Here is a 72,089-nt window from a genome sequence, read left to right as displayed (position 1 = left end):
CACTGGGGATCAAGATGGGACGATATGGCTGGTGGGATTGGTGTCCTACTCCCTCACCTTGACCTCTCCTGGGCTTAGCCTGACTCCCAGGTGCCAGTGTGTGCATCTGCTTGCCTGCATGCCAGGGGATTAATGCAAGCCTCCAGGAAAGGCCCTTAATGAGTACCTGTTGGTGATCTATATGACTTCTTTGGGGAAATGGTTAAAGTTATTTGTCTATTTGAAATTGGATATTTTATTTATTTTTTTGTTATTGGTTCTACGAGTTCCTGGTGTATTTAAGATATTAATTCTGTGTCAGTTTGTGGGTTGGTAGTATTTTTTTCTTTGTTCTATAGTTGCCTTTTCATTTTATTGGTAGTTTCCTTCTCTATACAGAAGCTGTTGGTTTTGATTGCATGTCACTTGTCTATTTTTGCTATTATTGCCTTTGCTTTTGGTGTAAAATCCAAAAAATTATTGCCAAGACCAATGTCAGGAAATGTAACCCCATTATTTCTTCTAGGAGTTTTACACAGGTCTCTTGCAAATGTCTAGATGTCCTGTCCAGTGCTTCAGGGTCTAGGGCAATGTCAGACAAATCACAGGCACTTGATGATGCTTCTTGCATAAATGTTGAATGAGAGCATCAGGGGAATGAAGAATAAAAAACAGTTATGAATGACGTTAATGGCTGAGTGGCAACTGGAGGGAGGATGGGTATTATTGACTTATCCAATTGTAAGCCAAAAATAGATTCTATAATCTAGATTTATGTCTATATCTTTGTCTACATCTATATCTTTATACATCTTTATACATCTATATCTTTGTCTACATCTATATCCAAGTGTCAGAGGTTTTCCTGTTATTTTCATAAAACAGACTGTTGAATTTGACATGATTTTCCCATGGTGAATCATTTTTCACTATTTCGTTAAAGATCAATGGTTGTGTTGAAGCTTAGCCTATACCCCAGCATACAGGTTTGCTACCAAGATTTGTACCATCAAACACAGGTACAGGAAACATGTAGAAACAGCTAGTGAGTGATGCTATTAAGGAAATAAATTGCTTTCCTTTGAGTTGGGTAGAGGAGAAGAGAGAAGAGAAGAGAAACAACTGCTGGGGAGTATGTGGAGACAAACGAACCCTTTCTTGTTGATAGAAATGGAGACTGGTTCAGCTTCTATGGAGAGCTGTGTGGAGTTCCTTAAAACACTAAAAATGGATTTTCTATATGACTCAGCAATTCCATCCTAGGTATATACCCAAATACCACATAAACACAAATTCAAAAAGAAATCTGGGGCCTTTCCTGGTGGCGCAGGTGGTTGAACTCTGTGCTGTGAAGCTGTCCGCAGCCTCTGCAATGCGGGTTTGATCCCAGCCAGCAGGCGAGGGTTCCACATGGTGCAGCAGACCTCTCCTGTTTCTCCTGCTGTTCCCCTCTCTGTCTCTGGTGAATTCTCTCACCCTCCCACACATCTGGCATGTACCCCGGTTCTTGTATAAATAAATAAGTAAATCCTAAAAAAAAAAAAGAAATCTGTACTCCTATATTTATTGCAGCACATTTACAATAGCTAAAATATGATACAATTTATTAAAGAACTATTACATTCTTTACAGCAAAATAGGAACCTCGAAAGGTGCTGAGGGAGGAATCTGAAAGCATCTTAAAGTCTTCTTTATTGTCTGGATGTACAAGTGTCAGACTCAAGGAGACAGTTATCTGTGCATAGCAATAAAGTACATTAGGAATGAATAAACTAGTCTAGACATTATTACATATGTGTCAACAAATTTGCAGCTTTTAAAAGGTCAGTGTCAAATGAAGTGACCAAACTACACTAAATGTTGGCCACACACTTGCTTCCTTCCTAAGCCCTGGAGAAGTGTAAAGATGCAGGTTTAACCAAGTCTATCGGGGTTTCCAATTTCAATCACAAACAGCTGGAGATGATCCTGAACAAGCCAGGGCTCAAGTACAAGCCAGTGTGCAACCAGGTGAGCGTGCGGGCCTCCAGGGGCTCCTTGATCTTCCACCTTCTCCTTGAAAACATCCCCCAAATTTCTGGCTTTGACTGCAACAGGAAATGCCAAAGAAAAAACAGGGTGAGTGCAGTGGGGGGAGTACTATCTGGATTCTTCAGCAGGAGCTTCGAGTTTCCTCTGAGACTTTTCAGTGGAGATGTGACTTGGCCAATGAGAGTGTTGGTCAGGAGCTCAAGGAGGGTCAGGGCCAGAGGTACAGGTTGTGGGGTCACTGCTTATGGGTGGCAATTGAGCCCACAGCAGTGGATCAGCTCTCCTGGGAAAACTCAGCAGGATGGGAAGAGGGAGGAGAGTCAGCTTGTGAGGATCAGGGGAAAAGGCACTGGCAAGGAGATGGAATAGGAGCTGCTAGACCAGTAGAGGGAACATGAGGAGAGCGTGGTGTCAGGAAGCCAAAAAAGGTTGAAAGTGTGAGTGAATTGTAGGCTGGATCCTGCTGAGAGCAGCAATGCAAACAGGGACCAGAGAAGTTGCTGGATTCCACCAGGAGGAGCTCACTGGAGATCTAAGAGGACTTGTTATGGTGGTGAGAGAAAAAGATTGAGGGTAAAGGCATATAAAATGAGGAAATGATAATATGATTAAAAGAAATATTTTTAAAAATGCTGCTGAAATTTTCAGACACTATGCCTTGTGAAGTTGTGCAGTCCATTCACAAAATAGCTTAAAATTTATGCAGGAAGCCTTTTAAATATTTATTCTTTTCATCTTACTTTTTTCTAGGATCTAATTTATAGAAAATAACTCAAAATATAAAAACCACATAAATATATGAACATTATAATCCAGTTTTTTAGTTTATGTGTCTATGAAATTAGAGGTTTGAATATCCCATAATAGATTTTTTATATCCACAATTTAATATGGTGGAGATCTATATTGGGATATTATGAAGAATAATAGTAAAAAAGGAAAGGCTATAGCTACATTACTTTAAAAAGCATATCATTAAATTATATTGTACTGTTTCCATTGGATGTTTTCAGCCATGACAAACTCAGAACTAAATTCAAACTGGATGAAAATGAAAGGAAGCTGATTCACTTATGGACGGTGTGGGTTTTGTTGGTGTAGAAACTGAAAGATTAGATTTTGGATCCAATATATTTTGTCATTGCTCTGCCTGTTCGCAAGAATGCTTTCACACTGGCAATTGGGCTAAGTCTCCTTCTTTGAGAGAGAGAGAGAGAAAGAAACAGAGAGACACAAAGACAGAGTGACAGAGAGAAAGAGAGAAGATTGATACCTGGGTCTATTTCTAGAGATGGAGGAAGATATTTCCCACAAGCCTGTAGCCAATTTTCTCATGTGTTATTGAGTAGAACAACATACCCTTTCCTGAATTAATCAGTGAGCAAACTGCAATCAAAAGAAATTTAATCTAAAGAGGGGGGTCAACTTCTGGGTAACAGAAATTTTGAAAAAGTGAGAAATAATTGAAAAAAGGAATAAAGGAAGACTGTGAGTCAATAATATTCACCATTTATGTAAACAATACTCATTTGTTTAAAGTTATAAAATAACTTGAAAAAATAACTAAAATTAGGCATAGGAAAATGAAAGTAGATGGTTGTAGGGGCAGGAATGGCCACTGAGCAAGTTTTCTAGGATCCAGCAGACCGGGTAAAGGAGGAGTCAGAGTCCTCAGTGGTTTTGCAGGTTTTTATTTGGGATTACCAGGTACACTGCAGGCATGGGCGCTGGGGGGCTGGGAGGCCTGCCAGCCTACCACTCTGGGCTCTCCGGCCTTCTCTCTGCTTCTCTGCTCTTGCTTCTCTCTCGGCTTCTCTTTCGGCTTCTTCTGGTGTCCCCGTGATGCTGCCCTTAAAAGCCCAGTCTCAGCCCAGGTGAATCCCATCTACCTATGCCCACACCCTACTGGTGTCCCCGTGATGCCGCCCTTAAAAGCCCAGTCTCAGCCCAGGTGAATCCCATCTACCTATGCCCACACCCTACTCCAGGTGCCCGCCATCAGGCGTGCACTCAGGACTGCAGGGTTCCATCATCTATCCTGATGCCGGGAGGGCAGAAAAGCCTGACATTTTTCCTTACCCTACAATTGTATATTGTTTACTGTTATTCTGGATGGATGGGTACTTTTCCTATAAATACCATAAAAATATTTCTTATATAACTTTTAGAAATCTTTTTGCTTGGTAAAATCTCAAACTAAAAATGTACAGCAAAACTTATAATGACCTCTTCCCTTTTACCAAACATAAGCAGCAATTATCTTATATCCAAGACAATTAGTACTCCCATCCCTGGATTATTTGGAGGCAGAATTAAGTGTCAATACTTAACATATGTCCTAAAAATCTATGGATTCAAAAACTAAAAGTAACCAGAGTACCATTGTGCCACCGAAATTCTATCAATAATTCCCTAATATCAATAATATAAAGAGTGCTGAAGTTTGATTGTATCATTTATAATTGATTTATTCCAACTGGGATTGAAATATTGCAATTAGTTGATATGGCTCTTCAACCTCTTTTAATCAAACAATATTCTTTTCCTTTCTCTCTCTTCATCCCTTCCTCTTTCCTTTCCTACTCTTTGTTCGACTCTTTCAGTTACTTCTCTTTTCTCCTCTCTCTCACTCACTCATTTGTGAAAGAAGTTTATGTTTTCTCCTTAAATTTTCTGCACAACGTTTATTTTACTGATTGATCCCAGTGATACAGCAGGACAATTATGTGGTCATTTATACTTCCTGTAAATTGGAGTTTGGATCTAAAGATGGATGTGATCACATATATTCAATTGGGTCGTTGTGAATTCATGAATTTGAACACCTATGAAGTTGTCCCGTCCACTGTAGGTACTATCCTATGATCAAATTGTTATAGTTTGGTCCTCAGGAGAGTCTTCCAGTGAGTTCCAAACATTTGACTTGACTCATCATCTTCCCTGTCTTCGTTGTTTTGTAGAATATAAGATGATGTAGATTTTGTGCCCAGTACTGGAATCAAACATTTCTCTAAGTAATCTTGGTTTCTTTCCATAGGAAGTGGTTGTTAGAGATCACAACCTAGGCATAACATTCTTAATCATTTTACAAAAACAAGAAGAAAACTGTCTCATCAATCTGAAAACTGATGGCATTTAAAGGTAGTGTAGAAGGCTCATGGGGGAAATTGCCAATCAGAAAAATATCATACATATATCAATGTCGTATTAGCTATTTATTTGATGTATTTTCAGTTCTACCTGTTGCTGAAGTTCACATCACTTTGAGTTCACTGCTTTTATGCCCCTAACACCTGTCTTAAGGTCTTCACTCAATTGAGACGCGACCATTACACAGAGAGGTCCGTCCCCTGCCCACTGCACTTCCACGGACTATGTAAATGTTCTTTTAAGGATATTTACATGTAAATTCTTTTAAGTTTGGGAGAAATGATTACATTAACAATGACCATGTGATGATGAAGGGGGCCTGGACTACATTCATTTTACATGTCATAGTTGTAAGATGCCATGAGGACACCCGAAGTCAGGTGTGCAGGAACCGTGAACATCATAGGTGGCCCCGCTCTCATAGCCCCTCCTCAGGGGCCAGTGGCATTTCTCCTGAACAGACCCTCCTTTTCCAAGACACCATCAATTCCTTCTAATTGATTTCTTCAAGTAACCTCACCCAAATGGTTTATAATTAGATCATGAAGTTAATCATTCCTGGCTTGTTTGTGATGCATCCCCAGGGGCACATACCCAGGTAAGATCCTCTGGATTCTCTGCCTCTGTGAGTTAAGACTCCGGTGCTGCCTCTGTCCATCTGGAGACTGTCCTCTGGGGAACCTGACCTCCTCTGTCTCTGACCACTCTCTAAGCCTGCCATGTCTCCACTGCTGTGGAAGGGCTTAGGATTGAACAGAAAGAAAATTATTGCAACTGAGGGAAGTTTGGGAGGGAGTCCTGAGATAAGGGGAATAAACATTTAGAGATCGAATGAAGGCTGGTTCCAAAAAAATCTCATAATCTCCTGTTTGTTTCTAATAATGCTGTGTCATGACTCTGGAGAAAAGACAAAAGTGAAAACTAGGTGGGAATTGACTGCTCAGTGTAAGCATCTGATCTCCTTCCACCCTTCCATGCCTGGTTTACTCACCTCTGTGGACCTGTGTCAATAGCATAGTTCCTGGCACATGGGATCACTCAGATGCTCTCTTTAGCCAATTTGGATTTAAAAGGACCAATCTAGAAAGGAAAACAAGAGCATGGATTGCGAAGGAAAACAGTGATGATTCTAACTATCAAGTAACAAGGATTCTCATAAGTTATACGTTAAGGAAACTGTCCTCACATTGTAGATGTGCCTATTCAGGTGCACAGATTATCTCCTCCATGGAGGGCAAGCCCCTTCCAGAGGAACCCTGTGTTGTGGGGGACACTCAGTACATGGTCCTTGCGTGAATGCATGGAAAAGAGGAGCGAAATCCTTGCTGTGCTCATCCTCATTACCTAGGGCAAAAGCTGCCCCTGAGGCTGAAATGACCACACAGTTTTAGCCAAGGTTCTTACACCCTCCTGTAAACTGACATCTAAATCCAACAATGGATCACTTTGGCATTTAAGTCGCATGAAAGGTGGGATGTGGGGAGGGGGGTGCATTTGGTCAGGAGCCCACATGGTAGTTGAGAGATGTGGTTGTGAATTCAGCTTCCAGGCCTTCCTGGCTCCCTCTTCGGAGAAGCTGCGTCTTTAATAGTGTGAAGACAAAGTCAACCCATTAATACCCTTCTTTTTCTTCCAGTGCTGTCAATCACCCCTATTACCCATTTTCGGAAGAATACTGAGCATAAGTTGGCACCATGAATTCTACCAGAATTTCTTGCTTCCAGGGCTGTGGAAAGGTCTTCTGTACTTGGGGGAGAGGGGTGGGGTGAATGAAACCAGTGCTTGTAGTATCAGGCTGCTGGCCTTTTTTGTCTTCTCTTTATGAAATAATAAAGACTTTAAAATAAGGATTTTTTTGGTCTGATTATTAAAATAATACACATTAAGAAAATTTGGAAAATGTATGGGAAATGAAGAGAAATAACCTGTAATTAGCCCAGGTATGTTAAAATTCTTAGTTTTTAGTGCATTTGCCTTCATAGTTTTTCTATATAAATGAGTGTTTATGTAAGAAAATGGAATAATCTTCAATATATATTTTGCCATCTTTATTTTTACCAAACCTAATTATTTTTCTAAGCTACCAAATAATATTTAAAGATCCAATATAATATTTGCTTGTTTTTGAAGCAGTGCGTCTTACTGATTTGTTGAATTTTTACATCATCTGCCTATATTCATTTTGATTAGTTCTTGCATATTTTGCCATTCATTGATTTATTCATTCAGCAATACTTTAATGAACATCTTTTGTCTGCCAGACATTGTTTTATCAATAAAGGAGGCAATAATGAAATTAAAATAAGTATTGTCTTGAGTTTATGATCTAGTGGAGAAGAAGTAAAAAGGGGTAAATTCCTGTTGGGATCTAAATTAATTCTGCAGGGTCTCACATTCCCATCCACCTGTTAAATCGAGCCACTTTAATCTGCAGTCCACATTATTCTATGAAGAGCTTTGTTCAGTGAACAGCCATTGATTATAGGGATAGTGTCTCATTCCATAGAAACAGGAGTGATTTTACTGCCTGGTAATATAAAGAAAATATCTCCCTCCAGAGAAAAGGGCAGGCATATGTAATGCCTGATATAATTGATCTGAGTTTCCTAACTTCTGTACTTTACTCCTGTAACTCAACCCACTACCTATTCAGGTATCATGTAGGTTCTTTGACTTGATCTTGTAGAAATGGGGATTAAAGATGAGAATTGGGTAGAGTGGAATGTATAAAAGTTTTCACAGATTTTACACATGAATGAAATGTAGGTAGTACACATGAATCTAGACTTTGGAACCCTACACCTGGGGCAGTCACCTAGAAAGGCAGGAGCAAGCAGCAACCATGACTCTGCCCCAGATCATGAGCTTACCAAGGGAGATGATGGTGTCTCAGACATCGCCAATGCTGTCCTTCCATTCCCTGAGACCACCAAGGAGTTCCTACTGAGACTGCCACCACGCACCTCCAAGCCTGGAGCCTGTGACACAGCTGACTTCCTGGATGGTTCTCTGGCCCTGCTCATTGCAGAGCACTTGCACCACTGAGTCTCACTCCTCATGACTGTGACTTCAACATAACTTCTGTCCACCGTCTTTTGTAAACACAAAGTGATAAATGTAAACTTTAAGAACAGGGAACACCTGTTCACCGCCAAGTTTTCACACTTCAAGAAGGGTTAGTCTTTGCCATGAGGAGCATCAGAGATGATCTTTTTTCCTTTACTAATATTTAAAACTGCACTTGACTGTTTCTGCTTGGATTATGAGAAATCATTTGGTCTATGACTTTAACTGTGGTAGAGGACAGAAGTTAAAAATCAAAAGTCCAATGGCAATAAACACATATTTGTTCTGCAAGTGTTGCAATGCAAAAATCAACAGGCAGATTAGCAGGTAAAAATCTTTCCATTGCCTACTGGGCAACGTCTCTGTTTTTACTTGTGCCTTTTCATTAATGTTCATGCTTGGAGATGTCTTAGTATCCACTTAGAGGTAAGCACCAAAATCTTGGAAAATAATTTTCTGATGTAAGGGTTTTTCCCTGTCCCAATACTGAACCATTCTCAGTTACTCAGCTCTAAATTACAATACACACTTGTTGGCCTTTTAAGTGATTCAATTGAGTGTTTTATCATTTGCTGTATCTGTAATTTGATATTAATATCTGGATTTGTTTTATATATATAAAGAAAAATTATAATATAGAATTTTAAAATAAACACATAAATGATCAGATTCATGAAATTTTTTGGGGGGGGGCTGGGTCCTTCTATGCCTTCTCTTTTCTACTCTTTTCTTGCAACTCTCACAATAATACATATTAACATTTTAATATCCATTTTCCATGTTTTCTCTATGCTCATTTAATACATAAATGTTTATACAAGTATAAACACACAACGTGTGGAAAGTATTTGTTATGGTTTAACAGAACTGAATCCTAATATACACTTTTATTTAGCAAATGGAAATTCCTCCAAGAGCACAGTTTAGCAAACAGGACGTGGAGTGAACGCAATGTAGTTTTTCACAGATTTTTCCATGGCTGAGTGTTCACAGGGGTCCTGGTGTGGCACGTAATATGCTTATATAAAATACTCTTATACTCGTGCTTTTACTTCCATGGGATCAGGATTAGTGAGTTAAAGGATATATTACAATTTACATTCTATAGTTGTGAGATTGCTTTTCAAATTCAATTTTGCATAAATAGTTGCAGTGTATGAGATTATTTTTCACCCTTCTCACAACAGAGAAGGTGAGTTATTTAATTATTCCCAACCAGGTGACTACAAAATGATATCTCCTCATTAGTTTAATTTGCCTTTCCCTAACTACTAGTCAATCTGAACAACTTTTATTATGCTTGTGTTACCAAGCAATGGACTCTCTTCCTAAAGTGCATAGAGGCCAATATACCATGACAGCAACTTTTGAAGAAAGCCTTATTGCAAGTCAACTGGCAAGGTTACAGGAGATAAACTCAAATTTGCCTGTCTAGTTAAGAAAGGGTATGAGGGCCTCCCTGGGGCACAAGAGGTTAAGACACAGCACTATGAAGCAATCTGCAGCCATTGCAGCACAAGTTTGATCCCCAGCCAGGGAGCTAATCACATGGTGCAGCAGAACTCTCCTGTCTCACCAGCTGCTCCCCTCAGCAGTATATTTCAGTCAATCTGCCTGTTCTGCTCTCCACTCTCTCTCTGGTGAATCCTCTCACCCCCACCCCCACCCCACCTCTGGCCTGTACCCAGTTCTTGTATGCATAAAATAAATGAATCTTAAAAAAAAAAAAATGGTTTTACATAGGTTTTTGGGGCTCAGGGTTGAGAGAAAAGGAATTAAATTTTGTTGGTTAAGGAAGGGACTAAGGGCAAAGAAATATACACTTGGCTGAAGTTCACAGGCGAGTAAGAGAGCAGTTCATACATGAAGGATGAAGAGGCTGCTCTTCAGATACCTGGAGCTCTGAATTTCTACTGGTGGGCTCCTCACCTCTGAGCATCCTCCTCTTCTGCATCTGCAGTCTCTTGGCTCCAGCCAGTCTTGCAGCTCAGTTCAAGGTTAGTCCCTTCTGTTTGCTGGGGCTGCATCTGCAAAATAAACTGTGTCTGTGACTACAAACTTCAAAAAGAAAATTAGATAAATTGTTTCTTCTCTTGTGCTATAGCATTTGAGAGCAATTTAACCATTTTGCCTCACACTGTGGTGACCTGGATCATTCTTCCAGGTGGTGTCTCTTCATGACCTTTGTGAAATTTTAATAGATTATCTGTCTTTATCTTGTCAAATTTTTTTAAAGATTTATTTATTTATTTATACAAGCACTGGGTATAGTCAGAAGCACGGGAGGGTGAGAGAATTCACCAGAGCCAGAGCAGGGAACAGAACATGCAGACCGATGAAATACACTGCTGAGGGGAGCAGTGGGCGGCAGGAGAGGTCTGTCGCGCCATGTGGGACCCTCGCTGGTGGCCGGGGAACGAACCAGCCCTGCAGAGGCTGCAGGCAGCCTTGCAGCCCAGCGCTCAACCACTGCGCCACCAGGGGAGGCCCTTTTTCTTGTCAATTTTTAAGGATTCTCTTAGGTTATAAATATTAGCTCCCTTTCATATGCTTTAAAAATTTACCATTTGTCTATTAAGTCAGCAGTAAATTTTGCAGTGCAAAAGTTTTAATTTTTTACAGTCAATTTTATGTGTATTTCTTCTTTTATAATAAAGCATTTGATTTTCTGACATATTTAATAAGACTTTTCTCTTATACAAATTGTTCTTTGGAGTTTCTTGTACTTTTCTCCTCCATATTCACACTTCATACTGTATGTATTTTGAATTTATTTATATATAGCATAAGGTGGGAAATTCAATCCTATTTTCTTTGAAGTGGGCAGGCATTGTTCTAGCATAATGTAGTATTAAATAATTCATGATTTTCCTCTGAATTATACTACTACTCTTTGAATCATATCTTAAATGCTCACAATTGGGAATTTATAAATTAAATATATTTAAATATGTTTAAATAAATATATTTTAAATCTATAAATAAGATTGAATTCTGCATTTTCTAATCTGTTCGACTGTTATTTCTTGTGTAACCTTATACCAATACAATTGCTTAGATACTAGCTTTGTGAAAAGTTATGAGGACCAATAAAGAAATCTCTATCGCTAATTTTTCTTCCATCAATTTTATCACACACATTAATTTTTCTATATACAGTTGAAAAAATTTGTGTCTAATCAAAACAAAACTGTAACAATTTGAACTAGAGTTCCTTGGATATAGACATTATTTTTGAGAACTTGAAATTTAATGAACTGTTTTCATTCAAAACATTTGCTTGTATTTTCACTTTATTATTTTATGCCTTCCCCAATATTTTTATAGAATTTTTTTCTCTCTTGAAACCCTATCATTCTTGTTAAATTTATCCCTGTATATTTTGAACTTATCATTAGAAAGTAATATTTTATCTATTTCCATTTTGCAGTACTTTAGCATATATTTTGTCTACAGTAAGTCCTCACTTAACATAATTGATATGTTCTGAGAAACTGTCTTTATGTAATGAAATGTAAGGATAAACCAATTTTACCATAGGCTAGTTAATACAAACAACAGTTAAGTTCCTGTAATATGTTTCTGGTCATATAAACATCATCAAATATTTAAATATATGAAATAATAATTAGTATTCATCATTCCTTTCTAACCCAGTTATATCCATTCATGGTTAAAGGGGTCCTGAGCCTTTCCAGGCAGACCAGGGTCAAGGTGAGACCCAAGCCTACATTGAATGCCATTCAATTTCAGAGTCCAAGTCTCTCTCTTTCTCTCTCTCCCTCTTTCTCCTTCTTCTTTCCCTTCCTCCAACTGGCACAATTGGGACAAGCCAATGAACCTCATATGCCCATCTTTGGAGTGTGAAAGGAAATCAGAATACTGGACATAACCCAAGCAGACATGGGGAGAATATGTAAAGTCCACATGCAGTGCCCCCAGCTGGGAATCAATCATTTTTTTCCCATCAATGTTATAATGAAAGGACATTGAATGGAACTATGTTATTTGAGGACTCTCTGTTTTTGTTTCCTATGCAATCAATGACAAGAAGTGCTAGTATACTCTCGTAATTATTTTTACTAGAATATCTTGTGTTTTCTTTTTTATTTAAATATTTTATTTTATATAATTCTTACATTTTTTTCGTCTTTGCACAATGTATGCATTTTCATTTTGGTTATATTCCCCCATACAATTGCACACACCCCTTTTTTTAAATTTAAATTTTATTTTTATATTCCCCATACAATTACAACCCCCTTATTTTGACCCTAATCCCTCCTTTCCCTGCCCCCCCCACCCCCCATAGTGTGTCTCTGGTTCATAGTTGTTTGTTGATTTTGATATTTTCTTTCTGATAGTTATTCTTTTTCCTGGTCCCTTATTTAAGTTTTCTAGATTCCTGCTATGAGTGAGACCATCTGGTATTTTTCTTTTTCTTTCTGGCTTATTTCGCTGAGCATGATCCCTCCCAGCTCCATCCATGTTGCTGCAAATTGCATGTGTTTATCTTTTTTGAATGCTGAGTAATATTCCATGGTGTATATGTACCACATCTTCTTGATCCAGTCATCTATTTTGGGCATTTGGGTTGTTTCCATAGCTTAGCTATTGTAAATAGTGCTGCTACAAACATAGGCGTGCAGGTGCCCTTTGGAATTACTGTTTCTGTGTCCTTTGGGTAAATACCTAGGAGTAGAATTGCTGGATCATATGGAAGCTCTATGTTTAGTAGGTCCAGAAATCTCCACACAGCTCTCCATAGTGGTTGGACCAGTTTGCACTCCCACCAGCAGTGCAGGAGAGTTCCTTTTTCTCCACAACCTCACCAACATTTGTTGTTGCTAGTTTTTTTAATATGTGCCATTCTCACTGGTGTAAGATGGTATCTCATGGTAGTCTTGACTTGCATTTCCCTGATTACAAGTGATGTTGAACATTTTTTCATATGCCTGTTGGCCATTTGCATTTCTTCTTCAGAGAAGTTTCTTTTTAGCTCTTCTGCCCAATTTTTGAATGGATTATTTTCTTTGTTTTTGTTGAGTTTCATCAGCTCTTTGTAGATTTTTGTCATCAGTCCTTTATCATTAGTGTTGTGTGCAAAAATGTTCTCCCAGTCAGTGGGGTTTCTCTGAATATCTTGTGTTTTCAAGTTGTGTCAACATACTCTGTTTCACCAGCTCTTTTGTTATTGTATTTGCATCCTCCAAGACAGTTTGACTATAGTTGGCTTGAATGTGTGTATATTCTTATAGTTTAACATCCTTTTAATATCAGATCTTAAGTTTAATCATCAAAATATTTGGCATTTTGCAATATTAAATCACTGTTGTTTTTGGTAAATTGACTTTATATCTATAAAATATGTATTATTTAATTTATATATATTTCTAGCTCTATTGATATAAAACATGTAAGTTTAAGGTGATCTGACACATCACGATATTGCAAAATGATTGCCTACCATAACGTTAGTTAACACATCCATTACCTCACATAGTGTTCTGCTTGCTTGTTCGTTTTTAGTGAGAGCTTTTAAGATCTACTCTCTTACCAACCTTCAAGTATACAATACAATAATCTTAACTATTGTTCACCATGCTGCACATATGATCTCCAGAACTTATTCATCTTATAACTAAAAATTTATAAACTTGACCTCCTTCATCCATTCTACCCCACATATATCCAGCCCTGGTAACCACTAATGCATTCTTGGTTCCTATGAGTTGGTAATTATTTTATCCTGTATTATATAAGAAATTTTATATTATATTAAAAATTAAGGGCCTCCCTGGTGGCACAGGCGGTTGAGTGCAGCGCTGTGAGGCTATCCGCAGACTCTGCAGCGCGAGTTTGGTCCAGGCCGGCAGGAGAGAATCCCACATGGCACAGGAGACCTTTCCTGTCTCACCCGCTGCTCCCCTCAGCAGTGCATTTTGGTTGGTCTGCCTGTTCTTCTCCCCGCTCTGTCTCTGGTGAGTCCTCTCACCCTTCCACACATCTGGCCTGTACCACACTTCTTGTATACATGAATAAATAAATCTTTATAAAAAAATTAAAACTGAGAAAATTTAAAATATTTGTGTATTTATATATCATTTAATTTAGAAATAATTAACCCATTACATATTAGTATGAATAAGACCTTTTATAAAACATTATAATATTTGCCAAAACAAAAATCAGGAAGAAGAGTGATATTGTCTGATATATTTTTGAAAATTGATGATGTAGCTTTAATATAGACAGTCAGAATATCAAATCTTTTGCATTCAATCTAGTGCAATAGCCCACACCTTGTAAATATCTGGAAAACTCCACTGCATACATGTAAGAGAACAAGAATGAAAAAGGAAAATAGTGTCTTAGTATAATGAAAGTTATCTTTTTCTTATGCCCCAAAAAGGAACTTCAGGGACTACTTTGAATCCCTTGACCACACTTTGAGAATTACTGCTTTAAAATCTAGATGAAATCAGCTAGCTATAGTCCTTGACCACTTAGTAGTCTGCCACTAACATTTGAAATTAGATGTGTGACAAGAATATAAATAGTACAAGAAAAGAAATATGATAAGGAAAGGCAACCATACCTGATTTAAACTGTCTTGAGGAAAAGAAAGTACTCACTAGAGCCTCCCTGGTGGCGCAAGGGATTAAGCACTGCACTATGAAGCAATCCACTGCCTCTGAAGCACGAGTTCAATCCCCAGCCGGCCAGGGAGAAAGCCACATAGCAAGGCAGACCTCTCCTTTCTCGCCCGCTGCTCACCTCAGTAGTGTATTTCAGTCAGCCTGCCTGTTCTGTTCCCCACTCTGTCTCTGGTGGATCCTCTCACCTCCCACACCTCTGGTCTGTACCCCAGCTCTTATATGCATAAATAAATAAATCTTAAAAAAAAAAAAGAAAGTACGCACTAATGGCAAGAGTAAGTAAGAGCTCTTGAGGAAAGCCTGCTTTGTCCTAGTGTGTGACTTAGACTGAACCAGTTACCCTGTCATAATGTGTTGCTTTAAGGATTTGGATTAAGAATATGAGTGTACACTACAAGCATTGTAATCTCAAATCTTGTATACATATGAAGAAACGAATTGCAAAAGTACCAAGGAATACTCTCCTAGCTTTCTTTAAAACTCTGACCCTTGAATGAGTTGTTCCATTGGAAAAGTATAATTTGATAATTAGTTTATTTGGGGTCAGAGCACCTTTGGGCTCTGCCCAGTGTCTCAAAGAGCTGACAACAGCCTTTTGGTATTGCTGAGTCAGTTGCTGTTTGGTCCACCATCCAGCCCAGTATTCTGATGGCTGCTGTGGGCTGCTCCACTGTCTTCTCATCTTCCACGGGCAGCCTTTGGGAATTCTGGACACTGGAGACGCTCTCTGGGGTAAGACAACCAGCAACTTGTGGCCTTAGAAACCCTTTCCTTTCCCCCAATCTCCTGCTTTTTAAATAAACAAGTGATTATCTTTTTAAACAATTCTCACCCTCCTCCCCTTAATCAACTTTATAACCTAGCTGAGAGATATGATAAAGATTTAAGGCATTAGAATCACTTTCTAATACTGTCCCATGGTTCTGGTAGCCTTTACTGATGCTGTATTTTATTCACAGATGATGTTTTTTACAGAATCTTTCTGATATTCACAGGTCAGAAACCTGTGACCTGTGGATTTGGATTAACCTAAAGCCTTTAGGTTCACATATTTGTAATAATATGTCTTTCCATTCCTTTTCTAACGTTGCAGTCTTAGGAAGATTATGGAGTGGGTGGCTAGAGGCTGCAAACATGATCATGCTCAGTGAAATAAGCCAAAAAGAAAAAGAAAAATACCGGATGGTCTCACTCATAGCAGGAATCTAGAAAACTTAAATAAGGGACCAGGAAAATGAATATAAGAAAGTGAAAATCAAAATCAACAAAAAACTATGAACCAGAGACACTTTTTGGGGGGTGGGGGGCGGGAAGGGAAGGATTGGGGTCAGAATGGGGCTTTTGCAATTGTAAGGGTGAATATAAAAATAAAATTTATTATTTTAAAAAAAAATAATAATAAAACTTTTGAGAGAAGACAGTGCACTAGGAAGACTATCATGATTATTATTAATTAGATAATTTCCAAAGTCTGGAGTGCCTTTTGAAGATAACAGCCCCTGAACTCAAACCAATCAAAATCAAATATATCAAAGAAAAACTCCTTTGAAGGGGTGAATTACTTAAACCAAGTGGCCTTTTTGATAATCTTATGTAGCTGAGTTCCAACTGTTCCAGAAGTGTTAATCCAGGTGAAGCAAGTGGTATCGAGCATAGCATAATACTTCCTGTTCCACTAACAGATGCTCAAGGACTACTCTATTATCAAAAGCAACTATGCTTAGAAAATATAAGGAATTTTTTTTTTTTGAGCAGCTATTACACTAGCAGCAAGTTCTGCAATATTTTCGAGTTAAAAAGTGACAGAAATAGGGCCTCTCGGGTGGTGCAGGGAGTTGTGACGCAGCCTATTGGGCTGTCCGCAGCCTCTGCAGCATGGGTTTGATCCCCAGCAAGCCAGGGAGCAGCCCACATGGCGCAGCAGACCTCTCCTGACTCTCCCACTGCTCCCCTCAGTAGTGTATTTCTGTTGATCTGCCTGTTCTGTTCCCCACTCTGTCTCTGGTGAGTCCTCTCACCCTCTGCACTTCTGGCCTGTACCCCAGTTCTTGTATGCATAAATAAATAAATCTTTTTAAAAAGTGACAGAAATAGGGGACAGTAAAATTTAAAGGTTGGTAGGCTACAGAGGAGGCTTTATTCTGGCTACCCTTGCCTTGTGTCCCTTTCTTTGAATAGAACATAGATACAAGGTTTCAGTTTTGTAGTTGTTAAGAACAGACAGAGAAATGAACCCCAAGGGTTAGGAAGTCTTGAGACAATAGAGAGAAACTGTGTGTTTCAGAGAAATTGAGGCATTGTAAATCTGCAATGGGCAGACTGCAAGATCACCAGTATAGTGGCAAATCCAATAGTCTGAGTGTTACCCACTTTGGCAGTGGGCAGGGAGATACAGATGATGGTGTTATCTTTTCATGTCAATGCCAGAATAAAAGAAAGAAAAAAGAATAAAGAGGGTTTCATGTTTAGTTGGTTTTCAGTGGATGTCAACTACTTCTCCCCTTATTAATTTGATTTGGAGGTGTCTAGCTTTCCATAGAATCAGTTAGCAAGTGGAAACTTTTTTAACTGTGAGAAGTTGTACCCAAGGTTTGAGTTTCTGAATTTTGGCTTTTGTCTGGTTAGTGAGGCAGGCCTGGTATTATCTCTTTCAAGGAGATTCAAGTCTCACCGTTCTCAGTGATTCCAATTCAGAAGGGTGGAAAAAAACTGGAAAACTAGTTTGGAAGATAACCAGGCTTGAGAAATTTATGGAATTAAAGTTCCAATCCAATTTATAACTATATAACAGAATCTCAGAGATAATCACCAAGAGTAGAATGTAATATCTAGAAAGACAAAAACATAATTTTTCTATTCATAGTCACTCCGTTTTTATCAATGATAATCACAGTAAAACTATTGATAACTTGCTGTATAAAATTTGCATAAGTAAAACCATTTTACTGTCAGAATCCAAAAGCATCAGAGTTAAACAATAACATCAGTACTTGGTAAAAATACTTAAAAATGGCCATAGTTAAAGATCTGACCAGCCTTCCTAATTCATTAAGATCATAGGTCACTGTGAGGCAATATCCAGTTATCTATTTAACTAAAGTGAAAATTACAGGCTTCCAGGCAAATACAGAAAGTTGTAAAAATTTTACCTTTTTAAATAGAAAAGACAGTTTTTCTAAGTAATCAGAGAAACTAATGAGAACATAATGGAACATAAGAAAATATTTTGATATTTTTTCCCCTTAAGTTACTTGTGACTTATAGCAATTTGGTGTTTATATTACCTCCAGATGTCATTTAGGAAGATGACTTAAAAGACAAGCGAAAACCTCTTAAAAGCAGACCAAAAGTCCAGGACTTTGTTGACAATTTCTAAGACAATATCTTCAAAAGATTAAAATTAAGGTGCAATTTTATATAAGTACACTATTGATACTAAAGTTTATTTTAAAAACACTTGACACAAATTTACTTATTCTTATTGAATCTGATCTCACACAAAATTCCAAAGATTTCTTTTCCACAGACCTTTTATAAGTTTCTTTTTTTTTTTAACAGGTTTTTAATTAAGTTTTCTTCCTCATTCTGAGTCAACCAGCTTTGCAGTAGGACAAATCTTTCATGCAACAAAATACACTTCAATACTTCCTGCTGTTGCTGAGACCTGAAACTATTAAGGGGAAAAAAAAAAAACATTTGGCCCATTCTAAAAAGGATCTGGCCACCCCACACATAAAGGCAAAGAAATTATTCTAGTGTGCTCAAAGATCTTTAATTGATCGAGGTTCAAATGGGAGGAGAGAGAGAGAAATAGAGAGAGAGAGAGAGGGAGAGGGAGAGAGGGAGGACAGACTCCCAGTCAAACTCTGCAATCGTCATGCACTAGTGGGCAAAAGACCAGCAAAATGAGCTGAACCCAGAGCTGAACTCAGAGAATGAGTTTAATGTACCTCCTGTCAGGGAAAAACAAGCAATAAGTTGGGAAGAACTCAAAAGACTGGGAGAGAAGAGAACCGGAATTCACAATGTACCATCCAAACTGGATAATCCACACAAGGTTAAGATGATGGCTGCCATTATCCTGCCCACCTGCCAAAGCAATAAAGCAACTAAGATTGGGCCTCCCCGGTGGAGTAGCGGTTGAGCGCTGGGTTGCGAAGCTGCCCGCATCCTCTACAGCACCGGTTCGATCCCCGGCTGCTCCCCGGCCACTGGAGGAGGGTCCCACATGGCGCGCAGACCTCTCCTGCCGCCCGCTGCTCCCCTCAGCAGTGTACTTCGGTCCTTCTGCCTGCTCTGCTCCCTGCTCTGGCTCTGGTGAATTCTCTCACCCTCCCGCGCTTCTGACTGTACCCAGTGCTTGTATAAATAAATAAATAAATAAATCTTTAAAAAAAAAAAAGGCAACTAAGGTTAAGGACTACCCACATGTTTCCCCTTCCTCTCTGTTACCACTACCCCCCCCACACACACACACACTATCTACATGTATCTACCCCATTCGTTCCCCCTTCTCATTCTGGAAGTCTGATTCATGGCATTCTGAGAATTGTAGTCCAAGTTGTTTGAGATATTGGCAGTGTGGAAATAGGGGTGGGAAAGATGGTGCCTATTCCTACAACCATTGCAACACTCCTCCCCCTTTCATAGTGACACGTTCTGTAACAATATCTACTCTTACTAAAGACATACTTTCTACTTTCCTGTATACAAAAATGCTTCCCTTTATTATTCCTAGTAGTTTAAATTGTATATGTTAATTGGGATTCATAACCTTAAAACTTTAATTTCTAGTGAAAACTAAGAAGTAAACAATTGTGGACTCTCTCTTATGCTAGCGTTATGTGGATTGGCAGACTTATAAATACATTTTGTAATTTCTAGAGGCATATTTTTCCTAATAGTAAATTTTCCAATGATGCAGTAAATATGTTTGCTAGTAAACTCGAGTATCTTTAGTTTTTTCCATAGCAAGTCAAAAGTAGGTAAATATATATTCAGTAACTGTTTCACTGGGAGGGAGAGGGAGAGGGATCAGAGGGAGGGAGGGAGGAGCACAGGGGACTGAGGTGATGGTGCAGGGGTGACTTGGTGGAGGAAACTCTATGGGGACTACACCTGAGGGGGTGGGGGGAAGCAAATATTGTTTAAAAATGAACAATGATGTAAAAAATCTATAAATAAAAATAAATAAATAAAAATAATAAAAAAAAACCTTTAAGGTTTTAAGTACAAAAAAGATTTTATTTTTAAATACACAAACTATAAACACCATTGTTAGAAAATCTGCTTATAAACTTTTCTGTTCCTACATCTATTTTATTTATATTTTCTTAACAATTATGTTTAGATTACCCATAAAAACTTCCCTGGACACTAGACAAAGTCAGCTATTAGCTCAACCTATTTTTCTAGCTGACAAATCTTGTAAGAGATAACATGACCTTATTTGACTAGTAAACCCAAGTAGAATTTAAAAAAAAAGTATTGCATGTAATGCTAGTAACTTTAAATCATGTCTATTTTAATTAAACAGACAAACTTAAATTAGTTTTTTTTTAAAGATTTATTTATTTATTTATAAAAGCACTGGGTATGGTCAGAAGCGCAGGAGGGTGAGAGAATTCACCAGAGCCAGAGTGGGGAACAGAACAGGCAGACCGACGAAGTACACTGCTGAGGGGAGCAGAGGACCCGACAGGAGAGGTCTGCGCGCCGTGTGAGACCCTCGCCCGGTGGCCGGGGATTGAACCGGCGCTGCAGAGGCTGCGGGAAGCCTTGCAACCCAGTACTCAACCACTGCACCACCGGGGAGACCCCAAATTAGTCTATCTGGATTTTCAATTATCCTCTTTTTTTTTTTTTTTTTTTTTTTGTGGGACCCTGGCTGGCGGCGGGGGAATGAACCGGCGCTGCAGATGCTGCGGGCAGCCTTGCAGCCCAGCGCTCAATCGCTGCGCCACCAGAGGAGGCCCTTAAATTAGTTTTTATTTGCTAAAGATTTATCACAGATGCAGTTTGCTACAAAAGCATTCAGGGGGCTTTCTATATATTGGAGGGTTTTAAGAATTCTTAATTCATATTAACTTTTTAATTTTAAGTCAATTAAGTGGAATTCCTCACAAACTAGTTTTGGCAATGCTAGCCACAAGTAGAAAATTGTCATGTATCTGTAAGATACACACATACAGATATAGGCATAAACATACATAGAGAACTTATGACTTTTGCTTTAAAGTGTAGCCATCAGATGGGCATGATAATATAAAATTTATAACTTATAAAATAAGTTGTAAGTTTTTTAATTTATAAGTTTATTTGATAAGTTATAACTTATAAAATAACTTTAAATAAATTAAGTTTACCTGTTCAGATGCTAAAACTTTTTATCAATATTTGTGGGGAAGATTCTTAAGACTTTGTGCTTGTCCTTGACAAACAATCTTTTGGAGTTGTAAGTTAGATTTTGGGCAAGAGAGATTCTATAGTCATCTGTAATTTTAAAAAGCTTCTTCTGCATTTTTCCCTTCTGCTAAGGATATCTGAAGCTTGCACTTACATTTACAGGGAAACATATACAGTTCCTCTATGCAAAAATAAATAAAATCTTAAAGCAAAGAAAGAAAAAGGAATTAATGGCATCCAAATCAGAAAGGAAAAAGTGCAATTATTTCTGCAGATGCTATGATCTTGTGTATAGGAAACCCTAGACTCAACAACAACAAAAAAACAGAAACAATTCTACTATTTTCTTCTTTCTGCAGATTTCTTTTGGTAAAGAAGAAAACCAGTGCTAATTTAGAAAGAGTGAAGAGATGAATCAAATGAGAATTTTTTCTGTAAAACTGAATGATGGACACCTCATGCCTACATTGGGGTTTGGCACCTCTGCACCTAATAAGGTAATCACGTGGGTTGGCGATGGAGGAAGAGCAAACAGGGCTCCAGATCAGAACCATCACTGTAGGAATTTGAGGAATTCAGATTGACCTCAATTTTCTCTTTTGTAAGATGCTTCTCTCCATTTTAGGTTACTTTATTATTAAATCAATGCATTTCAAATTTTTTTTATATATATATTTTAAAGATTTTATTTATTTATTTATACAAGTACTGGGTATAGTCAGAAGTGCGGGAGGGTGAGAGAATTCACCAGAGCCAGAGCCGGGAACAGAACAGGCAGACTGACGAAGCACACTGCTGAGGGGAGCAGCTGGCGTGGCAGGAGAGGTCTGGGCTCTATGTGGGACCCTCGCCAGCCGCCCGGGATGAAACCGGTGCTGCAGAAGCTGCGGGCAACTTCGCAGCCCAGGGCTCAACCGCTGCGCCACCAGGGAGGCCCACATTTCAAATTTTAATGGCTATAAAAACACCTGATGATCCTCCTAAAAATGCTGATGTGGGAGCGCCAACTACAAAGGCTCTGATAGATTAGATCAGGAATAGGGTTCAAAAGTCCACATTTCTAACAAGTTAGTAAATGATTCTGTTGCTGCTTGTCCAAGAATCACTTCTGGAATGACACTATGTGAAGGAAATGAAGGTGTGTGTCACCTTTCATTAATTCAGGGGTGGGTAAGTCAGTTTCTGTTATTCTCACCTGCTGTCCAGTTGCCGCTTTTCCACAGTATGTTTGAATAAATGAAACCTAGTAGTCACCGTTAACATGTCAGAGACTTTACAGCAAGCTTGCTTGTGATAAAGTTTCCTTGTAATTTCTAATACCCAAGTTCTCCCTGTCCACCATTAAACAAAGACTATCCAGAGAAATCTCTGTGGCAAGAGGACCCAGAGAAAGAATCAAGATTGATACTGAAGACAGTTTCTGTGTTCTGGGTGGACACAGTTTTTTACAGATCAAGTTGCACTGATTGGGCCAGGGGAAAGCCAAGTGACAACTTGGATATCCTTTCTCTGTTTGGAAGACTTAGTTCCATGTGGGCTTCTGGATCAAACACTGCAAACTTACAAGAGCACATCTTAAATGGTTCTTGGAAGAAGTTTATAATGGTTAAAGAAAGTTTTAGGATTGATTCTCCTGCATAATTGCTACCTGGTATATAATGTTGAGGACTGCATTTCAATGACTGAGTGAGGTAGTGAGGAGTAGCAGAGAGAAAAAAAATCTGGACAACTTCAGGAGTCTATTCTGGTGGACCAGTGGAACAGTAAGCAGCTGAGAAAAATTAAATTGTGAAGGAGAAAGTGTCACCTGAGCACCTACATAGAACCAAAAAATGAATCATGAGGTATTTTTGAGTGAAAAGAACTTATTTTCTTTTACATTTTTGTTCTTCCTCAGATGTTTAAAATGCCTCTCTAGGTTAAATGTCTCTCCAGGTTACACAGGTAAATTACTAATTTGTTCTATCTAACATTATGTTTTCATTGTATTGATGGATAATTTCGGAATGTGTAAATAATACATTATGTAAATATATACATTGTGTAAATATATAGATGGTGTAAATCCAGACACAGAGCTCACACCAGTGATATGCTGGGGCCAGTAAATGAATAGACTGTGAGCAGCTTTTCTGGTAGCTTGAAATTAGCCCTGGTGGGAATATTTACACCAAAGAAATTGGCAAATACAACAAATCAGGGCTTCTTTTCTTCAGAGAGTCAGTTATAAAAAATTTTCCAGGGGCCATAAGTCAACATAGCTTTGTGATCTCCAGGTCTTATCCTTCAGAAAAACAATAGGTTCTGATGAGTAGCTCTGCTTATGGGACTGGTTATCTATTTCTGAATTAAGTAGGTCTTCATCTTTTCATGCTCTTGTAGGTTTCTAAGAGTCTGGCAGAGGAGGCCATCAAGATGGCAATTGATATCGGCTATCGCCATATTGACTCAGCTCATCTGTACATGAATGAAGAAGAGGTTGGGAGGGCCATCCAAAAGAAGATTGAGAGTGGTACTGTGAAGAGAGAGGACATATTCTGCACCTCAAAGGTGGCGTGTATAGTGGCATATGTATCTATGAGAAACCCAGTCTGAGCTGAAGAGTTTCTTGTCAAATTCTCTTCTTACCAATTTTCATTCAGTTTCAGATGGTGCACTATGGGAAGATGAGATAGGAAAATGCTGGCTAGAAATATGGTTCTGTAATCAGATTTCCTATACTTATATCCAGGTTCTGCCATTTGCAAAATGTGTATGATCTTGGGCAGACTACTTAAACTTGGTCCCTTAGTTTTCCAAACTGAAGATCTCATGGAATAAAATGAAGATCTCATGGAATTTTTATGATTATTACATGTGTAGTTTTTATGAAAGGATTTAATGTATTTTATTTTATTTTATTTTTTTTTTTAATAGAGGCATGTTTTATTTATTTATTTATTCATTTGTTTGTTTTTGTTTATACATGCACTGGGTACAGTCAGAAGCGCGGGAGGGTGAGAGAATTCACCAGAGCCAGAGCGGGGAGCAGAGCAGGCAGAAGGACTGAAGTACACTGCTGAGGGGAGCAGCGGGCGGCAGGAGAGGTCTGCGCGCCATGTGGGACCCTCCTCCGGTGGCTGGGGAGCAGCCGGGGATCGAACCGGCGCTGCAGAGGCTGCTGGCAGCTTCGCAACCCAGCGCTCAACCGCTGTGCCACCGGGGAGGCCCGATTTAATGTATTTTAAATGCCATGAAAATCTAGCTGGTATTATTATCATATTTTATTTTATTTTATTTTTTAAGATTTATTTATTTATTTATACAAGCACTGGGTACAGTCAGAAGCGCGGGAGGGTGAGAGGATTCACCAGAGCCAGAGCGGGGAGCAGAACAGGCAGACTGACAAAATACACTGCTGAGGGGAGCAGCAGGCATGGCAGGAGAGGTCTGCATGACATGTGGGTCCCTTGCCGGTGGCCGGGGATGGAATCAGCACAGCAGAGGCTGAGGGCAGCTTCGCAGCCCAGCACTCAACTGCTGCGCCACCTGGGGAGGCCCTATTATCATATTTTATAAACTCTCAGGCATGGTTTGCGATTTCCTATAATGCAAAGTGACTTAATATTTCCTTTTCATCATTTTGTACTACGGTAACGTTGTTTACAACACTGTATATGTTTAGGTTCACAGAATTTCAGATGTATGTTACCACATCATATCCACCACCAAAACACTAATAGTTCCCCCCCCATAGTCCATTGAGCCCCCTCCCCACTTTAATAAAGTAACTTCATATTTCTTAGTTATAGTATGAAGAAATGCAATATAATCAGAAAGTGTAGGTTTTGGAAGTTGTGATAAAATTTTAGTACTTTAAATTTTTTTTATATTTGACTCTGAACTTTCTTTTTATTTTAAAGATTTATTTATTTTTGCATACAAGAACTGGGGTACAGGCCAGAAGTGTGGAGGGTGAGAGAATTCACCAGAAACAGAGTGGGGAACAGAACAGGCAGAATGACTGAAATACACTGCTGAGGGAAGCAGCAGGTGAGTCAGGAGAAGTCGGCTGCGCCATGTTTGTGACTCCCTAGCTGCGGATCTCACTAGTGCTGCAGAGGCTGCAGATAGCTTCATGGTTGAATCTTCACCCCTTGTGCCACCAGGGAGGCCCCTGAAATTTCTTAACTAAAACAGTTTTTTAATATATGTGAACATTGGTCTTCATATCTTAATCTATTACATGGTGTATTTCCTATGAAATGGAAAAAAATAATACTATGAAATTGATGAGGATGAAAGTAATCTTAATAAAAGTACTTATGTACGGGCCTCCCCTGGTGGCGCAGACATTGAGTGCAGCGCTGTGAAGCTGTCCTCAGCCTCTGCAGCACCAGTTCGATTCCGGCTGGCCGGCGAGGGTCCCACATGGCTCAGCAGACCTCTCCTGTCTCACTCGCTGCTCCGCTCAGCAGTGTGTTTCAGTCAGTCTGCCTGTTCTGTTCCCCGCTCTGTCTCTGGTGAATCCTCTCACCCTCCCTCAAGTCTGGCCTGTACCCAGGTTCTTGTATTTATAAATAAATAAATAAAGCTTTTTTTTATAAAAAGTACTTAGGTACATTTTTATATCAAGAACTACTTTCTCTTAATATTCTCCATGCAAACTGACACTTTTCTGACACAAAGAAAACACATATTTTAAGTCAGAATGGAATAGGAACCCAAGAGGATTTCTTCCATTTTGTTCATTGAACTATCTACTGCTAGAAGAAGAAATTAAATTTGAGGTGAGGTAACCCAAGAAGAGAGAGTGGAGGTCCACGAAGTGACTACCATGCAAGCTGGTCTATCAGTGGATATTTCCTCCTTCTAGCCCCGTTTGTGTCTTCATATGACATGTAGATGGTGGTATAGTGATAGCACCAGCTAGCATCAGCCTTCTCGCTCTCATTTATTAATCTCCTTTTTTGCAATATCCTTTGTCTCACCTTTAGTGATTCTGATTAATTTTCTTTATATTATTACTTCTTAAAATGATGTAACAAAAGTATCCCCTATAAATTCCCAATGGGCCTTACTTTCTTTGGTCCTAACTATTTAATACAGTTAAGACAGAATTTCCTGAATCACAATCCCATGAGATGCTTGTTTAAAAATACAATTTCCCAGCCAGCCTACCTCAAACTGTAATTTATCTGTTTAAGGTAGAGTCCAGAAAAGTTTTTTGCACAAACAAATCTAATAATTATTTTACAGCCTAAAGTTGAGAACCTTGCATAGGACCACAGTTTCATTTTCTACATAATTGTCTTAATTCAGCCTGAAAGTAAGCTATGATGATTACGAGCTTCAGGGGTGGCTTGTCACTTCCCATAACTATAAGTGGGTTTTTGGTTGTTCTTTGTTATTTTATTATTTGCTCCTAAAGATTCTTTTTTTTTTTTAAAAGATCTATTTATTTATGCATACAAGAGGTGGGGTATAGGCCAGAGGTATGGGAGTGAGAGGCTTCACCAGAGTCAGAGTGGGGAACAGAACAGGCAGATCTACTGAAATACACTGCTGAGGGGAACAGCGGGCGAGTCAGGAGAGGTCTGCTGTGCCATGTGGGTAGCTCCCTGGCCTGTGGGGATTAAACTCGGGCTGCAGAGGCTGCCGATTGCTTCATAATGCTATGCTTAACCACTTGCACCACCAGTGAGGCCCTGTTCCTAAAGATTCTTAAAGATATAACCCCACACTACTCTTCCTACCACTCTAGCTGTGGAGTACATATCTACGTCCAGAATTGGTGCAAACTGGCCTGGAAATGACACTGAAGAAACTTCAGCTGAATTATGTGGATCTTTATCTTATTCATTTCCCGGGAGGTCTGAAGGTTAGCAAACATTTTACTTTGGTTATCGACATAAAAATAAACAGCTGAGTACAAGAGAGGCTAGTTTGTAAAAATGAAAAGAAACAAATACAATATTTTAAGATTTCCCCTTTTTGGCTTTAACAGTTTCCATCTCAGTTCACTATTCCATGCCCACAGTGACAAGGATTCAGATTTCAAAGTCACTGCCTCTGTCTTGTGGGCATATTCCTTTTATTTTCAAGAGTCTCAACCCCATGCCTACTGGTGTCTGGGGAATATCCTGATGTGGAGACCAGTTGAGGCACCAGAAATGCAAAGAGGATAAACCTCAGCAAGCGGGATTAACTTGCAAGGGTGGGCAAACTCATCCCACAATATTCCATGGCTCCCCGCCCCCCCCAGGCCCCCTGCAGGCTCCCTCTAGTATTGGGTCCTGAGTGTCTCAAGTTAGTCTTGACACAAACACTTTTATTAAAAATATAGCAGTTAAAAGCATTTCTGAAAGTGTTCTTCCTCAACATACCTCCTTTCCTTTTAGCCTAACCTTACAATTCCTTTCAAGAATAAGGATGGATTGTTCCATTAGCCTCAAGGGCCACACCACAGGCTACAAACAGCTGGACTGAAATCATATGTAGTTTTATACACACTCCCCTTTTTTTCCTGTGTCTCAGCCTGGGAAGGAGCTTATGCCAATGGACACACAAGGGAATGTTATTTTTGATAGAGTGGATATCTGTGCCACATGGGAGGTGAGTACAACTTCAAAGGCACCATGGCTCTGTAACTTGCGGGGAGGGGATGGGTAAGTATTCAGGATCTAGTTCAATTCTTCCCCTGGGTAGACTTGTGCAAGAGCCTGAATGTCCTTTTGCCTTGGTTTTTACATTTCATTCTTTTTATTGTTCAATAAATATTTACTGAGTGCCTCTGATGCACTCAGTAGTCTCTACCTATCAGGGAACAAAACCAAGGACTCTAACCCCAATGAGTGGTAGGTGCTGTGAAGGGGATAGGTGGTATGGGAACAGAAGACTGAGTAGGGGAACTGATAATGCCACGGTGTGTATGGGGTGCCAATAGGCAATTAAAAGCAAAGTGGGTAGGGTAGACCTTTTTGAGAGGATAGGAGATGAAGAAATTGATTATGTGGCTATCTGAAGGAAGAGTGATACAGGAAGAAAATAGATCAAGTCAAAATTTTTAAGGTGGGAGAGAATTGACAATGTTCAAGAAACAGCAAGGGGGTATGTATGACTGAAACAGAGGGAGTTTGTTGGACACTGATAGGAAATGAGTTTAAAGAGAAAACAAGCTGCGACTATCTGGCAGAAGGATATGGCCACCTTCCTGTTCCCCAGGCTGCACCTGGCTCTATTTTTTTTTTAAAGATTTATTTTTTATTTATGCATACAAGAACTGGGGTGCAGGCCAGAGGTGTAGGGAGTGAGAAGATTCACCAGAAACAGAGTGGGGAGCAGAACAGGCAGACTGACTGAAATATACTGCTGCGGGGAGAGCGGGTGAGACAGGAGAGGTCTGCTGTGCCATGTGGGTAGCTCCCTGGCTGGGGATGGAACTCATGCTGCAGAGGTTGTGGATAGCTTCACAGTGCGGTGTTTAACCCCTTGCTCCACCAGGGAGGCCCCGGGCTCTATTTTTAAGTACATTTGGTTGTAGTGGTGATAGTTCTGCCATTGCTTAGCCAAATTTCCCCAGATATTTGGCTAAAGATCATGCGGACTCCTTTATTTTTGTAGCCACTTGCATTCTTTCCTTACTCTATCATCTTACCATTTTTTCCTATTGTTTTTCATTCTCCTCCATCCCAGTGAGTTCCTGTCTTATCTATTGATATCTGTACCATTTGAGGTTTTCTTTCTCCTGCCCTATTTCATATTTTCTCCTATCCCCAGGCCCACCCTCCTTGTGGCGCCATTGTTACACTTCTCCTCACCACCGCTTCCTCCCCAGATCTTGGAAAAGTGTAAGGACGCAGGACTGGTCAAGTCTATTGGTGTGTCTAACTTTAACCGCAGGCAGATAGAGAAGATCCTGAACAAACCAGGACTCAAGTACAAACCTGTCTGCAACCAGGTAAGCCCCACTAACCCCCTTCTGAATTTCTTTTTCCTTCTCCCCTTTAATTTACTCCTTCCTTGTTTCAACAAGCTCACTGAAAGTGTTCTTTTCTTATATATTTTCTATATATTTGCACCTTTGGATATCAACTTCTTCAAGAGGACAGAATGCATTTTAAGTTGTTGGAGATGATTCTCAAGGCCAAAAAAGAAAAGATCAGTGGTTACCATGGGAGGAGAATGAAGAATGAATATATAAAGTACAAGGGATTTTTTTTAGAGCATTGAAACTATTCTGTATGGTGTAGTAATGGATACCTGTCAATACACATTTGTCAAAACCCATAGAATATATAATAGTGAACCCTATAGTAATGTACCAATATTGGTTCATCAATTGTAACAAATACGTCATATTCATATAGGATGTAAATAATAGGGGAGACTGGAGTTGGGGAGTGAGGGAGAGAGTCTGCAGGAACTATGTGGTTTCTGCTTGCTTTTCTTCTGTAATCCTGAAACTGTTCTGCAAAAATAAATTTGATTAATTTATCTTTAAGTACAATCGCTTCTAATGCCCAGATGGCCTAGGCTGAGAGGGCCTCTAGATCACCAAGGCTATAGCAGTGGTCTTATTTCCCATATCATCCAGACAGGAGAGCAGAAAAGAAGTAGTTAAAATTCACTGCAAAGGTTCTAGACTTCTTATTCTTCAGGTTCATAGAAAAACTAGAAAGTAAGATTATAGCGCCACATACTACCTTCTTTAGCACAGATACCTCTCATGAGTTATGTGTGAATATCACAACACAAATAAATGTTCCTGACTAATAACAATTAGCAATTTATTTCCACCTGATGATAAAGGGATGGAAGCATTTCCAAGTCTCTTGCACATAGGACAAGACTGAGGCTCAGGGGTGGGTATAGGCACAGTGGATTACAGCAGGCTCTGTTTTTGGGAGAGCTTAAGGGTCAAGCAAAGGCATACAATGTGGTAGGTAAAAAGAAAGCATTCTAGTTTCTGGAACCAAAGAATGGTCTAATGAAAAAGTTCCTGAAATTTCAAGGACAACTTATTAATTTCTAAACATAAAGTCTTCAAACAGAAGAAGAATTAGAGTAGTGAATGAAGAAAGGCAAAAACTGAGGCTTACTATGTACAAGAAATTCATGAGCAACACCCAAGGATGTCACCATAGTTTCCAGTCGGAAAGACTAAGACTATCTGTTGACCTTGTAATATGAACTTGACATCCACAAACACTGAGCTAAATAATTTTGCTATAATGTCTCTGGGAAATAATCTAAATTTATGTTTCTAGGAGCTCTGTTGGCTGATGGTCATGGGTTGGCATGTGTGGCTGGCACTCTTAAATAATTGATACCATGCAATACAGCACGGTATATTCCTCATGAATGTGGTGTTGGTGGTCCGCTAACCCAATACTTCTACAGGTGGAGTGCCATCCTTACCTGAACCAGAGCAAGCTTCTGGAGTTCTGCAAATCCAAGGACATTGTCTTGACTGCATTTGCTGCCTTGGGGTCTGACGCAGAGAAGGACTGGTAATATTATCTATAAATTATTCTAGTTATAGATCTGTACCTTCTGAAGTCATTTCCCCATTGTCTAGAAGAATTAAGGAGAGGCAGGATTAATCTTTGTAAACTCTTTACCTAGCCCAGACTTGTAAGGACTGTAAGGATTCAATATAACATTACTGAATAATAAAATTACTGCTTAAAATGTACATATATCAATAATTCAAATGTTTTGGCTTTAAAAAATGCCAACGGAGCCCAAAGCCATGATTTGGACTCTTAATGGCTGAGTGATATGAAAAAAATTAACAACATATGTTAGTTTTAGTTTCTTTAATTTCTCAAGAAAAATAAAAATGGGACAAATTGAGAGAATTAATTGAAAGCATTTTTTGAAATAGCAAACTGACCTATATGATATAAATGATATAAATGATATGATATAAATATTTATAATTAGTTTGTATAGGTTATTTATAGTTATGCATTCTTAGTTTGGACAACAATTTTTTCTTCTTGATTTATTCAATCATTTACTAAGTTTCTCAGACATGTTTAAAAATGAAAAAGCCTGTGTTTCCCTTCCTGCCTTAATTGCTCTTGTTCTTTATTTCCTTTGGATTTGCTAAAAGAAGCGAAACAGATAGTAAGACAGTCAGAGGGTAATAAGGAAGATTCTAGAGGACTAATCTCCCCTAGCCTGATTGAACAGCCCTGAGGTAAAATGGATAGAGGCATACACAGCACCTCTGGCTTTCCTCCAAGGGTGACCAAGAATAAGCCACCCCTCCTGGAGGATCCAGTGATCAAAGCCATTGCTGAAAAGCACATGAGAAGTCCAGCTCAGGTTGCCCTGCGCTACCAGCTGCAGCGGGGGGTGGTGGTCCTGGCCAAGAGCTTCAATGAGAAGAGAATGAAAGAGAACTTCCAGGTACTGGGCAGGGCTGTGGGCAGCATTTCCCCCAGGTATGTGGTTATTTGTGAGGCTCTCAAGGTATATTTAAGCTAAACTCATCTCCCTCTATACCCTATGCATATTTAACTGTATCCCCCTGACTGCTACAAGGCTGAAGAACACAGTGATTGGAAAGAGCACTAAACACAGGATCAGGTTTTGATCTGAATCTTGGTTTTTTCCTGACAGTATGACCTGGGGAAATCACCACTTGATTTCTTTAGCTGCAAAATGAAGGAGCTAGATCAGATGAGATTTGGGCTCAAAAGTCTCTAGAATTCCGTTACTACAACCACAGTCATCCAGTAGAAGTCCCTGAGGGCAATCTGAATTGCTAGTTATCTGAACTGGTAAATGCTCATGACTTTTGTCAGGGAATGAGCCCCAGGTTCAAGACAACTGCCTCATAAAGACCTACCTAAATTGCTACATAATATTGTATAGCTGTGTCTCTCTGTGTTGAGAGGATAGTATTTTTTTCAGGAAAACTGAACTGATTGTCTCAAATTTCTGATAGGTGTTTGATTTCCAGTTGACACCAGAGGATATGAAGAAATTAGATGGCCTAAATAGAAACATTCGTTATTTGGAAGATCTTGTGTGAGTAGCTTGTTCCACTGTACATCCTGGGGAGCAGGAGGGTGAAGGAGTTCAGTTTACCCCAGTCCACTCTTGTGTCTTCTCAGGAAAGTTGTTGAAAAAATGTTTTTTTAAAGGAAATAAATTAAAACAGAATTAAATGAAATAGAAATTTTAAAAACAGCCTAAAAGATCAATGAAACCAAAAGGTGTTTTTTGAAAAAATAGACAAATCTGTAGCGAGGCTCACAAAGAAAAAGACAGAGAATAGTCAAAGAAATAGGATCATATTTGAAAGAGGAGAAAAATTACAACAGATACAGCAGAAATCCAGAGGACAATTAGAGATTACTATGATCATTTATATGCAAACAAGTTCAGCAATCTAGATGAGATGAACAAATTCTTAGAATGCTACAATTCCCCAAGGCTGAATAAAGAAGAAATAGAAAATTTGAACAAACCAATCACAAGCAAGGAAATCGAAATAGTAATCAAAACTCTTCCAAAAAACAAAAGCTCAGGACCAGATGGTTTCACAAGCAAATTCTACCAAATCTTCAAAGATGAACTAAAACCTATCCTACTTTCAAAAAATTGAGAAAGAAGGAATACATTTTACAAGGCCAACATCACACAAATACCAAAACCAAACAAAGACACATACAAAAATAAAACTACAGGCCAATCTCCCTAAAGAACACAGATGCTAAAATTTACCTCAACAAAATCTTAGAAAACCTAATCCAACAACGCATCAAAAGGATTATACGTCATGACTAAGTGGGATTTATTCCAGGGATGCAAGAATGGTTCAACACCTGAAAATCAATTGATATTATTCACCACATCAACAAAAAGAAAAATGAAAATCATATGATCAAAAATGAAAATCATGTGATCAATAGATGCTGAGAAAGCATTCTAAGCTTCATCCACGTAGGTTAAAAAGTGGGTATGATTAGACACTGCTGTTCATGGTATTTGGCAGCCTTGCATCTTGCTCAAAGGCCAAATTCCTGGACCTCCCTGGTGGCGCAAAGGGTTAAGACTCAACCTATGAAGTTGTCTGCAGCCTCTGCAGCACGAGTTCAATCCCCGGCTGGTGCCAGGGAGCTACCCACATGGCACATCAGACCTCTCCTGACTTGCCCACTGCTGCCTTCAGCAGTGTACTTCAGTCAGTCTGCCTGTTCTGCTCCCCACTCTGTCTCTGGTGAATCCTCTCACCCCTGGCCCCCTCACCTCTGGCCTGTACCCCACCTCTTGTATGCATAAATAAATTTTTTTTTTTTTTAAAAAAGGCCAAATTCCTTACAAAACCTACAAGGCTAGCAAGATACTCCCTCCCTCATATCCCAGCCTCCACATCTTACTACTCTATCCTTTCCAGTCCAATGCAGAACAAATGGTCTCCTTACCATTTGTCACATATGCCACACCTGTCTCAGGGCCTTTACACTGGATGGTCTTTTAGCTTAGAATGCTCTTCCTCCAGATAGCTGAGTGTTCACCCCTTTACCTCCTTCAAGACTTAACTTGAGGGGGTCTCCCCTGGTGGGGCAGATGGTTGAGTGCCACGCTGCGAAGCTGTCTGCAGCCTCTGCAGTGCCAGTTCCATCCCAGCCGGCCGGAGAGGGTCTGGCCTGTACCCCGGTTCTTGTATGGATAAACAAATAAATCTTAAAAAAAAAAAAGACTTAACTTGAATGTCACCATTGAAATACCTTATTCTGTCACTATATCTAAAAATGCCACCTGCTCATCACTTCCTCTTCTCTTATCTGCTTAATTTTCCTCTTGACCCATATCCCTAATTAATATACCTCATAACTTATTAATTAATTAATTTACTTTCTTTTCTGATTACCATAGAATGTTAGATTCCAAGGGAAGGATTTTTTTTTTTAAAGATATATTTATTTATACAAGCACTGGGTACAGTCAGAAGCGTGGGAGGGTGAGAGGATTCACCAGAGCCAGAGTGGGGAGCAGAGCAGGCAGAAGGACCAAAGTACACTGCTGAGGGGAGCAGTGGGCGGCAGGAGAGGTCTGCGTGCCATGTGGGACCCTCGCGGGCAGCCAGGGATCGAACCGGGGCTGCAGTGGCTGCAGTGGCTGCAGTGGCTGCAGTGGCTGCAGTGGCTGCAGGCAGCTTCGCAACCCAGCGCTCAACCGCTGCACCACCAGGGGAGGCCCTTCAAGGGAAGGATTTTTTAAAAACTACTCTCCTCCTGAGTAATCAACAAGAAATGTTTGAATGAGTAATATAATAAATGTAGAGCAAGAAGTAAGGGAGAAGCAGTAAGTAGAGAAGCAGGCAGTAATCATTATCAATATCAGTAAGTGATATCAGCTAATATCACCTATAATTATGCAAAAATTTTTCTATCTCAAAATTATTGCTATATATAATACATATAAATAGATATCTAACTATATCATATATACTTTCTAAAATGGAAGCTCTCTGTTTAGGTGACTTTATATTATTATCAATATATCCATCGCTAAGACTAATGTCTAATTTTTTACCTAGTAAAATGAAATGTCTGTTAACTTTATATATTAAACCAGATTGGCATTGTTTTCATTTCTGCCCTCCTGGGGGTTTAAAGTATCAACACAAATTGTTTATCTCCTTAAGTTATAGAATAATATGCTTGCACATATTGAATGTATTAGTTTATTTTTGTGTATGTGTCCATATGCATGTACATATATTATTTCTTTCAATGCACTCATTTCAGTGTAATGCAACAATAGTATATTATTATTCCAAAACCAGTTGGATTTGTAGCTCTCCAAAAGGAAAATCACATTAATTTTCATATTTAAGCCAATTTAAAAGAAACGTCTATTTTCTCAGTTCAAAAACGCAAAGACTCTGCTTTTATATTTTAGACTTGCTCAGCATCCAGATTATCCATTTAATGATGACTACTAGCAACAGTATCTATGGTTACTCCAGAATTCTTCAATTTTGGTTGCTGAATGGAGAGCATCTCAAGGAACATTCCCTGTTGATTCCATGTCATTTAGCTTCATCAGTCACAATATGGCAGAAGTCACTGGATCAGGGAATAAACACAATCTTTATTCTACAAAGTTAATAAAGATACATCTCCAACAACCTAACTACTGCTGCTTAGGTTTTTTAAATTTATTTTATGTTTTCTTGTGCCACTCAAATTGAAATGCTGGTATTCCTGGAAATGATCCCAAGAGATATGGAGTTCTCAAAAATATTTAATCATTTAGTATAGTTTTAAATTTTCAAAGTCTGGCTTTTCACTAGTCTGCCATTCTTAGGTTTTTTCTCTTCTGTCTATGAATTCATCACATTATAAATTATTAAACCTTTTACATGGATCTAAAATTATTTAATAAAACCAAAAATGATCCAGGTTTTTCATTTAAAAATTACTCATAATATCAAAAACAAGGGAAGTATCAAACTGAATGGAAAAAGATAATAAGCAAAGATAACCTAGAGTAACAGGACCAAGATATCAGAATTATCTGGCAAAGATTGTAAAGCAGGGCCTCCCTTGTGGCACAAGGGTTTAAGATGCAATCTGCGAAGCTCTCCACAGCCACTGCAGCACGAGTTTGATCCCCAGCCAGGGAGTTACCCACATAGTGCAGCAGACTTCTCCTGATTTACCTGCTGCTCCCCTCAGCAGTGTATTTCAGTCAATCTGCCTGTTCTGTTCTGCTGGAGACCAGCCCCAGCTAGAAGTTGTGTCAGGGGTCTCAGAGAGGAGAGGACGGAGTCGGCCAAGTTTTCTCTCGGAGGACTGAGGGCTAGTGGAGTGAGGTAGGAGTGAGGAAGACACAAACACTTTAGTTCGTGCAAGTATCTCCTGCTGAGGGTCTCAGCGGGTCTTTATTTATACCTTAAGGCGAGCAGTGGGATTACATCAGCATAAGCATTGAAGCAGAGCAAAGACAATACATATTTTCTCATGATCATGTAAAGACTCCCTTGGCCTTACACCTGTAGGCCATTTTTTGGTAATCTAAGAACAATTAGTTTCCTAGGTACAGCTCATTTACTAGCATGAACAACAGTATAACATTTGGCAACATTTAAACTTTCCCAATTACAAACATGGGTGTAAAGTTCCTATTCTATATTCAATTACTAAAAGCAATCTATTTCCTAGCACTCAATTAACTTGGTTAATATTTTAATTACTTCAAAGTGGTTAAAAAACAATTCATCAGATCTACGTAAGTTCTACTGAAGTCTCACTCTTAACTAGAAATTCCTAACCTCCACACGGCCTGCGAATTATTGACCTCATACACCAGGAAATGCATTGTTGCCACGAACCGGTACCTCCCATGTTAGGCTATGGTTTCCAAGCACAGCTGGTTCGGGGCAGCTTGTTCTCCATAGTTCTCAGGGCCAAAACATTTCTTTCCTAACTATACCTTAAACAATTTTTTTACTTCTTTTGTGATAGTTCATGCGTAAGAACAATAAGTCAATTGTCACCTGGGTCTGAATTAGGTTTTCACAGGCCAATTAATAACTAACTTACTTCAGCATTAACCAAGAACAAAGAGGAGAGAATTAGCAGGCATTGCCATGGAGACTCCCTAGTTCAGATCTTCTTTGGGAAGTGCAAGAACTTCCTTCTTCTGGGAAGTACAACTTTCCCTCTTGGGGGGAGCACAGGAACTCCCCGCTTCTCGGGAGTCTCCCCCATGCCCGGACCTTGTCAAGAGACAGCATGGGAGGCACAGCCTGCCGCACTGTTCCCCACTCTGTCTCTGGTGAATCCTCTCACCCCCCCACAACTCTGGCCTGTACCCCAGTTCTTGTGTGTATAATAAATAAATCTTTTTAAAAAATTTAAAAAGATTGTAAAGCAGCCATCATAAACCTAGGTGCCCATCAATGGATGTGTGCATACAGAAAATGTGATTGATATATATTATCACCTTGAACACATTAAATATAAGCAAATTTAGGGCCTCCCCTGGTGGCGCAGCGGTTGAGCCCTGGGCTGTGAAGCTGCCTGCAGCCTCTGCAGCGCTGGTTCGATCCCCGGCTGCCAGGTGAGGGTCCCACATGGCGCGACAAACCTCTCCTACCGCCCGCTGCTCCCCTCAGCAGTGTACTTCGTCAGTCTGCCTGTTCTGTTCCCGGCTCTGGCTCTGGTGAATTCTCTCACCCTCCCGCGCTTCTGACTGTACCCAGTGCTTGTAAATAAATAACTTTTTTAAAAATAAACAAATAAATAAATATAAGCAAGTTTATTGTCTCTATAAAACTGGAATAGAAATGGGGGAAATGGGGGCAGCAGAGGGTTGGGAGTAGTTATAGAAGGATCCTCCTGGGAGATATCTCTATCTTGCCTATGGAGATGGATTCATGAACACACAGGTGGAAAATATGCATAGAACCGAACACAGAAACTAATTCTGACAAATACATGCTTGACAACGTTCTTACCCCATTGGAACCCCTGACTTTACACAATTTCAGTGAGAGTCCCATTAATACTGATTAACAGAGTAGACCACTTTTATAGATGACAGACTTGAAGTCTTCTCCACTAATACAATCACCAATGACATGATGATTGACTTAAAAGATAAGAAAATGTCAGTAACTATAAGCTGACAATTTGGAAAAAATGAAGTGAAGTGGGAAAATTCCAACCTCCCCCCCAAACCCGTTACTAGCTGACATTCAGAGAGCTGACAAGCTGACCACCGACATGCAAGACACCAAGTGCCTGAGCAAAGCATGGTGACTTTGTGGTTGGTTATTGACTCAGCATTTCTGGGGTAATATACGGCTTAAGGTTAATTTGTGATGCTACACTATTAAAAATAGCTACAAGTGAAAACAAGCCTTTGCATGGATCAGGGAGCAGTGATTATAATTAATTCAGTTCTAGGCATTTGAACTCGAACATTCCTTTTTTTTAAATTTTATTTTTATATTCCCCATACAATTGCAACCCCCTTATTTTTTTTATTTTTATTATTTATTTATTTATTTAAAATTTTATTTTATATTCCCCATACAATTACAACCCCCTGATTTTGACCCCAATCCCTCCTTTCCCCACCACCCCCCCTCCGTAGTGTGTCTCTGATTCATAGTTGTTTGTTGATTTTGATTTTTTCTTTCTTATAGTTATTCTTTTTCCTGGTCCTTTATTTAGGTTTTCTAGATTCCTGCTATGAGTGAGACCATCTGGTATTTTTCTTTTTCTTTCTGGCTTATTTCGCTGAGCATGATCCCTCCCAGCTCCATCCATGTTGCTGCAAATTGCATGTGTTTATCTTTTTTGAATGCTGAGTAATATTCCATGGTATATATGTACCACATCTTCTTGATCCAGTCATCTATTTTTGGGCATTTGGGTTGTTTCCAAAGCTTAGCTATTGTAAACAGTGCTGCTATAAACATAGGGGTGCAGGTGCTCTTTGGAATTGATGTTTCTGTGTCCCCTGGGTAACTACCTAGGAGTGGAATTGCTGGATCATATGGAAGCTCTATGTTTAGTAGGCCAAGAAATCTCCACACAGCTTTCCATAGTGGTTGGACCAGTTTGCACTCCCATCAGCAGTGCAGGAGATGAACTTGAACATTCCTTAACAAGGAGATGTTTTGCTCTTAAACACATTTTTCACAGCTTTTCTTTATCCGTGTACAAGATCATGTGGAGCTCCCATAAGAGCTAAGAGACTTATTACATAAAAGACAGAATTAAAGGCAGGCAAGGGAGTCAAGGCAGTTTAATTCATCCAGTGCAAAATCCACAAATGCATGCCCCTGGCTGAATGCTCAGGGCCACGATGAATATAACCACATCCCTGGCCTTTGGAAGTTAATAAGGAGTAGAAGAAATAACTTGAATAATATTTTGATGAGCAGGGTTTAGCCATTTAAGTTCCTACTTGCGCAATAACTTTCTATGTGACTTTTTAAGCAAAAGTCCTTTTTATCAAAGGCTAAATTTAAAAAAAAAATTTTTCCCAAGCACTTTAGTTAGTGCTGTGTCTCAAATCACGGATAGGAATTAGGAAGTCCAATGCAGAGAAAGGTCCAAAGTGCTTCCACCATCAGGTTTTACACAAGGAAGAAAGAGAAGTTTCAAAGTTTCTTTTTAAAATCTGTGGGCATGGGCCTCCCTGGTGGTGCAAGGGGTTAAGCACCACACCATGAAGCAAGCCACAGCCTCTGCAGCACGAGTTCGATCCCTGGCCGGCCAGGGAGCTACCCACATGGCGCAGCAGACCTCTCCTGTCTCCCCTGCTGTTCCCCTCAGCAGTGTACTTTGGTCAATCTGCCAGTTCTGTTCCCCACTCTGTCTCTGGTGAATCCTCTCACCGCCCCCCACACCTCTGGCCTATACCCCAGCTCTTGTATGAATAAATAAATTAATCTATAAAATAAAATAAAATCTGTGGGCATTGTCAGTGAATTCACGCTGCTGTCCTGATCTAGCTTTCTGCTCTACCTCAAGCTTCAGGACCGTTTCTTCTGAGAAATTATCATGATCTGCCTCGATACACCATACCATTGGATTAACCCCCATTTTTCAGAAAATCTGGTATCTAAAAATTGCCTCTTGCAGGATAGGGCCCCAGGGCTGTACAGGTGAGCTGGCCTGCTGACAGTGCGGGGAGGACCCGCCAGTGTCCTTCAGGGGGCGGCCCAGGCACCCCGCGGCGAGGAAAGCACCGCCCCTACCCTCACCCTCTGGGTGTGCAGACCCGGGACTGGGATGTCTTCATGTTCGGGGGCAAAGTGCTGCTCCCGTAGGCCCGAGAGCCGCCCCCCGCTGCGTGCGCCCCTTTGGCTGGCAGCGCGGGCGGTGAGCACCACGGTTAGCAGGGGGACAGCCGGTGGACACTCCGATAGGCTGGAGGCCGGGGGTGGGAGTGGGGCGCGGGTAGGTGTGGGGCTGAGGGGTGCCCTAGCGCCAGGCGCTGTGACCCAGGCCGCTGGAGGCCCAGCTTGCGGTCTCCTAGCAACACGGCAGCTGCCCACCGGCTAGTGGGCGGGGTTTCCTAGGCTCCCCGGGTATCCCCAGGATTGCTTTGGGACCCTGTGGGCCTGCTCTGGGCTCGTGGCACGAGAGTAAGCCCCTGAACCCCACCCCAGTGGGGAGGAGACTGCAGGATCCCGATAGTGGAAAAAGCCTGATTCCTCCTTTACTAATTGAAATGCTCCGGGCACAGACCTGAGGGTCCTGCAGGTTAGTTGAAGAGCCTGTTGCTCTTGGGTCTGCGTCTATATGACGGCTGCCCCCTAAACCTTGCAAAATGCTTCCTACCCCCTGGGTCCCTGAAAGCAGAGGGCAGTCTGGAGCTGAGGACCTGGGCAGTGCAGAACCTGGCCACGCTGGACTGGAGACCAGAGACCAAACCCTTCTACCTGGAGGAAGTGGGGCAGAGGGCATCTGCTCTGGCGGGGTGAGGGTGCCCCCTGAGTGAACCGGACACCCCAAGACGGTGGGGGAAAACGGGAAGCATGGAGACCCGAGATCACACCCCGCTCTTGGAGCCCCCAGGTCCCGCTTTGTCCTCCAGGTCCTGGGAGCCTCACAGCCTCGATCCCAAAGAGGTTTCGTTTTTCTGGTTCACAGCCTGAAGCTGCAGTGTTGGCACTGGCCACTAGGGGTCGGGCTGCTGCGTGTCCCGTGCGCTCTTATGGAGCCACTGATTCAGTAAAGGGGCACCCTGGAGACACTCCGGATACCCCTGCCTCCCGTGCAACGCAACCTCCAGTTACTGGCATGCATCCCCACAAAGTGTGCTTCTGTAAGGCGGGAAGGGGCTCCGAGATCCTCTCATTTGTTCATTCACCAGCTGTGCTCTGCTCACTTACCCTGAGAAGGTACCCCGTTAGGTTTGGGGGCTGTGCTGGAAACCACAGGACTCCGCCCTCCAGGAGCTCAGTCTGGAGGGGTGGACAAAAGCTAATTCATGTGAAGGAAAAAAAGCAAGTGCTGCAGACAAATAAGATAGGGTGCTGTAGGAAAAATTAGGAACCCCTAGGTGGAGTAAAGGCCTCCACAGTGACATATGTGCTGTCACCAGAAAATCAGGGCGCCAGACCCTACACAAATCTGGAAACAGTGTGCCATTGGGGAGCTCAATGGTGCAGGCACTCAAAGGTAGAAGGGAATTTGGCTGGAGAGTTGCTGAGAAAGGAGCTTGTGTGCCTGGAGATGAGTCTAAGAATGACTTGGCTGTGGTAGGGTAGCCCAGGGGGTCCTGGTTCCCAGATTAGCGCTGCCCTTTGGCCTGCTGCCCTTGGTGACTCTGAATCCCCTTCCCCACAGGAAGAACCTGAAGCACTGCCCCCTGGGGACACTTGAACATGCTCTTGGCAGGGAGCACCTCCACATCTGTCCTGGTTGGAGCTCCAGTAGTTCTCTGTCAACTCTCAAGGGAGGAGGGTGGGGCTTGGAGAGGCAGGGACTGGAATTTGGGGAGAAGGGAAAGTCAATACTCCTAGGCCAGGGGCCAACCTGCCAGTCAGTTTGCTTTGGGAATGAGAGACCCTAAGATCCTAGGGACCTCTGTCCACCCCCCAAGTGGGACATCCCCGTGCAGGTACATGGGCACGTACACACACCAATACACACTCTACACACATACCCCCCCACACAGCCCTACATATACCATATGTACACCTCCATACCCATCTACATACAGAGGGGCTCCCTAATAACACCCCACACACACATCCATCACACACATTCCTACCATACACCCTATCCCCATATGCACCCCTAGGAGGGGGTCTCTAATAACATATGTACCTCCTTCCCACTTCTACTTATCCAACTAGATGTCTAGTATGCAGAGTGCGTTTTTAGAATATATGAAAAACACAGCAGTGTTACCTGCAGAATGCAATAACGAAGTCGCAGACAAAGTTAAAAAGTTTTGTCTTTAACTTGTAAATTGTTAGATTATTTTTATAAATGTAATTTTTACTTTTCAAAAATAGTTCATGCATTGAAGCAATGTGAGAAAAGCGTTTTTAGATTTGCTGAACTGGCTAAAAATGTAGAGATAATATGTATTTTTTATAGAAATAATTTTATGAATAATTTATTGTTAATTTATAGTTGGAGAAAACATTTGCAGATTGTAAATCAAGTGTCATGTAGACTGCTTTACCTGGGCTTGGGAATTATTTTGTTACCTTCACTGAGCTTGGAAAATAAGAGATAGAGATGGGTTTGTTTATTTAGGAGTAAAATTGAGGAAAAATACTTGAAAATTTAATGCCTTCTGACACATACAGTACAAATTATAATCCATGGAAAATTTGGGACTTCATCCTTTGGTTCTCCTTCCCTCTAGTGGTCATTTCTCGAAGTGCAGGCAAAACTGCATGAAGGTAAAAGGCTTCAAACTACTGAGACTCAGGTGGTGAATCAAGCTCCTTATTCAAGAAGTTTGAGGAACCTGAGAAACATTCTCGCCGAGATTACGCATTTTAATTTTTCAACATAATCACCATGTCTTGATTACCCACACCCTTGAGAATTCTGACATAAAATTGAATTCTGGCATCCCTTGACTATATATTTGACTTAGTAAACAATCCAAAACCTCCATAATTTTCTGTACAAATTTTTACATGTATATATTTTACATATATAATCTTATTGTAACTGATTAATAAGGGTTTTGCAAATAAACATTTTCTTATATATTTATTTATTTATGATACAAGAACTGGGGTACAGGCCAGAGGAGCATTGCTGGGGGTGGTGGTGAGAGGATTCACTAGAGTGGGGAGCAGACAGGCAGTCTGACTGAAGTACACTGCTGAGGAGAGCAGCGGGCAAGACAGGAGAGGTCTGCTGTGCCATGTGGTCTAGCTCCCTGCCTGGCCAGGGATCGAACTCAGAGGCTGTGGGTAGCTTCACAGTGCTGTGCTTAACCACTTGAGCCACCAGGGAGGCCTGAGGTTAACATTTTAATTGGTAAATCAGACACCCTCCCTAGTGTGGACAGCCCTCATTTAATTAGTTGGAGGTCTATAAAACAAAAAGGATGATTCTCCCAGAGTAAGAAAGAATTCTTCCTTCCTGGTGGCCACTCAACTGAGACACTGGCCTTTTCCTGCCTTCGCACTAGGCCTTAGATTGAAATTAACATCATCATCTTCCCTGGTAGTCAGTCAGGCCTTCAGATTGCTACCAAATTATACTATTGGCTTGACTACGTCTACAGTTTGTTGTTGATATTTGATGTTGGAACTTCTCAGTCTCCATAATCCTGTGAACCAACTTATTACAAATAAATAAATATGATGTCAATAGATACATATATGTATATTCTGTTTCTCTGGAGAACCCAAACTAACACAGATTTTTGTACTGAGAATAAGGAGTATATATGAAACCCTCATGTGCTGTAAGCTCCCAAGGATGGCAAAATGTAGGTCCGCTGTATATTCAACACTTGCTGTAATTCCCGCTGCAGTGCATGCTTCCCAAATTGAGCATGTGTTTCCTGGAGAAAAGTGTCCAGATAGCAAGGATTTGCCCATGTTCTTACAAAAGACTGTCAGGGAAAGAAAGGGACTAGCCCTTGGCAAAGAGGAAGCATTCTGTCACTTCTCCCTCAATGAGTTACTGTGTATGTAGTAAAGTAGTATGAAATAGATCTTGTGCTGGGTGAAAGAATAGAGATGAAATACACAATCTCTGTCCTCAGTGTTCTCCTTAGGGTGACAATCAAAATTTACAAGGATAAAATTCCTAACAGGGTGACTTGTATTTTCTCTTTAAATGGGCATGGATCTTCAAAATATATGATGACAACTGAAAAGGGTACTTGTTCCATCATCATAGTTGCGGACTTCAATACTCGGCTCAGTAACTGTTAGTGAGTACAGAACATGCTTAAGGATGTAGAAAGACCTGAACAACTCTAGCCACTGTCATTGAAATGTACAAGGCAGCACTGGAACCAAAATCCACCGCACATTCTTTCTCAGGAGCACATGGAACATTCACTAAGAAAGTATATATTCTAGGCTGTAAAATGAGTTTGCATAAATTCAAAATGATTGAGGGCCTCTCTGGTGGCTCAAGGGGTTAAGGCGCAACCTATGAAACTATCCTCAGCCACTGCAGCACGAGTTCGATCTCCGGCCGGGGAGCTGCCCACATGGCGCGGCAGACCTCTCCTGTCTCGCCCGCTGCTCCCCTCAGCAGTGTGTTTGAGTCAGTCTGCCTGCTCTGTTCCCCACTCTGTCTCTGGAGAATCATCTCACCTCCATACCTCTGGCCTATACCCCAGTTCTTTTATGCATAAATAAATATTTAAAGAAAATAAAAATAAATAAATTCAAAAGGATTGAAATCCTGCAACATTTGCATTCCCCCTGGCAGCAAAGCCTCTCTTCTCCTCACGCAGGTGCAGAAACGTGGAAGAGACACAGCTGCATGCAGGGAGCACATGCGGCAAAAGTGCATGGGCCAGGGCCGAGCTAAGCGACCTTAGGGGCAGCAGGGAGGGAGAACCGTGAGCGGTGGCCCAGGAAAGACTCGGCCCCTCAGTGACCCTGGGGGCAGCAGGGCGAATCTGCACGGAACCGGTTCCGGCTAGGGTAACTCGATGCAGAGCAACTCGGTTTTCCAGTCAGAAAAGCAGAGCACCGCCCAGCCGGGCTCGCGGCCAACAGGAGAAGGGCGGTGCTCGGGGATTGCTCCTCCAGCCCCGCCCCCTCGCCCGCCCCGCCCCCGGAGACGACTCGGTAGCCCAGGGCCGCCGGCCAGAGCGTCGCCACGCCGGCGGGCGGAAGTCGAGTCACGGAGAGCCGTAAAACGCGCCGGCCGCCTCCTTCCGGTTCACGACCACAGCGCCGATCGTCTGCCGGCCGTCCTCGGGTAAGGACTCCGCCTGACTCACGCGAATTCCGTTTTTTTTCCGCGTTCCGGGCCCTTTCCCATCGTCGCCCCCTTCACCTTGGATCATGTTCAAGAAATTTGATGAAAAGGAGAATGTGTCCAACTGCATCCAGTTGAAAACTTCAGTCATTAAGGGTATTAAGAACCAATTGATAGAACAGTTTCCGGGTGTTGAGCCATGGCTCAATCAGATCATGCCTAAGAAAGATCCTGTCAAAATAGTGCGATGCCACGAACACGTAGAGATCCTCACGGTAAATGGAGAGTTGCTCTTCTTTAGGCAAAGAGAAGGGCCTTTTTATCCAACCCTAAGGCTGCTGCACAAATACCCTTTCATCCTGCCACACCAGCAGGTTGATAAAGGAGCCATCAAGTTTGTACTCAGTGGGGCGAATATCATGTGTCCAGGCTTAACGTCTCCCGGAGCTAAGCTGTACCCTGCTGCAGTAGAAACGATTGTTGCAATCATGGCAGAAGGAAAACAGCATGCGCTGTGTGTTGGAGTCATGAAGATGTCTGCAGAAGATATTGAAAAAGTCAACAAAGGAATCGGCATTGAGAATATCCATTATTTAAATGATGGACTGTGGCATATGAAGACGTATAAATGAACCTCAGAAGGAGTGCACTTGGCTAAATATGGACATGGTGCAGTGTCTGAGATTGTGTCTGTATGTGGCAGCGTGAAGACAACACCTTTGTGGTTATGCTGAATAAATTCAACAGATGCTTTGAAAAAAGACCAAGTAAAGATTTGGAATGAGTCCACATGTCTGTGTATCTGTGTCATTGTGTGTGTGTGTGTGTGTGTGTGTGTGTGTGTTTAGAGGGGTACTTTAGCTTACATTTGCTGTCTTGTCTGACCCAGCGGTTATCAGGTGGAGCACAGGTAAAATATCAGTTCTTATGTAAAAAAAAATTCTGAAAATAGATTTCATTGTTAATGTAAATTGGTGGACAGACCCTAAGTTGTGAGTGAGTAAAGAGTCGGGAGGGAGAAAATGGATGGGTGGGTTGTTGGTGGGACTGAACAATTCTTATTAATGTGAACATTTAAGAGATGAACAGAAGATGAGAAGTTTGAAAAGTACTGTAAGTGAAAAATCAGGTAAAGTCCAGTTAAAAAGTGTACAGACATTGCTTGTCTGCCCAACAAACGTCCACCCTCTCCTTTGCCGGCAGAGCTCTGTCCACCACTTTACTTGAATTAAGAAAATGCTGATGAGTTTAAGCTCATTGAAGTGATCTAGTTCCTTAAGAGACAGATTAATTTATAAGAGGGCATGGGGCATAAGTAGAATTCCAAGTAGGATCTTCTCTATTTTGGAACCTGTAGGAATGGGGGTCTTTTCTCCCATAGATTTGTATCATTTGTAGGTGGGTATGTGATCTGTTAGGAGGGTGTGCTGAAGGATTTCTGGAAAAACCTTGTCCTCCCTACCTCTTGTGGTCATTGATTGGTAGGGTGATTTTGCTCTTTTTAAACACACACGCATTGATAAAAGTTGAACCATGGGAAGATGAAAATCAATTGTGTCCTTGGTGATTTATAAACTGATGATTAATCAATCATGAAGTATAGCTATGTTATATGAGAAAATAGAGTTTTTGTTGAAGATTTATTTAAGCATACAAAACTGGGGTACAGGCCACAGGTGTGGGGGGTGAGAGGTTCACCAGAGACAGAGTGGGGAACAGAACAGGTGGATCTACTGAAATACATGGGTGAGGGGAGCAGCAGGCGAGACAGGAGAGGTCTGCTGTGCCATGTGGGCCACCTCCCTGGCCAGGGATTGAACTCGTGCTGCGGTGGTTGTGGACAGCTTTAGTGCTGCGTCTTAACCCCTTGCGCCACCAGGGAGGCCCCGAGATTACTTTCACTTGAAATTTTAAACCTAAAGATAAGTCAGTTTTCATAGAGTGGTATAGATACCAACTGAAAAACTGCTTAAGGAAGGATAAAACAGGTCATTTCAAAGTTCATGGGTCACTTTCACCATGAACAGTTTCAGTGTAATTCATATGAATGCAAGATTAGTTGCCATGGATTTATGGGTGCACGGAAAATGAGAGATGGGATGCTGAATTCATCTTATTCCTTACAACTATTTGCTTGTAAATTTAAGAGATACTGCATGAAAGCTAGAGGAAGGTTATTGTCAAGATACCTTGTTTTGGAGTTTATGTTATTTTGCTGTTCAACTGTTTTGTTTTTGCATGCTTGTTAATGGGATATCTAAGTATGTTTATGCTGAGGGGAAAGATTCAACGAGAGAGGGAATACTTGATGGGAATCAGTGGGATAGGAAAGTAAGAAGGCATCCAAGCTGTGAGGTGGACGCACTGGCCTCTGTCCTCAGAAATTGGCACATCTGGGGCCTCCCCTGGTGGCGCAGGCAGTTGAGCGCCACGCTGCGAAGCTGTCTGCAGCCTCTGCAGTGCCGGTTTGATCCTGGCAGGCTGGTGAGGGTCCCACATGGCGTGGCAGACTTCTCCTGTCTCGCCCACTGCTCCCCTCAGCAGTGTATTTTATCAGTCTGCCTGTTCTGTTCCCTGCTCTGTCTCTGGTGGGCCCTCTCACCCTCCTGTGCATCTGGCCTGTACCCTGATACTTGTATAAAATAAATAAAATAAATCTTTAAAAAAAAAAAAGAAATTGGCACATCTGTATTATCCACCACTGAGTTGTCATGTAGCAACCCTTATACATTCCTCATCAGAACACTATTTATTTCCTCAAGGGGTTGGGACTTTTGCCCCTTCCTAATTCTCCACCCTAATCAAAACCATTCATTTTGGCCATTAGTGGACAGCTTTGGAGGACCTCAACTTCTGGAGTACCAGGGACTGACAAACACTGAAAGAGACAGTCAAGGTAAGCATGTCTACTGTTCTCCTACCATGCCTCAAACAGCTTGAAAGAGGACCCACTGGGTCTGCTCTGGCCTCTTCAGGTTTCTTCCTCTATGTACTCACGCTTTTTTTTTTTTTTTAAAGATTTATTTATTTATGCATACAAGAACTGGGGTATAGGCCAGAAGTGTGGGGGGTGAGAGGATTCACCAGAGACAGAGGGAACAGAAGAGGCAGACTGACTGAAACACACTGCTGAGGGGAGCAGCGGGGAGTCAGGAGAGGTCTGCTGCACCATGTGGGTTGCTCCCTGGCTGGGGATCCAACTCCTGTGCAGTGACTGCAGTCAGCTTCATAGGTTATGTCTTAACCCCTTGCGCCACCAGGGAGGCCCCTGCAGTCACATTTTTGCTTTTAAAAAAATTTATGCATAAGGCCTCCCCTGGTGGTACAGTGGTTGAGCACTGGGCTGCGAAGCTGCCCGCAGCCTCTGCAGCGCCGGTTCTATCCCCGGCCACAGGCAAGGGTCCCACATGGTGAGATAGACCTCTCCTGCTAGGCCCACACTCTGCCTGTTCTGTTCTCTGCTCTGGCTCTGGTGAATTCTCTCACCCCCCGCGCTTCTGACTGTACCCAGTGCTTGTATAAATAAATAAATAAATCTTAAAAAAAAAATTATGCATAGAACTGGGATACAGGCCAGAGATGCAAAACAAGAGGATTCACCAGAGACAGAGTGGAGAGCAGAACAGGCAGATGTACTGAAACACACTGCTAAGGGGAGTAGCAGGTGAGACAGGAAAGGTCTGATAGCGCCATGTGGGTCACCTCCCTGGCCAGGGATCGAACTCAGACCAAACTCAGGCCCCAGGGATGATAGTGCTGACACTTAATCCCTAGGCCACCAGGGAGGTCCTGCACTCATACTTTCATCACCCATTTCTTCCTGGTTCACCGGTCATACTGGAAGCTGTTGTAATCTCATTGAACAACTCAAAATGGAAAGGCTGTGTAGACATTGGAAAGGTGATAGAAATAGTTTTATAAACTTCCTGGAATTTTATTTTTTTAAGATTTATGTATTTATGCATACAAGAACTGGGGCACAGGCCAGAGAAGCGGGGGTGGAGTGGGCAGTGAAAGGATTCACCACAGACGAGTGGGAAGCAGGCAGAGCGACTAAAATACACTGCTGAGGGGAGCAGCGGGCCAGACAGGAGAGGTCTGCTGCGCCATGTGGGTTAGCTTCGTGGCCAGGGATAGAACGAGTGCTGCAGTGGCTGCAGATATAGTGCTGTGTCTCAACCCCTTGCGCCACCAAGGAGGCCCCTAAACTTCCTGGAATTTTATACAAAATCAGGCATGAGTATGCATAGACAGATTTGTTAAAGCCTTCTCCACGTGTATTTAAGGTGACCTGTGTGCCAAAAGGACCTTATGAACAATTAAAGTAGAAGACAATCATCTCTACTTACTCTTGCTAATCTAGGTGTTTAATTTGATGGTAAGGATATTGGTTAATAAAATTCTAATAATAAGCACATTTTACCTCAAGCATCTACACCCTCCAGGGCTATTTCATCCAGAATAGCTTGGCAAACTTATTGGTGCTTACAGTGTCTAGCTAAACACTGGTCTAGAAGCAGGGAACAGAAATATAATTACACTGTCACCCCACCTTTTTCTGGGGTTTAGTCCTGTTATGAAAGCAAACACTTTCACTTTCATATATTTGTTTTTATGTATATATCCCTACGTATAATGTGTGTGTTTAATGAATTACCGATTATAGCGTGAATGAGTGAGGGAAACTTTGCCTACAGATTCAAAGAAGATTTCTGAATGAGAGCTTAAGTGGAGATGTCAAAAAAAAAATTACAGATAACTTCACAATGATTGTGGTTAAGAAAAAAAAAAGCAGGGAAGGAAATGCAGTAGATGTACTGAAATACAAGCAGTTTGGCTTTTGTAGGGCATGACTTTTCAAGAAAAGGTGAGAGGAGATGATGAAGACCAATAAGGATTTTGAATATGGCAAGCCAAGTTTTTCAAATTCTGAGGATTAATGATAACATACATGTTGGCATGTATGTGTGTATATATATATATTTACTTCTATGCATTTTTTCATTCTTTAAAAAATCAGAGTTACATTAACTCTGGGACTCTAGTCCTTTCATTTCATCCTCACGTGATAAACTCCAGGAAAACTTTAAAACATTCACAAAGAGCATGATTGCAATTCTTGCATGCTCTTTCAGCAAAGCTAAATTCAGGATATAATTATTTTCTTTAAAAATTTAGTTTGCTCAACATATTTTCAAAAGAGGACATTCCAAGGCTTTGAAAAGCACATCTGTGTAACAGAGAAAACATTTTCTCAGCAGGAAAAGTCTTTCTGACTATGCAAAATATCAAATTTTCAGTCACATGTTTTGGGGTTATCGCTCTCTCCAAAGATTTTTTTTCTTCCGTCAGAATGATTTAGAAATGTGGGGAAGCAAGGCAGGGTAATAGCAGAAGCTTAGTCAAACAACTGTGGAAGCCAAATACTGTATTTTTTTTCTTAGGACAAAATAGTGACTTTTTAAAAAGTAAGATCTGCATTTCCAGTGTGTTGAGGATTTGACCTGAAGATGACCAGGCTTTTCAAAAGCACAACATGAGCAGCATGTGTGTTGGTTTGTAATCTTGAAAGTTCCTTGGGTGAAATTCAAAGCTGGCCCCTTGTACTACGAAGGCAAGAAGTAACAAGAAAGGCAGCTGGGTCTAGATCGGCAGATGGCCATTCAGTCAGTCAGGGAACTTACATGAAGGCTGCCAGGTAGGGAGCTCTCTGTTTCTGCCTGACAGAACCTTCAGCGTCTGTACAGAGTGGGGTTCTGTCATGGACTCAGCCCAGATGGTCTCAGCAAACACATTACTACCTAAGGCTGTCACTAGGGGAATAGCATTGTAAGCAGAGGGAAGAGAGTGAGGAGCCTGATTGCTGGGTTCCGCTCCTTGGTCAGCTGGTAATCACTCCTCTTGATGGCCTCCCCCAACAACAACCTCCAAGGACTATGTAGAGATGTACAGACCAGAGGTAATTAAGTCTATACTCTTTTGAGGTTAAATGTCAATTCATTTTTTTAAGTCTATATCTCATTTAAAATCAACAATAACATTTAAAAAAGGAAAAAAAGAATAGACACAAATCCTAACATTTGTGACAATGTGGATGACCTGGAGGATGTTTTGCCAAATGATATAAGTCAGAGAAACAAATACTGTAGGCTATCACTTCCATATGTAAAATAACAACAACAAAGCCACACTCATAGTAACAGCCAGTAGAAGGTAGTTGCTAAGTCCTGGGAGATGGGGAATTGGGTGGTGGTGACCAAAGGGTACAAACTTCCACTTGTTAGTTCTGAGTCTCTAATATATAACTTGGTGACTATAGTCGATAATACCATATTGTACACTTGAAAGTTGCTAAGAGAGTTAATCTTAAGAATATCTCATTCACCTAGTGAGATGAAAGGTGTGGAATTAACTTGATTATGATAGTTATTTCACAATATACATGTGTATCAAAACCGTCACATTTTATACTTTTTATATAATTTTTTACATTTTGTCTCTAAAGCTGGAGAGAAAAAGAATGATGAAATGAAAAATTAACATGGACAATAAAATCTATAAGTGAAATTTTGGGGGCTTGATGCTTCACTCAGCATCTTGGTATCTTGGAGATAATTCCTCTTCATTTGGAGAAATAGAATATTGAACGATGGGGAAGATAAACAAAACTGGCTCTAGTTTCTGGCTAAGGTGTCAGATCTTCATTGGTTTTGGCCTGGACAAGAACAGGTTTCAGTACTCTCTTTGGCACAAATATCCCTGCCTTGGGGCTTCTAGGCAAGTTGTTCGGAAAAGGTGGTGCCTCTACCTTCCCATCCTTCTGCGTCCCTGATCCTGAGACGAAGACACATACTTAAGGCCATTGCAGATTCTTAAGCCAAGGAGAGCTATGATTTGTGTGTTGTGTCCACTGGCTGTGCTGTTTTTCCTCCTTTTTTTTTTGGTTATAAAACCTTCCAGGTTGTACTAAATGGCTCTTGTGAAGGTGCTCTAAGGCTTTGAATATCACCCTTCTAATTATGCTAAAGCACCATTTGAGTGAATATAATTTAAAAGTGAGCCTTTGCCAAAGCAATGCTCTCATGCTGGTGGATACACCAAAGAGGTTTAGTTTTCTTGTTTTTATTAAAATTCAGTTAATATATGATCACTCTTATTAAAATATGCTATTTTGCACTACCTGTGAGGACAACAGGAGAAGACAGATGGACAGGATAGACTCCCTGAGCTGTGGCTACATCTTCAAAGACTAGGTGGTGATTAACTCTGCTCTACCTCCATCCTTCCTTCCCCTAATCTATATAGACCTCCTGCAGCTTCCCTTGCTTCCCAAATACCCTTAAAATACCTAGAATTTAGGGGAAAAGAAATGAGATAGGATTGTAACTCCCTTTTTGGAGAAGACTAATAGGTACACACAGCCTAGACTAATTCCCAAAATCAGAGTCAAACTGGTAGCGATAGCGTTAGACCTCAGACTGCCTGGCCCCAGGACCTCATGAGCTAGTCCATAGCAGGGACCATGGTATTTCCTTTTTCTGATCTGACATGTTCTTTCATCTGTTAAAATGAAGCATGCAAACCTGGGAAACATGCAAAAATTTTAATTAGTTCCATTAGTGCTTATTGAAGAAAAAATTTAAAAGCTTTACCAATCCCCCCCAAAACTAAGTACCCCACTCCTACTCAGCCAACCTATCTTTATCACTTTCACAGTCTTTATGTGAACATTTTGGAGTCTAGATTTGTTTCAAGTTTTCTTTTATCTTGAATTTGCTGTTTCCCCTTCACCTAATTTCTCACCTTTCTTCAGAACTCATTGAAATTTCAACATTTCCTTTATTAGTTTCACTTTTATTATTCCAGTCACCAAAAATCAAATGTTCTGAAATCTTACCAGAACTTAACATCTGCATATCTCATTTTGCCATTTTATCACATTGACTTCAAGGAGCCAAATAAAATAAAATAAAAGCTACATCAATTGTCATCTAGTTGCAAAAACAGGTGTAGGTTGCTATAGGGACAGCGAAGCAGGGTGAACAGGGTTTGGCAGTCAGTGATTTTAAACATGAATTGTGTTTTGGGGGGCCTCCCTGGTGGCACAAGCAGTTAAGCCTTGGCACTATGAAGCAATCTGCAGCTACTGCAGCACGAGTTTGATCCCTAGTCAGGGAGCTGACCCACATGATGCAGCATGTCTCCTGTCTCCCCTGCTGCTCCCTCTTCAGCAGTGTATTTCAGTAAATCTTCCTGTTCTGCTCCCCGCTCTGTCTCTGGTGAATCCTCTCACTGCCACCCCCACCTTTGGCCTGTACCCCAGTTCTTGTATGCATAAATAAATAAATAAATCTTAAAAAAAATTCTGTTTTTGTAAAACCAAAACTACGAATGATAAGACAAGAGGATATTAAAGGAGTTGGCACTATACAGATTTGATGTATGTGGAAAAAAATCACTATGTGCATGAAGAGGAGGAACAGCAAATGTCTGACCAATCAGGGAAGAGTGATGGGGAAACCAGTGAAGCCTGGGTGCCAAAAAATGTGACTTGCATTACTTTTGGGCAGGAATGGAATGTAAAATGATAGTTTAAAGTCACATAATTGGGCCTCCCTGGTGGCACAAGGGGTTAAGCACAGCACTGTGAAGCTCCCCTCAGTCTCTGCAGCATGAGTTCGATCCCTGGCCGGCCAGGGAGCAACCCACATGGTGCAGCAGACCTCTCCTGTCTTGCCTGCTGCTCAGCAATGTATTTCAGTCAGTCTGCCTGTTCTGTTCCCCACTCTGTCTCTGGTGAATCCTCTCACCCCCCACACCTCTGGCCTGTGCCCCAGTTCTTGGATGCATAAATAAATAAATCTTAAAAAAAAAATAAAGCCACGTAAGAGAGCGCTTTGCATTCTCAACACTGTGCACCTCTTGAAGGCAAGAGATCATTCGATCCTAGCAATGGAATATTTATTTTAAAAGTACCATGTAGGAGAGACTAGACAGGAAACTGAGGGCTGAGACTCTGACCTCAGGGAGGCAGTGAAGGGGATGAACAAGAAAGGAGGATGAGTGTATAAGTTAAACGAGCAGGTTGTATTGTTACAGGGCAGGGAGAGGGGCAGCCCAGATCTCGCAAACCTGCCTGCTCTAAATGGGTTCTGCCATCTGCCGCATCAACAGAAAACATATGAGACTTTAATGGGAAGGAACTTTAATACAATTAGGAAACAATACAGGAAAGGCAAAGAATATAGTTTCTAAATCAAGCACCCAAAGTTACTGTGGAACCGAGCATAAGTATTCTTAGCCATTGCTTTGTCATTTTGTGTGTAACTGCCATTTTAGAATTTCAAGTCTTGCAGGTCTTGCTGTCCCGGGAAAAAGACTGCATTCCAGAGATAGTTTGGACCCTCACTCCACCCTTACTCTCTGGTCACCAATGAGGATGAACTTGCTGTAATTGGAGCTGCAGGTTGGAGCTGCATCTTGGCCTGGCCAGTCAGCTTAGAATGATAGCCTGTCAAAGTTGGAGAACGCATCCTTGTAGCCAATGAGTAACTGCCAGCATAATTTAACCTTATTAAAAGACCCTGCTTCCTTTGTTCGGGGCTCTCGGTATCTGCCACTGCCTTGGTAGGTGCCTTGAACCCGGACTCGAGTCTGAAATAAACTCCCTTTTGTGTTTGCATCAGCTGTCTTTGGGTTCTTGGAGGCTATGCTCGCCGAGTCTGCTGACCTTGGGCACAACAGTTACCCGTCCCCTCGTGGGCAAAAGTCCACCCAAACAGGATTGGCCCAGAGCAAGGCCCCAAAGCCTCCCACAAGTCTAAGGCACCTTCCAGTGGGAACCCACAGAAGAGCATCAAAAACAACTAGACAAGTCTGGAGGGAAAAAGAGCAAAATGAAAATCAAGACAAAATCCACCATTGTCACCTCCCCACATCTGTGTCATCCAGTCCACGACCAAAAGGCAAGTGCAGTTTCTTCACCTGTCTCTTGGCTCCATGCACCTCCTCTGGGTCTCCTTCTGGCTCCATCCTGCTTTCCCTCCTTCTCAGTCTCCTCTGCAGCTTGTCTCTCTGCTCAGCTCCACCTTCCTTTTTTGGGTGGAGCAGGAAACCTGGAACCTCCCCCTTTCCCAGGGATAACCCTGTTACAGTGTGAATGTGAAAGAGAGCATGTGAGTGAGTGTGAGTGTGTGTATACTTTAGCAAGAAAAAATATTTCAGAATTGAATAGGCTAATTCTACTTTTTCCTACGGAATTCTCCTAAATTAGCAATTCTCTACAAATAATAGCCTGTTATCTGACATTGCCTGGCCTGATAAGGACACCGCAATGTTTGACTTTAACTTTCTTGTCTTTTTTTTTTTTTTTTAATATTTTAAATGGACAGGTTTATTAGGAAAAGGAGAAAGAAAAAGAGAAGCACCTGCTTAGTCACCGGCAGGCCGAAAGCAGCAACTTTCTTCATTCTTTCATTTGGCATTGTCTTCGTGTCTAAATTTTTAAAAATCTTTTGGAAAATTGTTTTTTGCTTTTAAGATTTATTTATTTTTATACAAGAACCTGGGTACAGGCCAGAGGCACGGGAGGGTGAGAGGATCCCCCAGAGACAGAGCGGGAAGTAGAACAGGCAGACTGACAAAATACACTGCGAGTGGAGCAGCAAGCAAGACAGAGAGGTCTGGCCTGCCATGTGGGATCCTCGCTGGCTGGCTGGGATCGAACCTGCACTGCAGAGGTTGCGGACAGCTACACAGCACTGCGCTCAACCCGCTGTGTCACTGGGGAGGCCCTTTTGTAAAATTGTATTCGTATTATTATTATTATTATCATCATCATCATCATCATTATCATTTATTGACCTGTACCCCAGTTCTTGTGTAAAATAAATAAACAAATCTTTAAAAAAAAAAAAAAAGAAAAGAAAAATGAAAAAAAGAAACAAATGTTCATTAATTGTATTGGTGGGCCTCCCTGGTGGTGCAGAGGTTAAAGAAACAGTGCTATCAAGCAATCACCAGCCACTGCAACACTAATTTTTTTTTTAAAGATTTATTTATTTATGCATACAAGAGCTGGGGTACAGGCCAGAGATGCAGGGGGTGAGAGACAGAGTGGGGAACAACAGGCAGACTGACTGAAACACACTGCTGAGGGAAATAGCGGGTGAGACAGGAGAGGTCTGCTGCGCCATGTGGGTAGCTCCCTGGCTGGCCAGAGGCTTGAACTCATGCTGCAGAGGCTGCAGATTGCTTCATAGTGCTGTGCTTAACCCCTTGAGCCACCAGGGAAGCCTGAAAATATGTATCTTATAAACATTATATATCTACAGAAACCACACCGTTTCTATAAATAAAATGTTACATGAGTAAAAAACCTTGTGGAGGCAATGAGCTGTGCCTCTGTCCTTCTGTGAACTGGACCCTCCTTCCCCAGTAAACTATCTGCTGAAGTCTAGTCTAGGAGAGGAGAGTGAAACACAATCCCTGGCCCTCAAATTCAAGGTAAAATCCAATGCAGAATAACACTCCAGCTAAGCAAATAGTCTAACCCCTGCAAACGCTAAAATCTTGCTTTAGTTATTGATAGCAGAGAGGGATATTCTTTCTGGATTCAGTGCTGTCTTTGCAGACAGTGATTGCAGACAGTGATACCCAAAAATTAGATTCTTGAAGCCAACTGGCATATTTTATTTATAGGTGCAGGTGTTTGCATGTATGTATTATGTCTTCCACAAACTGTGAAATCCTACAGCAAATAGCTAACAGCACATAGTAAGATATCTTCTCTTAAACCTGGAATAGAAGTAGAGGAACGAACCAGGAAGGGGAACTGAACACATGCCAGGCTTTGGAAAGAAAACCTGTCTCAGAACAACTGCTGCCGAACTAACATGGAAGAAGAGGAAGAGAGACAAACAAATTAGCTGTCACACCACCACCTTCTTTGATTTACGAGGGCTGTGTGTTTACTTTATCCCAGTTCCCACCAGTTCCTGGTGATGACATGCTGAACAGAACCAGGCATCTGACAGAAAGGGGAGTCTATTAGAACACTGACCAAGGGTAAGGTCAGGGAAGTTGGGGTCAGAAAAGGCTTCTTCAGAGAACCCACACCCTCCTCAGGTAGAAAAATGGGAAGAGCTTGGGCAGGAGAAAGTGGGAGAAGAGAGAAGAGTGGAAGCAATATCTATGGTGTAGAGAACAAAGATAGGAAATTCACAGAATTTCAGGTGACTGGGCCCAGGAGCAGAAAGGTAAGTGATGCTGGGAAGGGGGAGTAAGGGACCTGTGCCCCCAACAGACAGGTGGACGCACAGAGGAGTCCAGTTGCAAGATTTAAACACCTCTCCTGAGAGAAAATGGAAAATGGATGAGTCCTTCCTTGCAAGGAAAGGACTGAATTTCAGGTGTAATTTGGATAGAGAGAGATGTTGTAATTTAGAAAATCATTTTCTTTTCTTTTTTAAAGATTTTATTTATTTAAACATACAAGACCTGGGATACAGGCCAGAGGTGCAGGGGGTGAAAGGATTCATCACAGACAGAGCGGGGAGCAGAACAGACTGACTGAAATACACTGCTGAGGGGAGCTGCCGGCAAGACAGGAGAGGTCTGCTGTGCCATGTGGGTAGCTCCCTGCTGGGATTGAACTTGAACTCCTGCTGCAGTGGCTGCGGATAGCTTCATAGTGTTGTGTTTAACCCCTGGAGCCACCAGGGAGTCCCATTCCCATAGTATTTATAGTTAAATAACTATTTGCCAAACTTTTGACATATAAATAAATGGTCAGTCTGCTCCAAAATCAATCATGTTCACTCAAATTCCATCATGAGATTTGGACAAAACATTTCCTTTCCTGTGAGCTTTTTTTTATCCCTTTAGCCAGTTTCAAGTTTTCCTAGCTTCTTCAAAGTAGCTCTAAGGTAGGAAGGTTAAGCTTAAATATATTTATGAATTCCATTTAATTATTAGGAACGCATCACATTTTAAGTTCTTTGCATGCATTTAATTATTGCTTATAGCTAACATGTCAGTGTATAGAATAGGGTGAGTTCCCAAAATGTCTCAAAAGTGAGTAAGCTTGAAGTTCTAATTTATTGCGGAAAGCTCTCTTTTATTAATTTTGTCAACTCCATTAAAGTATAATACAGGACCTCCCTGGTGGAGTAAGGAATTAAGATGCAGCACTATGAAACTATCTGCAGCCATTGCAGCATGAGTTTGAACCCTGGCCAGGTTGGTGACCCACCTGGTGCAGCAGACCTCTCCTGTCTCGCCCACTGCTCCCCTCAGCAGTGTATTTCAGTCAGTCTGCCTGTTCTGTTCCCCACTCTGTCTCTGGTGAATCCTTTCACCTCCACACCTCTGGCCTGTACTCCAGTTCTTGTATGCTTAAATAAATCTTTTAAAAAAAAGGTATCACACATACATACATACATTATATACAATATAACACATATAATAAATACATGAGTTAGAACATTTGGTCTTCTTTTGTTTTTGAAGTTCTGTAAGTGGTGTTATTTCTATCTTTAAGTTTGATATAATTTAAAGTTAATCTATCTGAGACTGGTGCTTTGTCAATGTTTTAAATTATTAATTCTATTTCTTTAGAGATTTGGTTTCTTTCTCAGAATAATGTTGCTAGGATTCTATCAATACCATTAATCACAATGAAATGACTCCTTTTTCATTGTAATACATTAGTACTTTTTCATTTTTTTGGCTTTTATATCATACATGTATGCTATACCATACTAAATTATACTATATTCTCTATATATACACGCATAATTCCATAATATGCTTTGCATTTTATATTTATACACATTTTCATTTCATTGAATTATTGTAAGCATCAATATTAATGCTGATATTGTATCCCACTCATTGACATTTATATATCCTTTCGTTCTAACATTAAAAAAAAACTTTAATGAATATCTTTAGTACAAATACTTTTTAATTTCATATTATTTGTTTGAATAAAATTCCTGAAAGCAGTATTTTGGAATCAGAGTATAAGAAAAAAATAACTGGCAAATCATTTTCCAAAAAGTTTTTAAAGAAACATCTTCTACTTTCATTATTTCTAATTGTTTTTTAGTTCATCTTTTCCCATTGATCTTTATTCTTTCTTTCCTCCTACTTACTCTGAGTTTGATTTGTACTTTTTTCTATCTTCTTGAGGTGAAGACATTAATAAATGATTTTAATGGATTATATTCTTCAATATTGTCATTTTATGTAAAAACTTTTCCTTTAAGTAATACTTTAGGTGCATACTACAAAACTACTGTGATTTTTTACTTTCAATCTGGTCAAAATATAATTTCTTACTTGAACTGTGGATGATTTAAAGCTGTGCTATTAGATTGCTAAATATGAATGTTTCTCTGCAGTGCCATTTTTCTTGATTTAAATCAAAGAAAACATGGTAACCACATATTAGTGAGGCTATCTCCTCAAGTAGACTTTCTAAAAACTCAAAGAAATGTCGTCTTTCTCCCGTGGGATGTTTAGAAATGTGTTATTACCTTTCTAAATGTTTCTGGTTTCCATAAAAGAAATTTTGTTGATGAAATAAAATATAGTCATATTTTAGTCGCATCTCATAGCTTCTAGAGAAAACTATAGGAGTTATTTTACTCGTAAAGAATTATATCATTTGTATGAGAGTTGGTGTTAACACAAGAGTCCTAGGCTATCTTGGATCTGTCTCACTTTTTAAAGACCCCAATACCTCCTTTTTCATCCTCTATTACTAAAATGCTGGGTCTAAGTCAGTACAAGAGTTTTGTTAATTAAAATAGAAACCACTGATTCTGAAAAAGCCTGAAACCTGAAGCCTCTTAGACCACCCAGCTCCCTTTTTACTCCAATGTCTCCCCACCAATATTGCTCAGTTTGGAAACTGAGCTTTTGGGAGCTCTGTGTAGACAAAGATAACTATCCGATTCTGACACTAAGCTGAGCTTTCTCATTACTCTGCTGGGCTGGTCTCCAGTGCCCATTATCCCCTTTTTGCAGGAAGGAGTTCTCAAGCTGGGCCCCCTGCCTGGGGCCCCAGTCTTCACTGACTGGTAAACTCCACCCATTAACTCCTCTCAGCAACCGCTTCCCTGATCCCATTCGTGAAAGCATTTACTACATTATTTTCCCATGGGTGTTCTCAGCTTTCCTATTTTGGGGTAATAGAAGGGACTCAATATATATAGTGAATTTATGCTGAGACTATTAAATACAGTAAGACACAATCACTAATTTTAAGAGCTTGCATTTTGTCGAGGAGTCAGAATGTATATACATATAATAATACTATTAAAATGCTAAAAATGGCACAGACTAAGTAATATGACTGTCTTTCACATAAGAGAGTTTACTGTGAATTTTTAGGGTGTCTAAAATAAAGATTTCTGGGCGCCCGTGGAGCACTTCGCAGGATTGTTAGCAGGCAGACTAAGGGGTACTGGGGATCTCCAAACTTGCACACTCAATTTTTTTTGAATTATTTATTTATTTATGCATACAAGAACTAGGGTACAGGTCAGAGATGCGGGGTGGGGAGGTTGGTGGTGAGAGGATTCACCAGAAACATAGTGGGGAACAGAACACAGGCAGACTGACTGAAATACACTGCTGAGGGGATAGTGGGAGAGACAGGAGAGGTCTGATGCACCATGTGGGTAGCTCCCTGGCTGGGGATCAAACACTTGCTGCAGAGGCTGCTGATAGCTTCAAAGTGCTGTGCTTAATCCCTTGCGCCACCTTGCTCACTCTAAAAGGATTCAGCCATCTGCATCATAAAGATAAAGCCTACTCATAATGTGAAAGAAATTTAGTAGAATATGCATAGAGGGAATTAGAGAAATGATATAAGTCCCCAATGAAACACCCAAAGTGACCCATCCCCTCATGGGTTGGCCCAAAGTGAGGTGACCGAGGCCTGAAAGCTTGCCTCAAGTCTAAGCCACCTTCTGGCAAGGAACCATAGGAAAGGGGTGAAAGGGCCAGGCAATTCTGGGAAAACGTGGCAAAATCAAAGTACAAATCAAATAAAGCCGGCCATTATCAGCCTCCCCATTTGTCCCTAGCCCATGTGTCTTTTCCAGGTGTCTCTACATATCTCACCTCCCACGTCTCTTCTATGTCCACCGCATCCCTGGTGCAAGTCCAAAGCTGAGAGGCAAGCATGCCTTCCATCACCTATCTCTGCTTCTTGTGTCTCTCCTTTTCCTGTGCTTTCTTCAAGTTCTTTCCTCCTGAACCCACCTGCCTTCAGTATTAATAGTTTCATCTGGCCACTCAACTTTACCCCTTCCCCCCATTAGATGGACAGCAAGGAACATGGAACACCCCTTTCAGGAGGTCAGAGTCATGGCAGATCATAGCATGGTGGGAGTTATAATCCTCAGAGGCTGGATCTCTTTGGCATGGAGATTGAGAGTGGAGTCCTTTTGTTATAGGGCAGCCCCGATATTGAACGGGTTCCTGGCTGTGGGTCCTCACCCGCGCGCTTACAAGGGACTTATGCATACTCCATTACAGGCACACACAAAAGGTTAATAAATGGTTTATTTACAAGGGAAAAGGAAATAAGGAAAATGTACAACTCAGGGAGAAAATAGGGAAATAAAGTCTTTAATGTGTCCTACCCAATCCGCCGACCTGGAAACCCAAAAAGCACTCTCCGAGCTGACTGGACGCTGCCAGCTGGCAGAGAGTCAAAATGGGGGACCCCTCCAAAGCCCAAGTGTCTGGTTTTATACCAACCTGGCTGCTTAACCCCACCCTCAGGTCCCAGCCACCTTCCCTTTGGTGGTGATGGGATTTGGAGTTCCCAGTGTCTTTGGCTTTGGCCTGGGGTGAGGGTGGATTCCACAAAGCCTGTATGGAATTAGCTTTAGGACATCCTTTTCCCCCTAACACTTTCAGGACATTCTGCTCCTCCAACATGAGGAACTCTCACTAACAGTAACTATAGTTAATAAAAAAAAAATTGTGAGTGAATTTGTGTCATTTGGCTTTGCAGACTTGCATTGAGAGAAGGAAAGAAAAAGGGTAGAAATATTACATTGAAGACTTTCCAGTGTACTGTTGCAGCAAATAATATAGGAGATTATGTGGAACTTTGGGTTGTCTTAATGGAAAGAGAGGGAGTGGTTTCAAAAGGTTGTTTACTGCTGCTGGTAGGTTATATGCTTGTTATAAAGAGAAAGAAAAAGAGACATTACTAGTAACGGGCAGAGTTGGGGCATTCTGTGTTAGCAGGAAGTCTTTATGGCGGCGTCACCAATAGCAGTAGTAATGAAAGTCCAGAGATGTGGTAGCTCACTTTATCAGGGTCGGAGACCAGTGTGCAAGATGTTAACTGGAGAGAGCTCCTGGTTGTACCAGAGGCATTTCGGATTCTGTGGATGAGTTAGTGCTCACAAACACCCCAGCTGATTGAGTGCAGGTCACATGACCCTCCAATATCTGCAGCTTTCCTAGTCCCCATGGTTACTGTGGGATTATTTCAGCTCTGAAAGTGAGTGATTTATGATGAATTTGGTGATCAAGTACCTGACATGAATTTCTAGGAAGTAAAGGAAAGCGCCAATCAAGGCTTACCAATCTGGTATTGGCCTGAGGCCCAAGGCCAAGATACCAGGACTGATGTGGAAAATGATTTCAAATGGTACTTGACATTCACTAGCGATAAGCTGGAAATGTCAATTGCTGCTTGAGGTAAACATTTATTTTTCAGGGTAAATGTTACAGCCTCTGCTTTTCATGACTGTGTGTCATTCAAACACTGGTCCAGAGGACAGAAACACATCTTGGAAATAGCTTTCATTCCTAATCCACATTTGGATTTGACTACAAAACCATTTAATCCACCAACTCTTTATAATCATCAAAATAGAAAACACACAAAACATTTCTTTCCTTATCAAAACAAACATCATGGAGAACCAAGTGCTTTTCTGTTTTAGATTCCTTTTGAATACTAATGCATAAAAGCCCAGATTAAATTAATCTTAGTTGTCACAGTCACACTCAGCAAATGAATCATAAAATAATTTTGCCTTCATTTGACAAGTTGCCCTTGACACAAATTAAAATCTTAATAAGAGTTTCTAAAATGCACATGCATATATACATGCATAATCTCCTTTATTGGAACTCAAGGTCAAAATTCAAATAATTTTTGCTTTGTATTTCAAAAATTGTAAATTTCTGAGGACATTGTTTAGATCTGGTGGATTTAAAATTCTCTGTACATGTGATATCTTTTACTTATCTAAAAATAACTGTTTTGGAATTTCGCTAATTAATTTATTAAATTAGTGGTAATGATGGAGGACAGGAATAGAAAAAAAAACTAAACAAGTCGCAACTAGAACAAAAACCTGGCTCACACTCTTCTGCCTGGGGGCAGAAGAGATTAGCATAATCATTGACACAGTTGCAGAAACTGGTATCCCCAGGTGGGGCAGGTATCCCAAGGCATGGACTGCACTTGTATCCCTAGGTGAGTCTACAGATATGGAGATTGAGCCCATTGTAGAATCTCCTGGTCCCTTTCAAATTCTACATAGTTATCCAAAATTAGCAACCAACTGACAACTCACAAAGATGAGCCCTCCCTACCAAAAGGGGCCTGGAAAACCTAATGCTGCCTCCACAGAGGGGCAGCTCTTCCTGCCTGCATGTGTCTATGCAAATGTACTTTACTTTTCTGTCCCCTTTCCTAATAAACACGCTTTTTAAATATAACGACTGTCTATGTCTCGTGAAGAAACTCTCCGCGTGCCGCTGAAAGGGAAGCTCTGGTGAAACCTTTCCCAGAGTGAACCCAAGGACCCCGCACAGTATAATTCTCTATCTCCCAATTCAGTGCTGTATAATTTGGCTTCTCAATCTCCTAGCACTGACACCCAAAATACAAGTCCATGTGGATGAGATAGCTAGCAATGTTGTAGCAGTTATAATAGTCATAACATTTGTTTGCATTTCTGGGACAATTAAGAACTTAGTTATGGGCTTCCCTGGTGGCACAAGGGGTTAAGACATAACCTAGGAAGCTATCTACTCATACGCGCAGCAGACCTCTCCTGACTCTCCCGCTACTCCTCTCAGCAGTGTACTTCAGTCAGTCTGCCTGTTCTGCTTCCCACTCTGTCTCTGGTGAATCCTATTGTAACAGGGTGGTCCCCAGGAAAGGGGGAGGTTCCAGCTTCCCTGCCCCACCCAAGGAAGGGTGGAGCTGAGCAGGGAGAGAAGAAGCTGCAGAAGAGACTGAGGAAGGAAGGAAGCAGGATGGAGCCAGGAGACCTGGAGGAGGCACATGGAGCCTAGAGACACGTGAAGAAACTGCGCTTGTCTTTTGGTCGTGGACTAGGTGACACAGATGTGGGTGAGACCCGTGGGGAGGTGACAATGGCAGCTTTTATCTTGATGTTGATTTTGCTCTTTTCCTTCCGGGCTTGTCTGGTTGTTTCTGATCCTTTTCTGTGGGTCCCCACTGGAAGATGCTTTAGACTTGTGGCAGGCTTTGGGGCCTTGCTCTGGGCCAATCCCATTTGGATGGACTTTTACCCACGAGGGGACGGGTAACTTTGGGTGCTTCATTTAGAAACTAGACTCTTTGCCTTACCTGTATTGTTTCCTAGTTTTATTAAAGATCCTTCCCATTAGTCTCATGTGTTTTGTGTTGATGCGGCGGATGGCAGAACCCATGTAGAATAGGCAGGTTTGCGGGGTTTGGGCTGCCCCTCTCCCTGTCCTATAACACTCTCACCCCTCACACCTCTGGCCTGTACCCCAGATCTTGTATGCATAAATAAATAAATCTCAAAGAAAAAAAAGAACTTAATTGTAAGTTCTTACAAAGTTTAGTCTTACAAGACTGTAAACTAGTCTCAAACTGTAAGAATAGAGTATAACAGCAGCCATTTTAAAGTACAGCAGCCATTTTAAGAGCTTAACTGACAGTGAGGTTCCAATTCCTGGAATCCTAGATTCTAAGAACCGGCGTCTGTAACCACTGGATTACCCTAACAGTCAGATTCCTAGAATCCACATCTGAAGCTGTCAGATTGTTATAGGACAAGGAGAGGGGCAGCCCAAACCCCGCAAACCTGCCTATTCTAAATGGGTTCTGCCATCCGCCGCATCAACACAAAACATATGACACTTTAATGGGAAGGAACTTTAATAAAAACTAGGAAACAATACAGGTAAGGCAAAGAGTCTAGTTTCTAAATGAAGCACCCAAAGTTACCCATCCCCTCGTGGGTAAGACTCCATCCATATGGGGTCGGCCCAGAACAAGGCCCCAAAGCCTGCCACAAGTCTAAAACATCTTCCAGTGGGGACCCACAGAAAAGGGTCACAAACAACCGGACAAGCCCGGAAGGAAAAGAGCAAAATCAACATCAAGATAAAAGCTGCCATTGTCACCTCCCCACGGGTCTCACCCACATCTGTGTCACCCAGTCCACGACCAAAAGACAAGCACAGTTTCTTTACGTGTCTCTAGGCTCCATGCGCCTCCTCCAGGTCTCCTTCTGGCTCCATCCTGCTCCTTCCTCCTTCTCTTCTGCAGCTTCTCCTCTTCCTGCTCAGCTCCACCCTCCCTTGGGAGGGGCAGGGAACCTCCCCCTTTCCTGGGGACCACCCTGTTATAAATAGAGACACTAAAACCTGAGGCTTCCAAAATTATTCTGCCAGTTAAGGAAAGCTTAAAACCAGAAGTAAACTAATTTTTAGCTAATTACTTTAGAGATAAATCCTACTGTAACAGCGTGGTCCCCAGGGAAAAGGGGAGGTTTCCATTTCCCTGCCCCACCCAAGGAAGGGTGGAGTCGAGCAGAGAGAAGATGCTGATGAGGAGACTGAGAAAGACCAGAAGCAGCACATGGACAAGTGAAGAAGCTGCCCTTGCTTCTTGGCCTTGGACTGGTTGAAACAGATGTGGGTGAGAGACCTGTGGGGAAGTCAACAATGGCAGCTTTTATCTTTTTTTTTTTAAAGGTTTATTTATTTATGCATACAGGAACTGGGGTACAGGCCAGAGGTGTGGGGGGCGAGAGGAGTCACCAGAGACAGAGTAGGGAACAGAACAGGCAGAGAGAGATCTACTGAAATACGCTGCTAAGGGGAGCAGCGGGCGAGTCAGGAGAGGTCTGCTGAGCCATGTGGGTAGCTCCCTGGCCAGCCGGGGGATCGAACTTGTGCTGCAGTGGCTGCTGTTAGCTTCATAGGTTGCGTCTTAATCCCTTGCGCCACCAGGGAGGCCCTATTTTATTTTATTTCCATTTTTTTTTAAGATTTATTTATTTATTTATACAAGCACTGGGTACAGTCAGAAGTACGGGAGGGTGAGAGAATTCACCAGAGCCAGAGCGGGGAACAGAACAGGCAGACTAAGGAAGAAATACACTGCTGAGGGGGGCAGCAGGCGAGAAAGGAGAGGTCTGTCGCGCCATGTTGTTATAGGGCAGGGTGTTATAGGGCAGGGAGAGGGGCAGCCCAAACCCCGCAAACCTGCCTATTTTAAATGGGTTCTGCCATCCGCCGCATCAACACAAAACATAGGAGACTTTAATGGAAAGAAACTTTAATAAAACTAGGAAACAATACAGGTAAGGCAAAGAATCTAGTTTCTAAATGAAGCACCCAAAGTTACCCATCCCCTCGTGGGTAAAAGTCCATCCATATGGGATCGGCCCAGAGCAAGGCCCCAAAGCCTGCCACAAGTCTAAAGCATCTTCCAGTGGGGACCCACAGCAAAGGGTCAAAAACAACCAGACAAGCCCGAAAGAAAAAAAGCAAAATCAACATCAAAATAAAAGCTGCCATTGTCACCTCCCCATGGGTCTCACCCACATCTGTGTCACCCAGTCCACGACCACAAGACAAGCACAGTTTCTTCACGTGTCTCTAGGCTCCATCCTGCTTCCGTCCTCAGTCTCTTCTGCAACTTCTTTTTTTCCTGCTCAGCTCCACCCTCCCTTGGGTGGGGCAGGGAAACTTCCCCTTTCCTGGGGACCACCCTGTTACAATGTGAGACCCTCGCTGGTGCCCGGGGATCGAACCAGCGCTGCAGAGGCTGCGGCAGCTTTGCAGCCCAGCGCTCAACCACTGCGCCACGAGGGGAGGCGCGTATTTTATTTTATTTTTTAAAGATTTATTTATTTATGCATACAAGAACTGGGGTACAGCAGGGGGTGAGGGGATTCACCAGAGACAGAGTGGGGAACAGAACAGGCAGACTGACTGAAATACACTGCTGAGGGAAGCAGCAGGCAAGACAGGAGAGGTCTGTTGAGCCTCGTGGGTAGCTCCTTGGCTGGCCAAGTATTGAACTCGCGCTGCAGAGATTTCTTTGCTTAACCCCTTGTGCCACCAGGGAGTCCCCACTTTTTGTAATTTTACATTAATGAAAAGATTTTTCTTATTTTTTTTCCCATATAGAATACTATATTACTCTTAATTGTGAAGTCTCTTTAAGTTCCTCTTAGACATGACAGTTTCTCAGACTTAATTGGTCCTTAATAACCTTGAAAGTTTTGAGGTGGACAGATTATGTAGTCATTTTTGGAGATATATTGGGTTCAGAGAGTGGGGTCCTTGGGTTAACTCTGGAAAGTCTCACCAGAGCGCCCCTGGCGCTGGTGAGTTTCCCTGGTAAGTTTCTCCACAGTGATGGAGAAGTTAGTTAACCAAAAGGGCAGGTTTTTTCCCTTGGTTTTTAAAAGGGTGAGAAAAATAAGGAACATTTGCATAGACAAAAACAGGCAGAAAGAGCTGCCCCCAGAGGCACAGATTTGCTAAAAAGAGGCTTGCATAGTCTCAGGCGGGCAGCTTGGGAGGAGAGCAGCCTCTGCTATGCTTTGCAAAAGGAGGTCAGTGAAGGGAAGCGCAGGCATGGTCACAGGTAAGAGGCCACAGGCAGGCAGGACTGCTGCCCCACCCAGTGCAGAGATTGCACTGGTATAGTTTTCTTTGGGAGGGGCTCATTCCTGTGTGGAGTGGCTCATTTTTATTGATTTGAATAACTATGTAGAATTTGAAAAGGATGAGAGATTTTACAATGGCCTTCAATCTCCATATCCTCACCTCCAGGGCTGCCCTCCTGACACTCTATAGCAGTGTGACATCTGCTTGGGTCTGCAGCCTAGTGATCTAGAGGTTGGTGCCTAAGGATTTTTCATTTCTATAGCTAGTGTAATGACTATGTTAATCACTTCTATCCCCCATCTCGAGCTCCTGGCTTTGGGTGGATCTGGTTGAGGTTTCTGGTCTTGTGGTGCCTGCTTTCCACTTTTCTCCTTTTAACCTCCATCGGTTGGATATTTTGTCCTCAAATTGGATTTGTATGATTTTTTTTTTCTCATGATGAGACTGGGATTATGGGCTTTTTTGAATAAAATCACAGAGGGAAAATGCTTTTTCAACATATAAGTGCATTCTATTAATTGTGTTTAACCTTGATCACCTGAGTGAGGCATGGCTTTTCAGGATTCTCCACTACAAAGTCACAGATCTGGTCTATTCTCCACCCTTGTTCTCTTTGGAGGAAATCACTATGGAGAGCATGCCCAAAGTGAGGGGTCATGTTCCACCTCCTTTAGCGGGGAGCTGCTACATAAATTATTAGAAATATATTCATATGAGAGATTTGTCTGTTTTACCACATTTATTTATTTGGAACTTGCAGATTTTTAGGGTTATAATCGAAAAGACTTTATTTTGTTGCTCAAATTATTCCATCTTTGGCTGCTGGGAGTTCTCTGACTTGTCTTCTCTGTCCCTTCAACATTTTCTCATCATCGTGGCTTAATAAGTGTTTTGTTTGTTGAACTTCCCTACTTTCTGGCACCACAAAGATTCTCAGTGTCATCTAATATATTTCCTGAACTGTCCAGCAATTGACCCTTACTTTGAGGAGCCTGCTTCCTCTTACTGGGGAATGGAATTAGAAGCCAGAGCTCAGGACAGGTAGTCCTTTTGCCGTTGATGAGTCATTGCTTCCAAGCCCTCTCAGTTGGTTGTGTTACAGGGCAGGGAGAGGGAAACCCTAGAACCCCCAAACCTGCCTGCTGTAAATAGGTTCTGCCATCTGCTGCATCAGTATAAAACATAAAAGACCTTTAATGAAAAGGAACTTTAATATAATTAGTGAACAATATAGAAAAGAAAAAGTATATAGTTTTCAAATCAAATATCCGAAGTTCCCCATCCCCTTGTGGGTAAAAGTCCAGCCAAACAGGATTGGCCCAAAGCAAGTCCTGAAAACCTGTACAAGTCTAAAGCACCTTCCAGCAGGGACCCACAGAAAAGGGTCAAAAACAGCCAGACAAGGCTGGGAGGAAGAGAGCAAAATCAAGGTCAATGCTGCCATTGTTAACCCCACAGGTCTCTTACCCACATCTGTTTCAACCAGTCCAGGACCAAGAAGCAAGTGCAACTTCTTTACATGTCTCTGCTCCATGTGCCTCCTCCAGGTATCCTTCTGGCTCTACATCCTGTTTCCTTCTCCAGTCTCCTCACCACCTTCTCTTCTCTCCTTAGCTCCACCCTCCTTTGGGTGAGGCAGGGAACCTGGAACTTCCCCTTTTCCTGGCACCACCCTGTTAAAATAGAACACAGAAACGTGTGTATACTGTCCCATTTATATACATAAATAAATAGTATTTTGTATGTAAACATTTAACAAGATGCTGTCTGCAACTCAAATCCATTATCACATGGATCATTCTAGACTCCTTCCCTTGCTTTGTTACAAGGCAGAATGAGGGGCACCCCAGGACCCCCAAACCTGCCCTCTAAATAGCTTCTGCCATCTGCCACATAATGACAAAATGTACTCTAGTGCATAAGACCTTCAATAGAAAAGAACTTTAATACAATTAGTATGCAATAGAGAAGAGAAAGAATATAGCCTCCAAATTAAGCACCAAAGTTACCCATCCCCTTGTGGGTCAAAGCCCAGCTAAACAGGGTTGACCCCAAACAGGGCAGCTAAAGCCCAAAAGCTTGCCATAGGTCTAAGCCGCCTTCTGGTGGTGACCCATAGGAAAGGGGCAGAAAGGGCCAGGTAAGCATGGAAGGAAAAGAGCAAAATCGTTTTCAAATCAGCTGGGCAAAATTTTAGGGGCCTGATTCATGGATCATGCGGAATGCTATGTTTATTTTCTTTAGAAATGCCCAAGAGTCTTCCAAAGTGTATCATTTTGCAATCCCACCAGCAATAATGAGAGTGCCTGTGTCAATGCATGGTTCCTGGAAATTGGTATTTCTGGGCTTTGGGGGCTAAAAATACTAATAGGTGGGGGCCTCGCTGGTGGCATGAGGGGTTAAGACACTGCACTATGAAGCTACCTGCAGCCACTGGGAGGTACAGCCAGGGAGGTGATCCACATGGTGCAGCAGACCTCTCCTGACTCCACTCAGCAGTGTATTTCAGTAGATCTGCCTATTCTGCTCCCTACTCTGTCTCTGGTGAATCCATTCACCTCCCCAACATGTCTGGCCTTACCCCAGTTCTTGTTTGCATAAATAAATAAATCTTTATAAAAAATGCTAATAGATGTGTAAATTATACACCCATGGTTTAATCATCCCTGGTTTGATTTTCATTTCCCTAATGACACACTACAGACATGGGCATCTCTACATTTTCAAGTGTTAATTTTCCTTTTATTGAGATGTAAAGGTCAGACATTTTACCATTTGTTAATTGGGTCAGTTTTTTTCTTACTGTTGTGTTTTAAGAGTTCTATATTTCTTAATTTCTTTAATTTTAATAATGCTCAACTTATTATTTTATAATGGGTCATGTAGATTTCCCCCCATATTTTATTCCAAGAGTTTTGTAGCTTAGTATATTACACTTAGATCTTCGGCCCCTTTTGAGTTAATTTTCATGAAAAATGTACAGTCTGTGTTCCTTTACCTTTTTTTTTTTTTTTTAGGTAAATGGATAGATATGAGCACAATAGGTTGAAGACTGTCCTTTCTCCTTTGCATTGCCCTTGAACTTATATGAAAAAAATCAGTTGACTTTATTTGTTTGGGTCTAATTCTGGGTTTTTTATCCTGTTCTTTGATCTATGTGTCTGTTGTTTTGCAAATATACTGACTTGGTTTTCTATCATTCAAATATTATATAGATAGGTGTGATTTTTTGGAAAAGATTGTTTTTGGTGTTCTATGTGCTTTTTGGATTTTGGTTTGATATCATAAATTTTTCAAAGTTTTTGGTCATTATTACTTCAACTATTTTTTTCTTCCATTCAACCTTTATTCTCCTGATATTCCCAGTTATATGTTACATATTTAAAGTTTGTCCCACAGTACTTCAATGTCCTTTTATTTCTTTTTCTTTTTTTCTCTTTGCATTTCAGTTTGGGAAATTCCTATTTATATAGTGAAGCTCACTGACCCTTTCCTCAGCTGTGTCTAGCCTATTAATGTTCTCTGTGAAGGCATTCTTCATGCCTGTTAGCTATGTTTTTGATTTCCAGCATTTCTTTTTGGTTCTTAGGGCTTCCATCCCCCTGCTTACACTTCCCATGTGTTCTTGCATGCTGTCATTAAAGTTCTTAACATATGAGTCATAGTCCTTTTAAATTCCTGATCTGATAATTCCAACATCTGTGTCACATCTGTCTGATGCTTGCTTTGTCTCTTCACACTTTATTTTTTCTTATCTTTTGGTATGCTTTGTAATTTGAAAAACTGGATGTATATGGGGTAATGGGTGCCGAAGTAATTAAGATTTTAGTTTGAGGATTTATGATCATCTGGCTAGGGGTTGGGCTTTGCTTTCATGTTTGCTGTAGCTCAATGTGCCAGAAACTGAAATATCTTTAGAACTCTTGTCTCTGTCTCCCTGTTGACTTTG

General features: G+C 41.3%; 2 protein-coding genes across 3 annotated transcripts; both read left to right on the top strand.

Moving 5' to 3' along the window:
* Positions 1-21,700: 21,700 nt before the first annotated feature.
* Positions 21,701-35,238, top strand: LOC119245260 (prostaglandin F synthase 1-like). Of its 2 annotated transcripts, XM_037511480.1 has the most exons (10): positions 21,701-21,787; positions 23,673-23,840; positions 27,034-27,150; positions 27,807-27,884; positions 29,107-29,229; positions 30,672-30,781; positions 31,523-31,688; positions 32,230-32,310; positions 32,347-32,361; positions 35,206-35,238. In XM_037511480.1, the coding sequence occupies exons 1-10, from the start codon at positions 21,701-21,703 to the stop codon at positions 35,236-35,238; spliced, it is 978 nt and encodes a 325-aa protein (XP_037367377.1). The 2 variants fall into 2 exon arrangements, with proteins under 2 accessions (XP_037367377.1, XP_037367376.1); XM_037511479.1 differs by lacking the exon at positions 32,347-32,361 and having other exon boundaries at positions 32,230-32,312; positions 35,196-35,238.
* A 9,914-nt stretch (positions 35,239-45,152) lies between these two features.
* Positions 45,153-45,985, top strand: LOC119244649 (malignant T-cell-amplified sequence 1). Its single transcript, XM_037510546.2, has one exon. It carries the CDS (start codon positions 45,274-45,276, stop codon positions 45,817-45,819), a length of 546 nt encoding a protein of 181 aa, XP_037366443.1. The 5' UTR covers positions 45,153-45,273; the 3' UTR covers positions 45,820-45,985.
* The last annotated feature ends 26,104 nt before the right edge of the window (positions 45,986-72,089 follow it).

This window comes from Talpa occidentalis, unplaced genomic scaffold, assembly GCF_014898055.3.
Source record: "Talpa occidentalis isolate TD23 unplaced genomic scaffold, MPIMG_talOcc4v2.1 talOcc4.14, whole genome shotgun sequence".
Taxonomy (NCBI): domain Eukaryota; kingdom Metazoa; phylum Chordata; class Mammalia; order Eulipotyphla; family Talpidae; genus Talpa; species Talpa occidentalis.
The sequence above is the reverse complement of the archived record's forward strand: the minus strand, read 5'-3'. Positions and strand labels throughout refer to the sequence as shown.

Excerpts from the sequence above, each read along its gene's own strand:
- LOC119245260 (XM_037511480.1), top strand. The coding sequence starts at position 21,701 with ATGAATCAAATGAGAATTTTTTCTGTAAAACTGAATGATGGACACCTC. Across the intron at positions 23,841-27,033 it reads ACATATTCTGCACCTCAAAG|CTGTGGAGTACATATCTACG; the intron begins GTGGCGTGTATA and ends CTACCACTCTAG. Across the intron at positions 29,230-30,671 it reads ACAAACCTGTCTGCAACCAG|GTGGAGTGCCATCCTTACCT; the intron begins GTAAGCCCCACT and ends ATACTTCTACAG.
- LOC119244649 (XM_037510546.2), top strand. The coding sequence starts at position 45,274 with ATGTTCAAGAAATTTGATGAAAAGGAGAATGTGTCCAACTGCATCCAG.